The sequence below is a fragment of the Chenopodium album genome, chromosome 18 (assembly GCF_948465745.1).
Source record: "Chenopodium album chromosome 18, dcCheAlbu1.1, whole genome shotgun sequence".
NCBI lineage: Eukaryota > Viridiplantae > Streptophyta > Magnoliopsida > Caryophyllales > Amaranthaceae > Chenopodium > Chenopodium album.
Window position 1 is genome coordinate 36515573 of NC_137851.1, and position 72089 is coordinate 36587661.

General features: G+C 37.3%; 1 protein-coding gene and 1 non-coding gene across 6 annotated transcripts; one reads left to right on the plus strand and one right to left on the minus strand.

The window, feature by feature from the left end:
• The first annotated feature begins 16300 nt into the window (after positions 1-16300).
• On the plus strand, positions 16301-16406 carry LOC145593393 (small nucleolar RNA R71). The gene has a single exon (XR_014102725.1). It is a non-coding gene; the product is annotated as a small nucleolar RNA R71 (small nucleolar RNA).
• Positions 16407-34758: 18352 nt separating this feature from the next.
• On the minus strand, positions 34759-52288 carry LOC145592391 (uncharacterized). 5 transcript variants are annotated; one of them, XR_014102395.1, is made up of 7 exons: positions 52267-52281; positions 51508-51579; positions 49386-51364; positions 45262-45365; positions 37575-38075; positions 36593-36668; positions 34759-35074 (listed from the first exon to the last, which is right to left on the minus strand). XR_014102395.1 is itself a non-coding variant. In XM_081648839.1 (2 exons), exon 2 carries the CDS (start codon positions 51292-51294, stop codon positions 49387-49389), a length of 1908 nt encoding a protein of 635 aa, XP_081504965.1. In that variant the 5' UTR covers positions 51295-51579; positions 52267-52288; the 3' UTR covers positions 49201-49386. The 5 variants fall into 5 exon arrangements, 1 of the variants encoding a protein (XP_081504965.1); XR_014102394.1 differs by having other exon boundaries at positions 52068-52275; XR_014102392.1 differs by having other exon boundaries at positions 49386-51579; positions 52267-52288.
• Between the last annotated feature and the right edge of the window lie 19801 nt (positions 52289-72089).

Sequence of the window (72089 nt, forward strand, 5' to 3'; positions counted from 1 at the left end):
TCGGATGATGGAGGAATGCACCTTGATCACCACCTTTATGGACAACCGACCATCACAACGAACACCACCACTGTGCACGCACACCGCCGCAAGGGGAGAGAGAGGTTAGGGTTTGTGTTTACTAATTAGGGTAAGAGGTAGTGTAGCTTATCTAAATGTCAAGCTACTTCGAAGTGTAAGAGGTAGTGTAGCTTATCTAAATTCAACTAAACAAACAAAGTAAATCAATATATCACAACACTAGGGATTTAGGATCCGCACGTACTTGCAATGAACACACACTAATCGGGTTAGAGATTGATTAATTCAAGTATTGCGAGGGAAGATAGACAATGCAATCAAAAGAGCTCGACAAGCTATCTCCTAGAGGTCTAACTAGCGCCAACTACGAACTCTAACTAGGAACGTCACAAACCAAGCTCAATCGACAAATGCGAGCTAGAAATCAATGGTCCATATCAATGTAGACACACAATGCAATCTAGCATGAAGAAAAAGGTTGATCCACTAGTAGAAAATACTAAATGGCAAGCGGTTCAAACCCCCTAATGGCAAGCGGTTTTGAACCGCATGCTCTTAGGGGGCTTTCCATTTGGGCTTTTAAATGGCAAGCGGTTCAGAACCGCTTGCCATTTGAAGAGAAAGGGCAGCGGTTTTGGCGCCAAACCGCTGCCCATTAGGACTATAAAAAACAAAATTTTTTTTTTTTTTTTGGGTTTTTTTCACTTAAATTGATACACAATCAAAATATATGTAAAAAAGTTAATATTTTCATTAATTAATTGTTATAATATTACATTTTCATCCAAAAAAATTAATACGGAGTACTATTGTACAAGTAATTGCCCATTCCCTATCCTACACCCCACTTTCTTAACCTCCACCACACCAAAGCAAACCAAACTCCCCTGCTCCCTCACTTAATCTGCAGCCACGCCCAACCACCACCGCTAATCTGAAGCAACGCCCAAATCTGAAGCCACGCCCAAGTCCAAACCACCACCGCAACTGAAACATAAAAAAAAATTAATAAAATTAAAAAAAAAAAAGCTCAAAATAATTACTAAATTGAAGCAGAATTGAAATTTGAAATAAATAAATAAATTTTACTCAAAAAATAAGCTAACCGTTCACAAAATGCATATAGAAGTTGAAATTTGAAATAAATAAAACTAGATCTAAATTCTTACCTAGATATATATTAGATCTGAAAATGGTGGTGTTGTTGTTGGTGGTTGTCGCGTCGGTAGTGTGGTTGTTGGTGGTTGTCGCGTCGGTGGGTTACGTCGGTAGTGTTGTTGGTGGTTGTCGCGTCGGTGGGTTGCGATGGTAGTGTTTTTGGTGGTGGTTGTCGCGTCGGTGGGTTGCTCGGTTGTTGTTGCTCGGTGGTCGGTGTATTGCTCGGTGGTCGAGGTCATGAAGGAGATGAGAGATGAAAGAGAAGGAGATGAGAGATGAAAGAGAAGGAGATGAGAGAAGAAAAGATGACGGGAAGTGAGGGGAGAAGAGAGAGAATTGAGGGGTAAGGGGAGGAGAGAGAGCGTGAGAATTGAGGGGAGGAGAGAGAGCGCTGAGGGGTAATGGGAGGAGAGAGAGCGTGAGAATTGAGGGAAATAGATGGGCTTTTCATGTTTTAGGGTTTTTCTAACAAATGGCAAGCGGTTTAAGGTTCAAACCGCTTGCCATTTACATTTTTGCAAGCGGTTCACCTAAAACTGCTTGCCATTTGCTTATTTCAGTTTTTTTTTTTTGGTGTTTTTGGAAGCGGAATTCAATAACCGCTTGCCATTTGGGGCTTCCCATTTACTTTATTCTACTAGTGATCACTCCTTACAATCCATACACATGCACAAAATCAATCAACCAATTTAATCACAATGCTAAATCAATCAAAACCCACCCCAATTAGCTATGATCCATCATTAATACATGCTTCACCACATCCCTAGCAAGCAAACTACTTACAATCCATTAAAGAAATCAAGAACAAAGCTATACAATTCATCAAATTCATCATCATCATTCCAATCAAACCAATTCAATCAAACAATCAATAAACTTGAACAATCAACAAAGTCATTGAAATCAAAAGCTAAAGTTTGAATTAAAGTAAAGAAGATTCTTATAAACTTGATAAATCAAAGGAAATGAGCTTGAAATCAAACCAATTGTACCATCATCAATCATCAATCACCAATCTTCAAGTTTCTCTCTCTACAAACCTAAAAACCTAGAGTTTCTCTTTCTACAAACCTAATTCTAATTCTAAGCTCTCCCTCTCCAAAATTGAAGATAAAACTATAAATAGTAAAACTAACAAAGGAGAAAGTAGTTAGTCGTCCCAAAAGAACCCGTACAGGCGCGACCTTCACTTTTAGAGGTGTGCGGCCGCGAAGAAGAGGGTACGGAACAGGGGGAGCAACAGGCGTGGCCGCGCCAGAGCACCGCGTGCCCGCGCCACCACACTGCGCGGCCGAGCCTCGGAGCAGGGCAGCTCTCTTCCATTTCAACTTGACGCTCCTCGTGCGCTCCACTTGGTGTGCTTGATGAACACGAAACATGGCATATTCTAAAAACCTTGACGGTGGGTTCAACACCAAAATTGGTGCCCCCACGGCTTGAATGCACGCCCTAAGGAAACTTGAAACTTGCACATCTGCATACTTGGGCTTCAAATGGAAGACACTAAGCATCCCAATCAATGCAAAACCCGGGAAGAAACCTCGGGAATGATCTTCTCCTGAAAATAAAAGAAAACAAACAAATAAAAGGGAAAAAGTCGAAATAAACTAAGAAATGCAAGAAAAAGGAAAATCAACTAAGGAAAATGCAAACTAAAGAAATAAAGAGCAAAATTAAGGAAAAGGGAATAAAAAGAGCTACAAAAGAGAATGAAATTCACCCTAAAAGGAATTAAATGAGTGCCATAAATGACACTCATCAAATTCCCCCAAGCTAAACTTTTGCTCGTCCTCGAGCAAAACCAAGCAAGCAAGAGTGAGGATGAAAGACTTATTCAAATAAGAAAAAGAAAGACAAGAGATGAGAATATACACTAAGACTCACTATCGTAGGAATCACGGTCAATTTTAGCAACAATTGACAAGCCATTTAAACCCCTAGATCACTCTAGAGGACGAGTGATGCTCTCGTAAGGGTTTCCTAAGAGATTTACCCATAACTCTTATAAGTAAAAAGAGGCAAAATCAATAAGAGAAAGGAAAGTAAAATTAAAAAGAAGAAAGGTGTTCTTACAATGGACTTTTGCAAATGGACAAAACACAAGTAGATACCAAGCTTCCTAAACGAACAATGGTAAGCACGTTCCGAGATATCTAGGGTTGATTGAAACATAGGACATGCTAAGTATAGAGAACTATCAAGACTCTATTCACTTTCATCTCAAAACGTGTTTAGCACATTCTCCCAATTGGCTTCAAATCTACTTTTAGCAAGCATCTCTATAGTTCCTCAAAGGAATCGGAAAAGGAAATAGATTTGAGGTTTCTTGACGTCTCAACTATTGAATGCCGCTCTATAAGCTTGACCTACATCTCCCTCCACCGACTAGTGACTCAACCACAAAGGTCAAAAGGTCTTGGAAAGGGTTGTAATGCAAGGGCGAGAAGGGTGAGGGTAGGCTAAAATTTGAAATTTGATGGTATACCTAAATTGTGAAGCAAAGATTAGCCAAATCTCAACACCAAAACCATGTAAACACCAAAAACAAAAACACAACACCCCCAAGCTTATTGTAGACACCCAAATGTGTCTCCCCAAAACCAAACGCAGTGATGAATATATTTCATGTCATTTGATTATCGAACGAAGTGAAAGTGTGAAAAGTCTAGTGATGAGGATGTTTTTATTAAAATATCTCTTCTTTCTGTTTTTGAAAATATTTCTTTTCTCACCCTGTTTTATGAAAACGTCTAGTCCAGTTTAGTTTAGTCCATGATAAGGGTCCAATAATAGTGTAGTTGGATGAGGCTTGAAAATACCTTTCCAACGATATATTATAAGCCCAATTTCGATGAATAATGAGGAAGTTATGGCCAAAATACTAAATTGGGCTCAAACCGGATTTTACCTACGACCCAATGATCATGTGGAGGGTCCAAAGGTTTAATCCTATTCCTAAACTAATTAGGATTAATTAGAAGCTTTTATGAGTTTCTAAAATATCTTAATTATCTTTTTTGAAAAGATAAGACCATAGAGTTTGAAATTGAATAAAAACTTTCTTTTTTTAAAACTTTCCTTTTTTAAGTCCTAATTCTATTCGAATTTAAAGATGTTCAAAGACAGTCAGATTTGTTTTCGTGCCTCATAATATTTATCCAAATATTATATGTTTGGATAGATCTTGAAATTATCTTTCCAATGATAAATTATAATATTAATTCCGAGCTATAACGAAAAAGATATGAATGGAATACGAAACTCTATCAAAAACTGACACCCTTCCACTATTTTGGCCATATCTTTTAATCTACAAAATATTTTAATCTGATTCTAATTTGGTTGGAAATTAGACTTCAAGATCTTTCTAACGACATATTATCTGACTTATTTGGACTTTTGGATCAAAAGTTATGATAAAAACAAAATCCACAAAAACTGTCTTGCAGCGCCGGACGACAGGCTTGTCGCGCGGCGCTATACTCTGTCGCGAGGCGCTGCACTTTGTTGCGAGGCGTTGCACTTTGTCGCGAGGCACCGCACTCTGTCGCCGTGCGACAGAGGCTATTGCGGCGACAGCGTCGTGTTTTATTCCTTTTCGAACTCCGATTCCTTTTTTATCATATTCCGGATTGTTTTCATTATAAATAGGGTCCTTGGACCTCCGTTTTCAATAATCTACAATCTACAATCAACAATCATCTCTTTCTTTCTCTCTCTATTCTTTTTCTAAACCTTCCCTCAAACACAATTCCTCATACATTAGCACTAGACACACCTAGCCAAGTTCGAAGTTGCCTTCGCTCTAGACGTGAAAGGTTTGATATTTCTGAGGGTTTGGTCCCAAATCTCTATTTCAATTATTTAATTTAATTGTTTGATTTATTATTTTCCTTGAAGTTACTAACGTGTGTATTTTGTTATTAGAAAGAGATACGAGGCATCGAAGTAAGTGCTTTAATTGCTTTATTGATCTTTTGATATAGAAATCATGCTTAAATTATTTTGTTGATTCCTAGTATTATGTTAGGATGTTTTATTGCTTCCTAGTATCATGTTTAGGGATAACTAAATTTCTAATATCATGTATATTATTATTATGCTTCTTATTCTTTCTAATATCATGTTAGTATCATGTTAGGGTTAAAGCTTTGATTTTAATTGCTTAGTGACATGCTAGGGTTTGTTATTAATCTTGTTAATATCATGCCTAGGATCTTGCTATTAATATTATGCTTTAACATGATTATTTTAATTATGATTATTATTTTTATTATTATTATGTTGCTTGATATTTATTATTATTGTTGTTGCTTGATCACGCCTTTTATGCATGTTTAAAGGGAATTTGTACTTGTAATCACGCTTAATAAGATAATTAATAATCTTGTTTAGGGATAATATGATTATAATTCAAGTGATCACCAATAATAGTTTTATTTGTGTATTAATATTCAACCAACATAGATAAACAGGTTTAGGGTAATCCTATTGATTGTATGTTAGTCAGAAAGCGCATATGAATACGAGCAGAATAAAGTAGAGGTCTATTATTAGGGCAGGTTCTTTCTCTTTTAGATTGGATTTGTACCTTCATCCCCAAACACCAGTCTTGGTTCCAGACCTATTAGAGTTGACAATCTCATGGATTGTTAAGGGGTGTAACCTTCACCTCGTGAACGGTTTACAAGTTCCTAAAACTTGTTGGCAACTCTTTTGCTCTAGCTTCCTTCCCTTTGGACGCCACCATGCTTAAATGTATGATCACAGTGGGGTTCAAGTTTGGGGTAATGCTTGAAATATTCCCTACACTTATTCAAAGCTAAGAATCACAAATTTATGTACGAAAAGCGTAAGAACGCTTCCCCCCAAGCTTTAACAAAGCATTGTCCTCAATACTTACAATAGGGAGAAAGACACTTACATCAAAAGAATTTTTGAACTTTTTCATTTTTCTTATTTTTATCATTTTTGCCAAAGCATTTGAATTTCCTTGCTTTTTCTCATTTTTTCAATTTTTTCACTTTATTCATTGTCCTTGCCTCTTTTAACTATAGACGGCTTTTTCAACTTTTGTATTTGCTTTTTATTCACAAAATATTTACAACACAAACTTGCTTTCATCATAAGTACCAAACAATCATTCTCATCCACCAAAACTCCAATAATAGAGACCAAATGCTTCACAAAAACCAATGATGGGAATAAAAATGAAACAAAAGGCTCAAGATCTAAAGATGTGGCTTGAAAAAAAGAGTATATGGCTCAAATGGTTAGCAAGTAGGAAAATGAAAACCCAAAATAAAGATATAGAAAACTATTCTAGAAAAAGAAAAATTACCACACCGTAAAGATGCCTTCGTCCTTCCAAAATGGTTCGGTCGCGATCCCGGGAGATGAAAGTGAAATCCTAGATAAAACATACAATAGTCAAGGATCCAAACGCCGCACATGCAAAATATGGAGAAGGCTAGAAAAGCATGAAACCTCACAAGGTTATGGCAAAAACTCACTATAAGCTTCAAATTCACCAAAGGGGAGCAATTGCGAATTTTCAAAAACAATAGAATCCGGCTTCAATGTCTCAAGAGTTCTAAACGACTACCTTAGCATGCTCTATCCTAGAGTCAACCAAAGATACTCTCAAACCGTGCAAACCATTGCCCTTAGGAAGGGTGATAGCCAAAAGTGCAAGTCCAAGTGGTACTAAGTCCAAAGTAAAAGCAAAACAATTAAGAAAGAAGAGCAGTGCCTTAAAAAAGTTTTTTTTTTTTGTTTTTTTTTTTTGTTTTTTTTTTGTTTTTTTTTTGAATTTTATTGAATTCAAATTTGAACATATGATTGCAAAATGCAAAAAAGAAATGTAAAGGAAAAGAGATAAAGATAACAAAAAGAAAAAGTAAAAACAAAAAGAAAATATAAAAAGAGGAAAAAGAAAGATAGAAAAACAAAGGAGAAATAGAAAGTCATAAGGAAGCAAGCTAACACATATGTCCCAATCGACAAACAAGTGAACATTCGGCTACTACGCCAATGTTCCCAAACACGCTAAGGTGTTAAATTGCAAACAACCTCGAACCGTTCAACTTCTCCTAATATAAACGTAAACTAAGCATCCAAGAAAAGTAAAGAAATAAAAGAAAGAAAATTAGAAGGATCTCACCGGGCATCCAAGATATGCTATGACAAATAAGGTGAAAGAATAACCACCTTCATGGAGCACCAATAACCATAGCACAAACTACGAGGCAAGGTGAGAAAGAGAATAGACTATATACAAAGAAAAATGTTAGTAACTTCAAGATAAAAGAAAAGAAAGAAATAAAAGAGATATAGGTACTCAATAGGGGTACAGTAATGCAGGATAGAAGTAGAAACATCAAGAACAGAATCATGAAGCGATATCAGGAAGCATAATCAGCAGGAAGTAGAGAAACACATCATACAACAATAAGTGAAATAAGCAACAAAATCAGAAACTGAAGCAGAGAACCCATTAGCAAGAAAAACATCATCATTCATACTAAATATTAGAGAAGCAAGAGATAAATAGTGATCAATACCAACAAGCATAAGAGACCCAGAGTGAACTATAAAAGCGAAGGGGGAAACGGTGAAGCACATAAACGACATAAATCACCCCCAAGCATGAAAGCAAACTCTAATCCTAATAACACATAGGCAAAAAGAGAACAACATATAAAGCACATAAAAAGGGGGGTAAACACGATAGTTTCACTCCGCACTATGGTAAGGGGTAGAGTGGGAACTCCCCTCACTGGTCTCTAAAACATGACTCGAGCTAGCCATTTCACTTACCTCCACAGGGGCCTTTCCCCTAAACCTCCCCTCCCTCCTAGCACGATCTATCGCAAAGAAATGAGACCAATCATCTAAGACTGGCTCGCCCGACAATCCCCACCTACCAAATGTCTCGGGGTTCGCGAAAGGCATAGGGTTCGCGGGATCATAAGTATAGTCGCATCCATCAGGCCGCCTATAGTCGTAAGTGGTCGGGGTAGTACCAACAATAGCACTAGGATGGATATGAGGACCCTCCTAATAGGGGTGACAAGGTCTAGGTCCAATGGATGGGTCAAAGGGTTTCCACTGAGGGATAGGTCCATGTTGGACCGGGAGGTATGGATAGTTCAATTAAGGTTCAATATCCCCCCTCCTCACAAAGAAATCATACACTTGATTAGCATGGAAATCATACCCAAGAGATAAATTCCGCCCCAAAGGCATGGAATACAAGACATTAGCAATGGAATCTATCTTGGCATGCAAGGTGGATAATTCAAGTGTAATAGAAGAAGTAGAAGGAGGAATAGGAGTACCTCCCCATTCAACCGGGGGCAAGCCTTGGAAATCTTCCGAGATAGCATCATTGGAAGTGGTTCTTGTATGGTTAGTCTTCCGTCGAAGAGAAGGGTCAATGTTGCACTTTGGAGGCTTCCAAGTAAATGAATTCTTCTTCGCCTTGCAGTCGGTAGCTTCCTTGCTAGGGATCAAGAACCAATCCTTCACACGAGAGACCTTCCAAATGAAAATATCTTGTCTCTTAGTTCGATCGATGAACTTTTGGTTGACAAGAGCATAGATGTTAAGGAAGTGGGAAGGCGTCTTCTCCTGAGGATCAACTATCGGAGGAAGTTCACAAAGCAAATCCTTGTATGAATCATCAAGGCATAGGGCAAGAATGGAGATCATGCCCCCAATTTGAATGCTTCCCGAAAGTGAAATACCATCTTTAATGTCTAGAAATCGGTTGATCAAATGTTGAGTGAAATCAACAAGCTCAAGCTCTTGCGGTTCTTGATCGGCTACCCAAAGCCAACATAATTCCTCACGGGAAATTGCTCCCAATGAGTCCTTAGAGCATAGGGCATAGGTGAGAATACGATTGAAGTATCTCATAGCCGGATGAATGATTGATGCGGATTTTGAAGTTTGAGGTTCATATTTCCCTTCATCAGAGATTCGCCGCCACCACTTGAGTTCATCATACCCGTGATCACTAGTCATCTTAACATTGGCCGGATAGACAATATGATCTTCATCGATGGCCCAAGGAAATCGGAAGTATGAACAAAGTTGAGACTCCGATAACCGATGATTATTGTTAAACAATTGAAAAGTCAACGTCCTTGAAGAATCACCATTAGTCTCACAGACCACCTCAAGGGACGAGAGAAACTCATATGTCACCCTAACATAAGTAGGTGTACTCAAGTACAAGAACTCTAAAAGATCGAGATTCCTGGCAAGGAGACGGACATCATCATCAATTCCAAGCAATTTGGTAGTTGCTTGATCATAGAACCTTGTGGATTTAAGCTTCCTCTTTGTTAGTTGAATGAACCTATCCCAATGCATTTCTTTAGAAAATTCAATGCCATACGTCTCCACCACCTCGGGAGGAGGTGGAACAACGTGTCGGGATTTACTTGCGGTTGTTCTAGCTCGCTTCTTTCGACGTATAGGGGCCATCTACAAGAAGTAAGGCAATTCATGAGCAATTCATCAACTATTATCCTTGTTTAAGAAATATGCACAAGAATCAAGCATAAATATAATCCAATAAAAAATGAAACAAGAAATGGTCACAATGAACTGGGCCATGAATATAGAAGCGAAATTTAGAGGCAACTAGTCATGAGTCAAAGGCAAAACGCGACACAAAAGACTAAATCATGAATCATTTTATGCAAATTAATCCAAAAACATTGAATTATCAAAGAAATTAAGCTATCACATAATATACCCATGAGAGAGAAAATATCCAACAATGGTAGTTCAAGGATTCAAGCAAGGAAAACAAATTCAACAAGAAAAAGCTTCAAATTATCATCAAATAACATCATTCAACACACAATACAAGCAAAAAGAACCAATAATGGAGTTCCACCATTAAAGCACAAACAAGGTTTTCAAGCTTCAAAAATGAGGAAGAAGATGACTAGAAAGTGAGAAATTATACCTCAATGAAGCCTTAAAACTCTTGAAAATTACACAAATGAAGATTATAGATTAATCAGAACACCAAGAAGAAAGTTCCAAACAAAAAATCAAGTACCCAAAATTTCGAAATTTTGACCCAAATTTTGGAAATTAAATTCGAAATTTCAGAATTTTTTTTTATTTTTTTTTTTTGTTTTTGAATGAAATTGATGATGTGTTGTAATTTGTGAGGGATGAGATAAGATGATTAATTTGATGAAGTTTGGAGTTGATTTGGAAGGAGGAAGATGAGAAAGGATAAAGGAGGCTGATGGGGGAAGAAGGTCGGGGAGAGAGAAAGTGAGAATAGGGGGTTTGGTTGGGGTTTGAGGCACGAAAAAATGGGGGTGGGCTGGTCAAGTTGGTGCGCATGCGCACCAGCTCGGGGCTAGAGGGGTCTATTTGCTTGGGTGTGGGACGCAAAGAGGGGAAAATTTCTGACCCTGCTGGTGCGCGTGCGCAACTCCATGGTGCTTGCGCACCAGCTTAGGCCTATGCGACCGCGCCCGTGCCTTGCGCGGCCGCGCCTTTGCCTGGCGTGCCCGCGCCACTGCGTGGCTTCCCTTCTTGAAATTATTGCTTGGTTTTTTCTCGAAAAGAAGAGGGCAACTCTGCCCCTGCTGGTGCGTGCGCACTAGCCAAGGCCAAGGGGGGCTTGCTCCCTCTTGTGCTTACTCTCGTGCTTACGTCGTCATCGACGCCCACGAGCGTCATGATCAAGTGATACCCACGAGGGGGGGCAGACCAAAAATCACACAAAAATTTTCAAAAATCACTTTTCATGATTAAAATTTACGAGAACACAAGCACAAGAGCGCACTTGCACATCAATTTCTCCTTCATCTTAATTCAACTCAAACCTCTTAAAACCTTCAATATTCACCAAAATCGTTGAAAATCTTAATCAACTCAATCTCGAGGTACCTAAAGTCAAGAAAACAAAGAAAGATAAGAAAATTTCTCAAAAATAAAAGAAATAGAAAGATTTGAAAAATCAAAAGAAAGGGTTAGAAAATCGGGTTGCCTCCCGGGAAGCGCTTGTTTAATGTCATAGCTCGACGTTCTCCACCCTTCAAGGTGGGTTATAGAGGGTCATATCATGAATTACTCCGATAAAAACTCCATCATAGTAACGCTTGAGTCTATGGCCATTGACTTTGAAAGACCTTGAGAAATCCAAAGGAGGGATTTTAATAACACCATTGGGGAAAACCTCTTGAACCACAAAAGGACCACTCCAACGAGACAATAACTTTCCGGGAAATAATCTCATCCTTGAATTGTAAAGGAGCACCTTATCATCAACATTGAACTCCTTCTTCTCAATAAGCTTATCATGCACCTCTTTGGTACGAGATTTGTACATGCTAGCACAATCATATGCATCCAAACGAAGTTCTTCCAACATGGAGATCAAGCCAACGTTGCTCACCCGCACTTGCCAAATCGAAATTGATTTTCTTAATAGCCCAATGAGTACGATGCTCAAGCTCAACCGGAAGATGACAAGACTTCCCATAAACCAAGCGGTAAGGAGTGGTGCCAATAGGAGTCTTAAAGGCTGTTCTATATGCCCATAAAGCATCATCAAGCTTGTCCGACCAATCTTTCCTATTTCTTGCAACCGTCTTCTCAAGAATCAACTTGATTTGACGATTAGACACCTCAACTTTTCCACTAGTTTCAGGATGATAGGGGAGTCCAAAACGTTGATTAACTCCATGCTTCTTCAACATCTTGCGGAAAGCACTATGTACAAAATGAGATCCATTATCACTTATGACCGCCTTGGGAATGCCAAATCTCGGGAAAATTATCTTCTTGAACATCTTCATTGCTACCTTATGATCGTTTGTTGGTGAAGCAATGACTTCAACCTATTTCGACACATAATCAACGGCAACAAGAATATATTGATTCCCATATGAGGAAGGGAAAGGACCCATGAAATCAATTCCCCATACATCAAAAACTTCCAACTCTAGGATAGGTTGTTGGGGCATCTCATCTTTGAAATGTTTCCGGTTCTTTGGCACCGGTCACAACTCTTGACAAATTCCCATGTATTCTTGAAGAGATTTGGCCACCACAATCCACATTGAATCACCTTGGAAGCCGTCCTAGGAACACCTATGTGACCACCACTAGGATCCGAGTGGCACTTCTTCAACACACTAGGTATCTCCTCATTTGGCACACATCGACGCAACAAACCATCAACACCTCTCTTATACAAGATTGGTTCATCCCACACATAATGCCTAGCCTCCCTTTTAAGCTTCATTCTTCGATTCTTGGTAAATGAAGGAGGAAACTCCCCACAAGCAAGATAGTTAACCAATCGACAAACCATGGGAGTTCCTTCACATTTATAGCATACAAAGAATCATCCAACATTCTATCTTCAATAGGAGACCCATCATCTTGAACTTGGAAATCCTCAAGTCTAGATAAATGATCCGCAACCACATTTTTTCACTCCTTTCTTATCTCTAATTTCAAGGTCAAAAGTTTAAAACTCAAGCACCCAACGAATTAGCCTTGGCTTTGATTCCTTCATCCCAAAGAGATATTTTAGGGCCGCAAGATCAGAGAAAACAATTGTCTTAGACCCTAGCAAATAGCAACGAAATTTTTCAAAAGAATGAACAATTGCCAAGAACTCCTTCTCCATTGTTGTGTAGTTCCTTTGAGCACCATTAAGAGTCTTCGACATGTAATAGATGACATGAAGCTTCTTATCAACTCTTTAACCCAATACACCCCCAATGGCCATATCACTAGCATCACACATCAATTCAAAAGACAAATCCCACCTAGGGGCTTGGACAATGGGAGTGGAGATCAACGCTTTCTTCAATTTATTGAATGCTTCCAAACATTTGTCATCAAACATAAACTCAAACATCCTTTTGGAGAAGATCGTTGAGAGGCTTTGCTATGAGGGAAAAATATTTGATAAACCTTCTATAGAACCCGGCATGTCCCAAGAATGATCTCACACCTTTTACATTAACCGGAGGTGGCAACTTCTCAATAACCTCAATCTTTGCCTTATCCACCTTTATGCCTTTGTGAGAAATCTTATGCCCAAGGACTATGCCTTCCTTAACCATAATCTGACACTTCTCCCAATTCAATACTAAATTCACCTTCTCACACCTAGCCAAACATTCTCAAGATTTTCAAGGCATGCCTTAAAGGAAACTCCGCCTACGGAGAAGTCATCCATAAACACTTCCATATCCTCCTCCAACATAACCCCAAAGATACTCATCATACATCTTTGGAATGTTGGGGGAGCATTATAAAGTCCGAATGACATTCTCCTATAAGAAAATATACCATATAGGCAAGTAAAAGTAGTCTTCTCTTGGTCATCGGGGTGGATAGGAATTTGGAAAAACCCCGAGTAACCATCAAGAAAACAATAATACTTGTGCCTTGTTAGTCTTTTTAGCATTTGATCAATGAAAGGGAGGGAAAAGTGATCTTTCTTGGTGGATGTGTTTAGACGTCTATAGTCTATACACATTCGCCAACCCGTGACCGTCCTTATCGGAATAAGCTCACCTTTTTCATTCTTGACGACGGTTATGCCCCCCTTCTTTGGAACAACATGAACGGGAGAGACCCAACTAGAGCTTGAGATGGGGAATATAATTCCCGCATCTAGAAGCTTAGTAATCTCTTTTTTCACTACCTCCCCCATTTGGGGATGTAGCTTCCGTTGTCGCTCAATAGAAGGAAGGGTGCCCTCCTCAAGGGTTATGTGGTATGTACATAAAACAGGGCTTATACCCTTGAGGTCATCAATGGTATATCCTAAAGCACCTTGTTGCTTTCTCAAAACACCACATAACTCTTGAGCTTGGTTCTTGCTCAAAGATGCACTAATAATCACGGGATAAGTAGAATTTGGGCCTAAGAACCCATACCTAAGGTGTGATGGTAGAGGTTTGACCTCTACCAGGGGAAAACCTTTACCTTCCTTGGTTGAGGCCGCTTGCAAAGCTTCTTAACTTAAGATTCCCATGCAAATGTGATCATCACTTTCTTCCAAGCTTTCATCAATGACTCTTTCAAGGAAAGCCATTTCCTTGCCATGCTCACCTATCTTCTCTTTGTTCAACAAAACACACTCAAGAGGATCATTAGAGGTGAGCAAGTTCTCATGCATGGAATTCACAATGTCATCTAAAATTTCAATTCTCATACATTTCTCTAATGAAGAAGAAGGGTATTGCATACTCTCATTCAAATCAAACTCAATCTCTTCTTCCCCCACCTTGAGAGAAATTTTAGCATTCTTGACATCAATCATAGCGCCCGATGTTACAAGGAAGGGTCTACCAAGAATGATGGAGATATTGGAATCTTCGTCCATCTGAAGCACAACAAAATCTACCAAGATCACGAACTTCCCTACCCTCAAGGGAACGTCCTCTACCTTACCTTTTGGGATTTTAAGGACCTATCGGCTAATTGTAAGGTAATGTTGGTAGGTGAGAGTTCTCCTAGCTCAAGTCTTTGATAGACCGAGTATGGCATAAGGCTAACACTAGCTCCTAGGTCACACAAGGCATACAATTTGTGTCTTTTTAATAGCACAAGGGATAGAAAAATTCTCGGGGTCCTTCAACTTAGGCGGCATCTTGTTCATTATGATATCACTACAATCTCGGTCAAACTAATCGTTTTCTTCATATCACAAGTTCTCCTCCCACTCAAAATGTCCTTAAGGAATTTTGCATAATTCGGCATTTGGTCAATGACATCGGTAAATGGGAGGGTAAGATGAAGTTGCCTAAGCATCTCTATGAATTTGCCAAATTGTTCATCTAATTTGTGCCTATTAAACTTTTGGGGGTATGGAAGCTTAGGCTTGATAACTTCTCTCACTTTCTCAACTTGTTCCTCATCAACTTTCTCAATCAAAGGACTCTAATCTCCCTCATTCTCAATCGGATCCTTACTAGGGCTCTCCTTAGCATCACTCTTCTTGGACATTCCACTCTCAAGAATCCTACCACTCCTAGTTACAATATCATTCATAGGACTCTTAGGATCTAAGCTTTGTGAAGTCAAAGAAGAAAGATTTGCAAACTCTTTCAACACACTAGCCAATTGAGAAATTGGTTCTCTAACCCCTTACTATTAGTCATCATGTCATTAAACTTCTCATTACTAAGGGATATATGAGTATTCAACACCTTGGTTTGGTTCTCAATGACATCCTCTAACCAACTCCTAGATGAAGATGGTTGAGCATAGAAACTATCAATTTGGCCTTGGGTCTTTGGAGTAAATCCGAATGGAGTACCTCTTTGAGCATTGTTTTGAAAATTTCCCCTACTTTGATTACTCCAACTACCCTACTTTGATTTTGTCCATGATTTTGATTATGGTTACCATAACCTTGGTTATGATCTCCATATCCTTGGCCATGACTTTGACCACTATAACCATGGTTGTTATAGTTACCACAAAACCCTTGGGTTCCTTGGTTCCTGTAACCACTATTTTGGTTATAATTATCATAGTTCCCGTGATTGTGATAATTCCTATTCCCAACATTCCTTTGAACATCAAATCTAGGTCCAAAATCATTATTGGCAACATAATTCACATGCTCACTCTCATTTCCATCATATTCATCATTTTTATCACAAGAAACATTGGGGCAAATAGAAGCATCATGATCATTCATTCCACATAAATCACAAAACCAACATTTACTAATCATAAAACAAGGAAAGGGAAGAATCGGAGGTGTACCTCTCCCCTTAATTTGGGAGGGAAGAATCGGTGCTTGTGAAGTTGCACTCTCAAGCTTAGCCTTGATAGATTTCACCTCTTTCCCTAAGTCCAAAATTTAGGTGGACAAATTGTTGATAGCATTGATTTGATCAATCGAGCACCCTGTGGTGCTACTCTTGTTTGTCGGCTCTTTCTCAACCTCTTGCAAATTCATGTAGTGTCTACATCCTCAATAATATCAACAACTTCTTCCTTCGTCTTGTTCATTATTGGGCCTCCGGCTCCAGCATCAAGACTTGACCTCCTTTGAGGACTCAAACTACCATAAAATATTTAAATGATTTGGTAAGTGGGGATTCCATGGTGAGGACACTCTCTTTGATATTCCTTGTACCTCTCCCATGCTTCATATAGGTTTTCACTAGTCCTTTGCTTGAAACTTTGAATCAAAGCTCTAGTCTCTGCCATTTTCTTTTGAGGGAAGAAACGGGAAAGAAATTCTTTAGTGACTTCATCCCAAGTTCTAAAGGAATTAGGCTTCACTTCCTTATCTAGCCACTCTTGAGCTCTTCCAATTAGAGAGAAAGGAAATAGCTTAAGCCTTATGAATTCTTGTGTGACCCCGCTCACCTTAATTGTGTTGCAATATTTCTCGAATTCCTTAAGATGATTGAGGGGACTTTCATTTATTGCACCACTATATTGTTGCCTTTCAATCAAGGTTATCATTGCCGGCTTGATTTCAAAGTCACTTTCCGGAATTGAAGATGGAGCTATCCCGCTCTCATACTTATATGCACCCGGAGTTCCCAACTCCTTCAATGTCACCCTTGGGACTTCTCCCATGTTCGCTTGCACACACAATCTCAAAGGAAAATATTAGTAGCACGGCTACAAATGTAGCCTAAAAGAGAAAAATCATTTTGTATTTTTGAGATAAAATGAAATAGACTCAACAACAATAGCAAACAACTACGCCAATCCCCGGCAACGGCGCCATTTTGATGGAAGGTGAATTCTAGGTCGTTGGAAACTAAAATTCCGCCAATCAAACTAAAAATATAACCAAACCTACACCTATTAATAGGGCAAGTTCGGGTCGAACCACTAGGAATGGGGGAAAATTTGCTACGGTCAATGTCAAGCTACTTCGAAGTGTAAGAGGTAGTGTAGCTTATCTAAATTCAACTAAACAAACAAAGTAAATCAATATACCAAAACACTAGGGATTTAGGATCCGCACGTACTTGCAATGAACACACACTAATCGGGTTGGAGATTGATTAATTCGAGTATTGCGAGGGAAGATAGACAATGCAATTAAAAGAGCTCGACAAGCTATCTCCTAGAGGTCTAACTAGCGCCAACTACGAAAGACTCTAACTAGAAACGTCACAAACCAAGCTCAATCGACAAATGCGAGCTAGAAATCAATGGTCCATATCAATGTAGACATACAATGCAATCTAGCATGAAGAACAAGGTTGATCACTCCTTACAATCCATACATATGCACAAAATCAATCAACCAATTTAATCACAATGCTAAACCAATCAAAACCCACCCCAATTAGCTATGATCCATCACTAATACATGCTTCACCACATCCCTAGCAAGCAAACTACTCACAATCCATTAAAGAAATCAAGAACAAAGCTATACAATTCATCAAATTCATCATCATCATTCTAATCAAACCAATTCAATCAAACAATCAATAAACTTGAACAATCAACAAAGTTATTGAAATCAAAAGCTAAAGATTGAATTAAAGTAAAGAAGATTCTTACAACTTGATCAAATCAAAGGAAATGAGCTAGAAATCAAACCAATTGTACCATCATCAATCATTAATCACCAATCTTCAAGTGTCTCTCTCTACAAACCTAAAAACCTAGAGTTTCTCTCTCTATAAACCTAATTCTAATTCTAAGCTCTCATTCTCCAAAATTGAAGAGAAAACTATTAATAGTAAAACTAACAAAGGAGAAAGTAGTTAGTCGTCCCAAAAGAACCCGTACAGGTGCGACCTTCACTTTTAGAGGTGTGCGGCCGTGGAGAAGAGGGTACAGAACAGGGGGAGCAATAGGCGCGGCCGCGCTTGAGCACCGCGTGCCCGCGCCACCACACTGCGCGGCCGTACCATTGTCGCGGGCGCCCGCGCCTAGGAGCAGGGCAGTTCTCTTCCATTTCAACTTGACGCTCCTCGTGCGCTCCACTTGGTGTGCTTGAAGAACACAGAACATGGCACATTCTAAACACCTTGACGGTGGGTTCAACACCAAAATTGGTGCCCCCACAGCTTGAATGCACGCCCTAAGGAAACTTGAAACTTGTACATCTCCATACTTGGGCTTCAAATGGAAGACAATAAGCATCCCAATCAATGCAAAACCCGGGAAGAATCCTCGGGAACGATCTTCTCCTGAAAATAAAAGAAAACAAACAAACAAAAGGGATAAAGGCGAAATAAACCAAGAAATGCAAGAAAAAGGAAAATCAACTAAGGAAAATGCAAACTAAAGAAATAAAGAGAAAAATTAAGGAAAAGGGAATAAAAAGAGCTACAAAAGAGAATGAAATTCACCTTAAAAGGGATCAAATGAGTGCCATAAATGACACTCATCAGTGGGTCTAAAAAGTGTAGACCCAGACCTAGACCCGACCCATTAAACTTAGACCCAGACCCATTGGGTCTAAAGTTTAAGGACCCAGACCCTTAAATATGGGTCGGGTCCAGCCGAGTCTTGGTCGGGTCTAGGATCCATTGCCATCCCTCACTTCTATGTTCAACCCTATACACCTAGTCTATTTATAATAATATTATAATTATACTAGGAATCAAAGCCCAAACCCTCTAACACTACTAAAATTCGGCTAAATTGCGATCAGTTTTCTAGACCGCCGTAAAACCAGTCGCAAAAGTTGCAATATGCAACCGTTTTTCAAACGGTCGCAATATTGCGACCGTTTTATAAGCGGTCGCAGAATTGTGATTGTTTTTGTCCTAGAAAACGGTCGCAACAGTATTTGAACAATTTTTTTTTTTAAAAACATGTCTAAAACAATTGTACAAAAAATTATTCTTTTACGACCGTTAAAAGCGGTCGCAAACGGTCGCAAAATTACAACCACTTTTAATTGTCATAATAACGTTTTTAAAATAAAATAAGGTATAAAAGGGGTGCCCAATTCACCCTAACCCTAATTTTCATTCTCACGCCGCTACATCTCCTCTTTCCTTTCTCTTTTCTCACGCACTTCTTCTCTTTCTCTCTCTTGTCTTTCCTCCACCCTCTGTTCTCTGAACGTTGCTCCAACCACCCTTTCTCTTTCTTCCTTCCTCTATTCTCTTAACACTGCTCCAGACACCTCTTCACTCTCCTTTCTCTCTCTTCTCTTTCCTCCTCCCTTTATTCTTTGAACGCCGTTCCAGCTACGCTCGCCTTCTTCATCGGCGCTTGGCTTATTCAATTCACCGGCACTCCTCCTCTCTCCTTTCTTACTCACTCTTTCTTTGTTCCTTTTCGGATTTTGGTCCAAGGGTTTGAGCAACGAGAACAAACAAATTTTGGTGTTCATGGTCGAATTCAATCATGAAAATTCCAGATCTAGAGTTTTCATGGTCGAATTTGACCATATAAACCCAATGAGGATGAAATATTTGTAAAGGTATGTTGATTTTTCTGGATTTTTTTTTTTATTAAATTTCTATGTTTGGTTTTTGTTTGTTTTTCGTTAATTTTAGTTAATATTTATTTTTGTGATTTTTATTTCGTTTTTGTTCTAATCGGGAGTTTAGCATGCTTTTAGTTTAATTTTCGTTAGTTTTTGTTTGATTTCTATTGTTTAAGTTTTTTTTTTTCATTTTGGGTTTGATGTTCATGATAAATTTGTTTGATTTTTGTGATTTTATTTTGTTTGTTTTTTGTTTAATTCGTTAATATTTTTTTTTTATTTTAGTTCGTTATTTTGTTTGATTTTTTTTTTGTTTATTTTGGGTTTGATATTCATATGAATTTTTGGTTTTATGTTTAATTTCATAATTTTGTTGGTTTAGTTTCGTGGGTTATTTTTTTTTATAAATTTATTTTTTTTGGGTTAAGGGTAAATTAGGGTGGCTGGTGGTGGTGGGTAGAGGTTGTTTAAGGTGTGCGGTGGTGATGGGCGGAGTTGGTTTGGCTGGGAATTTTCGATGGGGCCGGGGTTGGGTGACTGTAGACACCTGATTGTGTCTCCCCAAAAACCAAACCCAGCGATGAATATCTTTCACGTCATTGATTATCGAACGAAGTGAAAGTGTAAAAGTCTTGTGATGCGGTTGTTTTAATAAAAATACTTCCTTTTTGTTTTCGAAAATATACTCTATTTATGAAAATGTCCAAACCAATTTAGTTTGGTGGGGTAAGGGTTCAATAATAGTGTAGTTGGATTGGGCTCGAAAAGAGCTTTCCAATGACATATTATTAGCCCAATTCCGATGAATAATAGTGGAGGGCCCATTAATTAATATTCCTAAAATTATTAGGATTGATCTTAATCTTCTAGAATAATCTAGAAGGTTCTTTTGAGTTCTAGTGGGATTAGGATTAATAATTATATCTTTTAAAAAAATAAAGAATTTTATTTTGAATAAAACGAGTGTTTTTAAAAGAATTAAATCTGATTTTAAAAGATAAGTACGGATGTTAATTAGTTTAATTTAATTAGATTAAGGACTCTATACGGATTTTAGAAAATGCGTAAACTATCGCGAAACGACGAATCTGTCGTGTCGTGCTGGACTCTATCGCGCCGCGACACAACTGTCGCGCCGCGACAGAAGTAGTTTTATTCCAGATCAAATTCGGTCTTTTTCTGGTCGTTTCCTGACTATTTTACTTATAAATAAGGTCATATTTCCTCGTTTTCAATCATCAACAATCATCTAATTCTTCTCTTCTCTCTCTTAAGCTAGAAGCTTATTCTTTCTTTCTCCCTCTTTCTAAGCCTAGTCTTTTTCAAATACACAATACCACATTCACAAGTTCTAGACACACCTAGCCAAGCTCGAAGTTGCCTTCACCCTAGACGTGAAATGTTGATAATTTCTGAGGGTTTGGTCCCAAATCTCTATTTCAATTATTTAAATTAATTTTTTGGTTTAGTATTTTCCTTGAAGTTATTAACGTGTGTGTTGTTTTGATAGAAAGAGATACGAGGCATCAAAGTAAGTAATTAGATTGCTTCTTAATTATTCTTTTGATATAGAAATCATGTTCCTTTAATTATATTAATTCCTAGTATCATGTTAGGATGTCTTTATGATTCCTATTATCATGTTTAGGGTAATAATTAATATTTCTAATATCATGTATGCTTCTAGTATCATGCTTAGGTTGCTTCCTATTTCTTCTATCATGCTAGTATCATGTTAGGGCTAAAACTTTTATCTTTATTTTTTTAGTGACATGCTAGGATTTGTTATTAATCTTATTAGTATCATGACTAGGATCTTGCTAATATTATTGCTTTGAGATTGAGATTATTATGATGATTTGTTGTATCAATTATGTTGCTTGATATTATTATTGTTATTGCTTGATCACGCCCTCTCTTGCAGGATTAAAGGGAATTTGTACTTGTAATCACGCTTAATAAGATAATTAATAATCTTGTTTAGACTAATGTGATTATAATTCAAGTGATCGCCAATAATAGATTTGTTTGTGCATTAATATTCAACCAACATAGATTAAATAGGTTTAGGATTAATATATTGATTGTATGTTAGTCAGAAAGCGCACATGAATATGAGAAGAATGAAGTAGAGGCCTTTTTAGGGCAGGTTCAATCTCTTTTAGGTTAGATTTGTACCTTCATCCCCGAATATCCAGTCATGGTTCCAGACCATTATGGAGTTAGTGATCTCATGGATCGTGAAGGGGGGTAACCTTCACCCTGTGAACGGTTTACAAGTTCCTAAAATTTGTTGGCGACTCTTTTACTCTAGCTTCCTTCCCTTTGGACGCCACCATACTTAAGTGTATGATCACAGTGGGGTTCAAGTGTGGGATGCTTGAAATATTCCCTACAGTTTTTGGCAACTCCATTGGGGAGGATTTCTATTTTTATTCATACAATTTATTTTGGTAATAATTTAGAATGAGTGGATGAGACTCGAAAAGTTCTAAGTATTCATGTGCGTAATTTTGATTGACATTATTGGCATAAGCATAAAAAAGGTCCGCATTGGATAGACCATCCGTAATGCGTCAAAAACATAGGATTTTTTACACGTAGGAAATTTGGGAAATATCTTTTACAACTAGGATCGAAATAACGCTACGAAAAACTGGAAAATTCTAAGAGCAGAAAGTTGCTGAGGCTTGTAGGAACTGGTGCTGAGAAAACAGTGCCCGTCGTAGTGCGATGCCACTGTCGTTGTGCGACAGAAATGTCGCGTGGCGACATGGTCATCGCCTCGCGACAGGCCATGTTGTCTCTCGCAAAGTTCTTCCAATACCGAGCCAGAAATCTACCTTCTTACTTTGACTAGTTCTAGTACTGTTTGCTCGATTCTACTTCCTGATTGAGTTTTTCTCACTTTTCTAAACCCATATGTTTACTACATATGGCCATAACCCTCTGGGAATTCACGCTCCATCTACCCAATCGAACGCTCATTACAACGAAGGGTACATCCGAGTTTGTGAATTCACCAAACCGTGGAAGCAAGTTTAACTTGCAGGGTCCCATCCATACGCACCAACCCTTCCAAAGGTTAGGCTTTCGTGCGATGCATCTGGACTCATAACCATGGACCCTCTTTGACTAACCCTTATCCTTGAACTGTAGAGAACTAGAGCCATAGTTAGGTTGCAAACTCATTGCATCATATCGTGCTTACCTGACTACTTGTGCATCTTTTTCTTGTGCATATTTACACTAACCTTTTGTTTAGCTTGTGATTAAGTCTAAATAAACTAATTAATAAGGACTTTGCTTAATTAATTAACCAATTAATATAAGTAATTAAAGTCTAAATAAATTGATAAAACCTGACTTAGTACGACTATAGGTTTTTTCCTCTAAATTAGAACACTGGAAACAGGCCCAGACCAATGTTTCAGCAATGACGCAGAGGTTTGGCCTGTGGCGCGACACACTAGTGTCCGTCGCGACGCAACAACAATGTCGCGCCGCAATGGTGCTGGCGCATTGCGACAGTTCTATTGTTTGAACGATGATCCAATTTCCCACTTGAGTCTTCACACTGAGTCTAATTAATCAGTTTATTAATGGCAGAAAACCATATTTAGTCCCTAATTGAGTCTAAGCACGTAGTCCCATTATCTTACACAAGTGTCAAATCATGTCTAAAAGCACACACCTTGTATATATGTTTCACCTTGACCATGTCTAGAGGGACTTTTGTGCGCGTGTTTTTTCCGTCATTTTTTTAGGGGGGTAAGTCGGATATTAATCCTCCAAACATAACCATGTTGTTGAACCCTAGCTTGATCCCCAAAAATATGCACCCTATTTTTGCCTTTTTTTGCCTTTAAAACCAATAAAGTTAAAGTCAATTTGAGTTAAGTCATTAAGTCAAATATGGTTTAATTTACAGCTCTTGGTCTAGAAAAGAAGGACGATTAATCAAGGACAAAGCTTTCATTCAAGTCTCACTCTTTGATAAACTGATTTGACAAAAGAGAAAAGCTAAGAAAATGGCAACTCAGGAAGAAGTCAATGAACTTAGGCAAAACCTTGCTAGTCTAACCGAGATGATGAAGACCATTGCTCTTCAAGTCAATGACCCTGCGAAACAACAACAGATGGAGCGAATGGAGGAAAGCTTGAGCAAGCTCTCCAATGACTATAAGTTCCAGGGGATTAGCTCACAAGGGGTCTCAGTGGACAAGGAACTTCTGCCGCAGAAATTCAATGCCAATGACATCCCTAAGTTCAAGCCAACTGACAACCCCTACTTTCACTTAAGAGCCTTTGAAACTATAATGAACATTAAGGGGATTGATAGGAAGGTTTTCCACACTTTGTTCTCACTACCTCTAGAAACCGTTTGTTAACAATGGTTCTTTTCCCTCGAAAAAGAGAAGACCTCTTCTTAGGATGGCATAATAGACGCTTTCATAGATAGATACAAATGCAACGTCCAAGTTGAAAATGACAATAGAGAACTTGATTTGTTGAAGCAAAAAGAGAATGAAGGTTTTACTTCTTTCTTTAATAAGTAGAGGGAAACTTTTGATAAAATGGTTGAGGTGCCCACTGAGAAAGAATCTGTAAGGATGTTCATCAAGAATCTCCAGGAAAAATACTCTAAGCATCTCAAATATCAAAGCAATTTGAACACTTTCAAGGCTGTCTATGACGTAGGAATTAACATTGAAGACGACCTTGCAAAACAAAAAGCCGCTAACAACTCCAACAGTGGCTGGAAAGGAAAGAAGAACGACAATCCTTCTTCTTCCAAAACTACCTACTCAAACAATGTTAACACCTTTAATCTGAATGAGGTTTTAGCTATGAACAATCAAGGACAAAAGAAGCCATTTAGGAGAAACTTCACGCCTATTGGCATGAGTTATGACACCGCATTTGATCGCTTTCATGGAAAGGGTCTTATAACTCCTATTGGACCATTTGGGGATCCATCAGTCGAAAAGAGGACAGCTAGCTGGAACCCCAATGCACATTGCAAATACCATCAAGGTAATGGCCATCTCACTGAAAATTGCTGGAAGCTAAAGGAAGCTATTCAAGATCTCATCGACAATAACAAACTTCCATTGCCTCCTGCAAGCAAGAAGCCAAGCATTAATAGTGCTTCACTTTTAGATTCCTTCGCTATTTCTGATGAGGAAAATCATGCTGATCTAACAACCCTCATTAAACCAGTTGAAGGAATTCATGCCATCGAAGAAGAGGAGGAAACTTTTTTCAATGCCAAGAAACATACTATAGGTGAGTTACCTGCAAGTAATGAAGAGGTATGACACCTCATAAACACGCTGAATGAGGCAATTGATATATGTCGCGAGACCCTCGACCATATAAAAATGGTTCAAAATAAACGCGATATAGAAAAGATGACAACTACTAAGAGAAAACCCTTTTCTCTTCAAGTAGTCGAAAAAGCCAAAAGGAGCAATAAACCTTATACTTCAATCGGGACCTCTTATGCAAATATGTTTCAAAAGCTATTTGAGAGTAGGAAGATTAAACCTCTCGGAGCCAGGACCTTTTTAATCACTAAAAAGGACAGACAGATTCTATTGTCCATACCATTAATCAGGAGGACATACCATTGAATGTTGCTTCAAGTTCAAGGATCTAATTGATAGCAAGAAGTTAGTTAAAATAAGTCCAGAAAAAGATTCTAGTAGCAATGGAGTTTGGGAAAGTGATGATGAGGATGTCTACCTCAAAGATTTGGAAGAAACACAACTTTCCACAATCTATCTAGTAGATGACATTTGGGATGAAGAAGACTCACCCATAGACGTCCTCACAAGATCAGGGAGAATGTAACCTCCTATTACAATACAACCTATTCCTACTACCCAACAAGTTCCCATACCAATCATAGAAGAGAATGATGTTGTTAAACAACTCAAGAAAACTACGGTCGAGATGAACGTATGGAAACTACTTGCCACATCCCGTGAGCATAGAGTTGCAGTAATGGATGCCTTGGCTGAAGTAGGATTAGATTCTGAAACCACTCCTGAGGGGTTGGCTAATTTTCTCACGAGTGATCTTCCAAGTCCCGTCAACCTAATCACTTTTTCTGACAAGGATCTACCTCTAGAGGGTGGTAAACATAATAAGGCCTTAAACCTCACATTAATGTGCAAGAGAATGAATGTCCCAATGACTCTTGTAGATAATAGGTCAGCAATCAATGTTTGCCCATTTCAAACTGCGAGGATGTTAGGAATAAGAGATGAAGATTTGTCTCCATCTACTCAAGGAATAAGGGCTTATGAAAAAACTCGTAGCCAAGCTCTTGGGGCTATCACTATGAATGTCACGGCAAGAGTCATTGAACATGCTACTACTTTCCAAGTGGTAGATATCAAAGCTTCTTTCAATTTGTTGTTGAGATGCCCTTGGCTTCATGACCTTAAGGCCGTCCCTTCATCCCTTCATCAACAAGTGAAGGGCATAGTTGGAGGAATTCTTGTCACAATCGTATGAGAATTAAGGCAATTGATAAGCCTATTATAAATGTGGAGCACGATGAAAACGATGAAGATTTATGGGGCTTTAACGCAGAAGAGGTCTCCTTTATCAACGAAGATGAAAAGACCCCTCTTCAAACGACCTCCATTCAAACATGATAGTCAATAGTATACTCCGAAAGTAAGGACACTTTCCTGGAATGACTCTAGGAAAGAAAAAAGGAGTAGCAACGCAAATTGGATAGCCTGGGTTCCTAAATTAGATACTTTTGGACTTGGTTTTGAACCAACTTCGAAAGATTATAAGCAAGCCTGGGAAAAGATTAATTCACGAAGGAATGCTCGTACTCAAAAGAAAGCAATCCCAATGGACCAATATCCTCTCACTCTAAATGGTCAATTCATAAGAGAAGTTGAGGACTACCCATGTTACGAATTTCCTGAGCCCTTTGTCAAAAATAGGATAAGACAATCTGGGTTCGAAATCTTCTTAGATTGCAATTTCTTAGTGATATCCCAACTCCTATCCATAAGGATAAATCACCTCCATGCTTTGAATTTAATGTCATGGATTACTCTTTGGCTACGAGAAAAATGAGCCTAAGCGTATCGACAACAATTCTACGCTTATCCAAATAGCCTTACAAAGCGAGGACTTTGATCCCACGAAGCTCATTACTCCGGCAGAGGGATTAGGTCAAGGATGGTGAAAGATCTCCATAACAACAGGAAAAGGACCAAGTGGAAGAAAGATCTCCATAACAACAGGACAAGGACCAATTTTCGACGATTCTGAGTCATCTGAGTTTGAGTCTGAGTCTGAATTCAAGTCTTCTATAGTCGAGTCCTCTAAACCTTATGTACTAGCATCTCCTTCTTTCCTTTCTACTTCAAAATCTACTCCTAGGATAGTTAGTAGCCAAGTCCCAACGGATATTTCCTTATTTGATGTAATGATTTCCGAATTTAATAACATGTCTTCTTCTGCTTACTCCTCGTGTCATTCCCTTACTCAAGATGATGAGCATTGCTTAACTAACAATGAAAGTGAAAAAGAAATAATTAAAGCAATGGAAACACTTGAGAATAAAACACCAGTAATTGAAGATACCGAAACGATTGATATCTCAAAAGATCCAACCATTAAAAGAGAAGTTAAAATTGGTCTAACTCTTAGTGAAGAAGAAAGAACCAATTTAATAAATCTACAAAAATAATTCATAGATATGTTCGCTTGGTCATACGAAGATATGCCAGGAATAAATAGAAAAATAGCGCAACACACAATACCACTAATTCCAGGAATGAAACCTGTAAAACAAAAGTTACGTCAAATGAAACCTGACATAGCTCTTAAAATAAAAAAAGAAGTTCAAAAACAAATAACAGCAGGTGTTATAAGGGTATCCAAATACCCCGAATGGGTCACAAATGTGGTACTAGTCCCTAAGAAAGATGGAAGGGTGAGAATGTGTGTCGACTACAGAGATCTAAATAAGGCAAGTCCAAAGGACGACTTCCCTTTACCAAACATCGATATTTTGGTAGATAATACAGCGAATCACGCACTTCTCTCGATATGGATGGGTACGCAGGGTACAACCAGATTCTTACGGCAGAAGAAGACATGGAAAAGACTACATTCATAACACTATGGGGCACAAACTGTTACACGGTAATGCCATTCGGGTTGAAAAACGCGGGTGCCACTTATCAAAGAGCAGCGACTGCCTTACTCCATGACATGATGCACAAAGAGGTAGAAGTCTATGTGGATGATATGATTGTAAAGTCAAAAGATCGTCCAGGACACCCAGTAGCCTTAAGGAAATTCTTCGAAAGGCTAAGGAAATACAACATGAGGCTAAACCCATCTATGTGTGCTTTTGGAGTCACCTAAGGAAAACTCTTGGGCTATGTCATTAGCTCTAGAGGAATAGAGATAGACCCAACTAAGATTAAAACAATCATGTCAATGCTACCGCCCAAGACCGAGAAACAAATTTGAGGATTCATTGGCCGGTTTCAATACATAAGTAGGTTCATATCCAAGCTAACCATGATATGTGAACCAATATTCAAGAAACTTAAAAAGAATGTACTAGTAATATGGGATGATGAATGCCAAAAACCTTTGAAAAGATCAAAGCCTATCTCGCTAATCCTCATGTACTAGCACCAGCGCTTCCAGGAATTCCTCTTCAATTATACCAAACAGTCACTAAAGAGACAATAGGAGCTATGCTTGCGCAAGAAGTAGAAGGTAAAGAGAATGCCATCTACTACTTAAGTAAAAAGATGCTTGAGTATGAAGTACGCTACACACCACTAGAGAAATTGTGCCTCACATTAGTGTGGGCCACAACCAAGTTAAGACACTACATGCTCATTCATACAGTCTATGTGGTATCTCGAATGGACCCACTAAAGTATCTCTTTGATAAATCTACACTTAACGGGCGAATATCGAGATGGATAGTCAACTTAGCCTAGTTTGATGTTAAGGTTTATGCCTCAAAAGGCTATCAAAGGATCAATAGTGTCGGACTTCTTAGCAGATTTCCCAATAGAAGATTCGACACCAATGCATGAAAACGATTTTCCAGACGAAGATTTGATGCTTACGGAAGATGATACTTGGATATTATACTTCGATGGAGCTTCAAACCAAAAAGGTTGTGGCGTAGGGGTATTTCTGGTATCACCTAAGGAAGAACATGTCCCAATCTCCATAAAGTTAGACTTTGACGTTACCAACAATGCTGCGGAATATGAAGCATGTGTGGTAGGCCTTGAAACTACTTTGGCATTAGGAGTAAAGAAACTTCGAATATTCGGAGACTCTTCTTTAATCATCAATCAGATTTCCAAAAGATGGAAAGTAAGGAGTGAAAGCTTAGCTCCTTATCAATGATACCTGGAAACTCTTACTAATCAACTCGAAAAGGTGGAATACACATATTTTTACCAAGAGAGGAAAATCAATTTGCTGATGCCTTGGCAAGACTAGCCTTAATGGTTAGAATTCCTAAGGAAATTGAGCAAATGCCTCTAACAATAGAGAAAAGGCATAAACCAGCTTACATCCAAGCTATAGAAGATGATGAGGAAGTTTAAGAACAAGAAGAAGAGGAAGAATCTTGGTATACTGACATCCTCAACTATGTCACCAAAGGAGAATATCCACTTCACGCTGACAAGAGAGCGAAACGAGTACTAAGACTTTTGGCTTCCTAATATTTGCTCATAAATGACGAGCTGCACAAAAGGGTATCTAAAGGTAGAGCTCTCCTATGCGTAGACAAAAAGGAAGCCCAAAGGCCAATGAGAATAATCCACGAAGGAGCATGTGGAACTCATATGAATGGCAAAATGCTAGTCCAAAAAATAATGCGTCAAGGATACTATTGGACTACCATGAATAGGGATTGCCATCAATATGTAAAAAGATTCCCTAAATGCCAAATATACGCAAACTTGTAACATGTCCCTCCATCACTCCGTTACACCTATAAATCACCAAGGCCATTCTCAACATAGGGTATAGACATTATTGGAAAAATCACTCCTCCCGGGACAGGAGGCCATGAATACATCCTAGTAGCTATTGACTACTTCACAAAATGGGTTGAAGCAGCATCATATGCAAAACTCACTGCAAAACATGTAGCACTCTTTATCGAAAGAAACATAATATGTCGGTATGGAGTCCCACATGAAACGATAAGTGACAATGGAACTCACTTTCAAGCGGAATGTGAAGAATTGCTTATAAAGTATGGTATTAAACATCATCATTCTTCCCCATATAGGCCTCAAGAAAATGGTGTAGTAGAGGCAGCCAATAAGAATTTAAGGACTATCATCGAAAAAATGACTGAAAATTACAAGGATTGGCCTGACAAACTCCATTTTGCTCTTTAGGCTTATTGCACGTCAATTCCCTCATCCATAGGAAATATGCCATTCTCCTTAGTCTATGGGATGGACGTTGTATAGCCTGTAGAGTTAGAAATACCTTCCCTATGCATCGCGTTAGATAGTAAGTTCGATGAAGTTAAATGGACTAGAGCAAGATATGAAGAGCTAATTCTACTCGATGAAAAACGACTAGAAGCTCTACATCATACTCAATGCTATCAAACTCGCATGGCTAGACACTTTAACAAAAAGTTCAAGGCAAGAAACATCAAAGTCGGAGACTTAGTGTTAAAAGCATTAAGGAAAAATGATCTAGACCCAAGAGGCAAATTTTAGCCTTATTGGTCCAGACCATACATTGTCAAAACTATACTATCAAGAGGTGCCGTAAAACTAACTGATATGGATGGTAATGAATTCTCAAATATGACAAATCTTGACCAGCTTAAAAATTTCTACCCATGATAACCTGAGTAACATACTCAAGAGAGCTACATTTGGCCTGATTCCTTAGGAAAGGATACGTAGGCAACCCTTTACAGGGTGCAACCACTTTAATTTTTACAAATCTCGCATCCCCGCATCAGTTCGACAACACAGAAAAAACAGCACGCAGAATTCAAGTCCAGCGCAGCACGACAACAGCTGTCGCCAAACGACAGGATTCAGCGCACCGCGACAAGTTCAAAATTCCAGTGCCAATACTTCTTCATTCATTTGGGCGAATTTCGGTGTATTTCGAGAATTTTTGACTTCCGTACTCGAATAATTTTTGAAATTTAATTCAAGTCGTTTTCATTGCTTTAATAAATAATTCAATGTAAAAAAGTCAATTTAAATAAAAAAGCTGAAAATTGCATTAATAAAAATTACATTATTGATGGAATTAAATAAAGGCTTAAAAATAAAATTGAATTGAAAATAAAATTGGCTAATAAATTAATAGTAAAAGCAATGCTCTAATCTATCTTCTTTTTTTCTGGCCCTTTTCCAATTCTTCTTCGCCTCTTCTTCATCGTCCATCTTTTTTATCAATAAGGATCCCTTAGAGGATCTGCACACAATTTTAGTACAATAGTTTCTCCAATAGCCATTACACCATGTGTCTTTTCAACCCATATTTTCTTTCTTGTAGAATCAATTTTTCCCTTCCCCTTGCCCTTGGTAGTACTTTTCTTCTTAGGCATAACAGGGGTCTTGAGTTCAACTCTTTCACCTAAGTGTTCCTTAGGAGGAATTCTCTTATCTCCTAGGCGATCTTTCACATTAGTCATGCTCATCTTTCGGACTTTGTTCTTGTCCTTTTGAGATCTACCAATTAACCACTCTTCACATCCCTGGGTAAAGAAGAAGGAACCTTTTGGGTAACAACTTCCCACAAAGGTCTAGCACACCAATAATCATCGAACCTCTCTATGTCTTGTGAAAATGGAAATTCATAAGGGCGATGAAGATCTCCGGAGGGAATGGTTTGAGCAAGTCCATATTGTCTTTTCACTCTAAAAGGGTAATAAAAGGTCAACTTGGACAAACTAGGGAGACGACAAAAAGGTTGGCTATTGACACCAACCATCTTCTCAATCTTCCACCAAGGAACAACCCATTTGATGGCAAAGTCGCGAGTTTCAAAGATTCTACTCCACTCCCGGCGGCCCATCTTTATGGAGAAACGCTTCTTCCTCCTTACAAAGCAATTTGGTGCATATTTTTCAAAATTGTCAGGAGGGCTGATTAATTCAAGCCTCTCCATTAGCCATACCTGCAAAAATTCAATGCGAATAATTAGTATTACTATACAAAATTAAATATTTTTGATTTATGTAATTAAAAGTATTAATTTTCTACCTGTAATAATATGGGAGAACCTCGAAAAGGTGCTTTTGGATTTCTTTTTAGCTCATCAAATTTAAGCATAGTTTTTTCAACAATTAATGGCATTGGATTTCTTCCTGATTCAATTTGCTCCATGACAGACACTAATATTGCTTGGCCCTCACGAATATTACCACTAGTAAGGAGCAGCCCCGTTCTTGGAAATTTATGGGCCCTAAGCATAATGTAAGAAATGGGCCCCTTACGTAACAAATTTTTTTACACGTAATAGCTTTAAATATAAGACAATGAAAATAGCTTATATTATTTGAATAGTAAGTCTCCATACACAATACTGGAGTAATAAATTTGCATAATATTTCGGTAATTGAATAAAAATGAAACGGTGTAATTGAAAAGATTAATATTTTAGAGCAAATACTCATAGAAATCGGAAGATTAGAAGAAGAAGTGAAGAGGTTATATTGCATTGTTATCTCCACCTAATTGACATCTAAGTAATTTAATGTTAATTGCTAACTAAATGTAGTAATTATCTTTTTAAAAATTAGCTTTTTTTTTTAACGAGTAAAAACTACAAAGTAAAATTCTACCGCTATACAAACTGATTTTTTTTTAAAAAAAAAATTTTAGGCCCCTTTCTGACGTGGGCCCTAGGCAGTTGCACTCGAGGCCTACCCCTCCGGGCCGGCCCTGGTAAGGAGATATTGGCTAAATATGCAAAAGAGGAAAGCCCTTCTTTTATAAACATGAAAAGACTTCGAGCGTGGTCTATCAAAATAAAAACGTGCAAATTCTTTCAAATTAACCACGTTCCCATGCACTATATCTTTTAATTCCCTATCCCTAAGGTTTAGGAAATGCTCAAAATCTTTATAATAATAAAAAAAAAAAAAAAACAAAAACATATAATAAAAAAAATAAAAAAATAAACCAACGCAGCGCGCACCTAAGAGACACCCATTCCCCCGCTACCGCTGCTGCCCTTGTCTGAACGACTAGTATATCTTCCCCTTCCATTTTCCCCAACTCCCAAATCAACCTCTTTCCTGCTTACCCCTTCCCTGCAAGAGTCGCCTCACCATACTCCACTGGACCGAAAGCACCCCCACCCCTTCCTCGCCATTTAACATCCACCCCTCAAGCAATCTTTTTTTATTTTTCTAGAATTTGGCCATGGCGAAGCGATCCAATCATACATCTATGGTCTATACCAAATACATAGTGTATGAGGAAGATTTCGGTCAGCCAATTGGAAGAGCTAGCACGGGTCTTTTATACCACCTCTTGGGGGGGCTAGTTGTATGGGGAATCTCTGGCAGAGCTCTTCCCATGCTCCGAATCTTAGATCAGAAGAACGTCTCCAGTCAGCCTCTTGAGGGGCTAGTTGTCTAGGGTAGCTCCCGTTATGCTGACCCACGCTCCCAGCACCACTTAAGAGGTGCGCACTCTCGCCAGTCTAGTCCAAGGGCTCAACTTCACAGCTCACCCCAACAGGCTCCCCCGGAGTCAGATCAATCTCCTAGAGGCTCAGCCTCATGGCTGACCTCAGCAAGCCCCGAGCCTGCAACACCAAGAATAATACAATTATAAATAGCAAGTCAAGTACAACGGAAAAGAGATTAGACAATCACATTTCATCACTTACCCATTATTATTCACCCAAATACCATACTAACTTAAGCTTCGGAGGGGAGTTCCTTGAAGCCACCCCCGATGGCATAACCACTTTTCATTGTGTAGGTAATCCCAACCAGCATCAAGTTGTGACCACCACCTAGGCTTTAGAACTACACCTGAAACACATATTGTATCTCCTTTTTTTTTTTTTTTTTTTTTTCTCTTTTTGATTACTTTGGAGTTCTCAGTTAAGGGGGTTGTGGGGTGTAGGGGTGGTGGTCAATGGTTGTGGTTGTGGTTGTGGTTGTGGTTGTGGAGTTAGCTTGGTTCAGAGGTGGCAATGGGGTTAGGTTGTGATGTGGTGGTTATGGTGAATGGTGCTGGTGATTGAAGTGGGAGGAGATGATTAAAGAATTTTTTTTAAAAAATAAAAGAAGTTTACATTTTCATCTAATAGCCTGTAAAAAGGACCATTTAAGAAAAATAAGGGGTAAAGGTGAGTATATTCCCAGATTATGCAAAGGTCGCCTCATTTAGAGCAGGTCGAGCAAAGGTGGGATTATTCTTTTTAATTTTTCCTATAAAAAGTTGATATACACTTTCTCTCTCCTACTTCTCCTAATCACATACCTTTAACTATAATAATCACCCCTTAAAAAAATTTGCCTAAAAAAAATGAGTTAAGTCGGTTATTGTAAATAATATATAACGGAGATAGTATAGATATATGCATATGTATGTATGAAAGAGAGATGTTAATTTTGCTCCACACGCATCATTTTTCTGCATGGAAACTTGAGCAACAAATCCTGATTACTCCATTCAGGCCATTGTCTTATTTAATCTCCTGCATAAAATTCCATGTAAAAACATACTTCGTATAAGAGATGACCCACTTAGAATGGTATTTTGTAGAAATTGTAGAATTGTAGTAATATTATCCTATTTTCGAGCAACTCACATGACAGAAGTTTTAGCCTTTTTGGACAACAAAAAAAGAAAGTCGGTTGTTTGATACCGGAAAAACCACCAAACCGTGGGTCACAAATGATATTGACACGAGCAAAGCAAAAAAATTCACATCATCTTCCAAAAAAACAGCACAAAATTAAATAGAAAATTTTCAATATTCCAGAATTTATAAAGATCGAATTCGTCAATTCATAAAGTATATATGAACAAAAGGTGTTCACACATTTCACGAGAATTATATCTTACCTATTGGCTTTTCATGATATATTCTTATTTCAATATAATTTATTTTTTCAGGTCTAATCTAGAGACATATGTACAATTCTCACGCACCTATTTTTGAATGTTTGATAATGTTATTACGACGTCTTCCTACTGGGACCTAGACACACCAAACAGTACCCTGTCTACTGAATCTTACCTTTGATCATATATACCACACCCAAGTATCATATCCAAGTAACCTCTTTAAGCTATACACTAGCTAAGTGCAAACAATACAAGAATGTCCAAAGTGGTCAGCTTTTGTATCACCTTCATCCTCCTCTTCATGCTAAGCTTTACTGCTGCTCGACTCGTGCATACTGATCAAGTACTGCAAAAACAACACAGAGTAAACCTGGTATATATCAATTTCTATCTTTCTCCAACCAATAACCTCTAAATTAAATTGAAGTTAATTGTGCTTATGAGCTAAAATTGTCTGAAGTCATGATATACTTAAATAGTTTTTGATTGCATGACAGGACACAAGCAAAGTTGAAATCAGAGACGAAATCAATTGTAAGATGCTGGAGAAAGATGAATGCTTGTTCAGGTCTCTGGCGGCGCACCTTGATTATATCTACACACAGGAGCAGCCACCAGAAACTCCATGATGACACATAAAGTACCATTCCTTAAAACCATAAGAAGCTAATCTGTGATAATCTGAAGAAACTTTTGTAAAGTAACTATCCCTTCCTCACTGTTCCTTTAGGTTATAATATAGTTATATGAGATGGTTGCATACTTGCATATAAATTCCATTAATCTGAACCTCATATGTTGAGGGTTAACACCAATAGGAGTTGAGAAAGGTATGAAAGAGTGAGCTAGCAACTCAAATACAACTATGATTATGTTCAGTTTGGAAGACTCCCATGGAATTATATTATATTTTTCATGGAACTTAATACATATTACTATTGAAGCTAGAAACTTAAATACACCCCCCCCCCCCCCCCCACCCTCTCTCAATCCCTATTTTTATGCCCCATTGTATACCATACTCTATAAGAAATAATATAATTAAGTGGGATCTTATTGGATTCATTACAAATATGAAATTTTTATAATTTTTGCATGTATAGAATTAGAGGTTTATATTTTAAAATAGATATTAAAGACCGTAAAAAGTCAAATGGGAGAAACAAGTAGGAACTCGGGGAGTAAAACCTATGTTATGTTTGGATCAATAAAATCATTTAGAATTAAATTTTGATTTTCATGGAACATACTCCCTCTATTCATATTTATTTTTATCACTTTGTTTTATTTCATTTTAAGCATACCTCTACTGTCTACCACATTTACACCCTCTATTACTTTATTTGTCCTTTTCTTACATCTTTTATACTCTCTTACTACATTCTTCTTAATTTTACAGCTACTTACATTTTTCAATATTTTCTTAAATAACATCTACAATAATCAGATAGAATTTAAAAGAATGGAGGGAGTATATGTTTAATAGAAAGGGACACCAATTTTATACAGAGAAAAGAGAAAAAGGAGGGAGGGGAAGGGGATGGGCGGGGATGTGGCATACTTTCTTTGATACCGGAAAACATTTATCATATTTACATTCAACCAAACAAACAATATTCACACATTTACAACATTAGTTCATTTTATGCATTTTCCATTAGTTCATTTCAATGAGAGGCAGCACTAGTATTTTTCCAACGCTTATTTCCTTTTATGCTATGCTTCTTATTACAACAATTTGCACAAGTGGCACAATGATGTAAGGGAAATGTACAAGCATTTCATGAGTTCATGCTATGTGTAATAACTACGAAAGTAAGAATACTAAATGATGCATCACTGGAAGAGAAATAAGTACAATTACCGAATTAAGCACACAACAGCAACAGACAAGATACCTCTTCATCCCACATTTAGCTTCCCACGTATTATTTTCAAATCTGGAAAAAAATTAACCATTAGTAATTCTAATTATGCATTGACTAAAATTACTGGAAGGTAAAAAATTACAAATAAAAAAAACCTAACAAGACCTCACTTGATAATATATACAAGTAATTCATGGTCATAATATATGAACTTTGACAAGTGATAAAGTTAGATATGGTGAGGAGGGAATAGCTTACAAGCTCACCTCCCATACTTAAGGCTTTTAGAGAGGAGCTTATCAGCAATTTTTTTTAATTTTTTCCATACAATCCCTCATGAGAAGACACAAAGTGACAAAGTGGCAATGGGACATAAGCCTCTATGTCAAATTTTTAAGTCAAAAACAAATGTTCATGGACTGTTTTGGATCAACAGGTACTTGTGGAATATAGGACACCAAATTCTTCCAGTTGGTACTGTCTTAGCTCAAAAAATATAAAATCAAGTATAATGTGTCTACAATGCTATGGTACACAAAGCAAGAATGTAAACGAGTTCATAATTTTGGTAACCACTTATAAATTCGTAGTTCTCAGTTACTTGTCAACAGAAGAATATATATTCCACCCAATAAAACAAAGAGACAGGTCTTTTTTTTAACCCTACAATATAGCACAAACCCTTCAAAAATATTATATTCAACTTTCAAACACTCGATGCACCCTGCACCAAGAAGTAAAAAGGTAGCTTTTTTTACATGACAAATACAAGCCAAGTTAAGAGTATCAGAGATGACTATAAGCACCATATGAGCAACAAACTAAAGATCATTGAACATTCATCACAATATTAACCTTTTCATAAGCTCTAGATGCTAGGTCTAAGATTTCATTCTATAGTATCATTCAAAATAAAGTATACTTGCAAAGGCAGCAGTGTAATGTTAAAAGCATACAGTTTAAGAAAGTTTGTAATACCTAGATTTGTTTACTCACACACATCTCTGGATGCACCTTGCAAGTGCAGTTTCTTAGCTTGACAGCCCTCTTCCACAATGATGTCAACTAGTCAATTGAGTGAGATGAATGCATCCATCAGCTTCTGATCAAAGACATCTTCACAGGAACACATCATATTATCTATGCAAGAAACACCATCTTACCACAAACACCATCATAGATGGGCCTTACGAGTTCTAAAAAATAAAAGATCAAGGATACAGCAAATCAATTATAAACCTAATCTACAAACAAGATTGTGACCACATCGCTAACAGCCAATCAATGTCCTCAAATAATAATTGCATTCATCCTTGAACCATTCAACTTCGTTCTAAACTAATCTTATTCTATGCAACCAAATCAAGTATAAAAGAGTCAAGTTAGAACAATCTCACCAAACGTGCACCAAATTGCAATTCCATCATAGATTACCATTCTTTACAATATCGGCTCCGATGGAATTATCTTGCTTTGCACCTTGCACAAAAAGCTAAAGGGTCTCAAAGAGTCCAAAAATAACAAAAATAATCTAACGCTACAAAGCTAACCAAAAATACAAACTAAGGAAAGCGATTTGGATTCATGGATTTGGATTTTCATAAGATGAACATCAACAAATATTTTGATCAAAAGAGAGAGAAGAGCAATCAAATAGCATCAAGTTTGCAACGGGCCCCAATTGGCAAAGGACACCCCAAAAGCAAATGCTCTCAAAGAGTCCAAAAATAACAAAAATAATCTAACGCTACAAAGCTAACCAAAAATACAAACTAAGGAAAGCGATTTGGATTCATGGATTTGGATTTTCATAAGATGAACATCAACAAATATTTTGATCAAAAGAGAGAGAAGAGCAATCAAATAGCATCAAGTTTGCAACGGGCCCCAATTGGCAAAGGACACCCCAAAAGCAAATGCTCCCCCCCCCCCCCCCCCCCCCCCCTCTCCGGCATTCTTACCCTCTAACAATTAGAGTCATGGATTACTCTAATAGCACACGTTGGTATTTCACACGATGCCAACAACAAATTATATCGAAATCAACAAAATATTTTTGCACTCGTTGGTATCACTAAATAAGGTTGTTGGTATGATGATGATACCATTTAAAGTATAATGAAATACCAACGCATGTTATGACATTTTTTTTCCAAGTGCGATAAAAGTGAATGGACGGATATACCCTTATTAGAGTCATTTATGACTCTAACTAATAGAGTCTTAGAATTCCCCCCCGGAAAGGGGAAACCGTCCTCAGTGAACAAAGGACTATTATAGGGAGGAATAGGACTTTTTTTCGGTGACTAATTTATTTTCAAGGTTTAGATTTTCCTTTCTTATGTTCCTTTGCATTTTTCTTGAATTTTCCCCTTTTGTCAGTCATTTGACTCTATCTCTTTTTGTTTATGAGCTCATTGCAAATCTTGCGTCCCTTTTGCTTTATTTTAAACCTTAATTATAGTGAAGTTGTGTGGTCACAAAAGTTTGTGTTGGTACTTTGGTTAGGATAATTGAAAAGGTTTTGGTTTGAAATGGGAAGTAGAGTTATGTCTGTTAAAAGACGATTAATAAAAGCAAGTGCAATATCCGAAAAAAGGAAGGACAAACAAGGCCATATTCAATTTACCTTATTTTGCTAAGCTGAAATTATTTTTATTGAGGTGAAATTATTTTTGCTAAATTTAAATTATTTTTACTGATTGAAATTAATTTTACTAAATTGAAATTATTTTTGCTAAACATAAATTATTTTTACAGATTTTCTATTAAAGTTTTTATTTTAAGTTACTGATTTTTACTAAATTGAAATTATTTAACTGAATTAAACCTTTTTTTTTACAGAATAAAATATATTTTACTCAATTGAACTCAACTTCTTTTTTTTTTTCATATATATATATAAGGTGAAGTGAACAAGGAGCCAGAAATTAAAAAAGAAAATTAATGAGAAAAAGTGAAAATCAATTATTTTTAAGGATTGGCATAGAGTTTGTAGTTGAGTTTAACGCTTGATCACCCTTGTGCTTTAAAATTAGTCTTAACACGAATTTCCCAAATTTTTCCACACCTTTACCCCCTAGCATACAGTATATGATTGGTTGAGAAAGCATATGGAGAGAGCATGTCTTGATGATATATCGAGTTCCCCTGTTTTTGTTATTTTAACTTTGAGAGAAATGGTGGGTTGGGATCTAGTTCAGAGAATGCGGTATGAATGGTTGGGATGTAGGCAGAGTGGAGCTTGATAGAGTTCTCTATGCTTACCATAGTTTATTCTTCAATCAACCTTTGGCATCCATTTGCATGCTCACTCTTTTTTGCTTCGAAAGTTTGTTATCCATCTTGTCTTCCTAAAAAAGTGCCTCTTAGTTATGATTTGTGTTATTTTTGTTTACTTTCTTCATCTTCTGTTCTCCTTGTTTTTGGTTTATGTTGAACATGCTCCGTAAGAGTTGTGGGTAAAACTCTTTGGAAACCTTTACGATAGCATACTTGTCCTCTAGAGCATTCTATGGTATTTAAGTCGCTTGTTGTTTATGCTAAAAACAATTATGATTCCAACGAAAGTGAGTTAGTATACATTTGTGTCTCCTACCTTTGTTTGATTTTTTTTTTTCTTTTTTTGTTTCGTTTGCTCAAGAGCAAGGGAGTAAGTTAAGGGTGTATAATAAGTGGTTTTTTAAGCCACTTTTATAACTCATTAACCCCGTAATTTAGTCCTTTCTCTCGCATTATTATCCCCTTTTTTTGTAGTTCGGCCTAATCTCTTCACTCTCTTCACTTCGTAGTACTTTGATTATAATCACGTGATTTAAAATGATTTATGCTCGCTTTCCCTCCTATCCTGATCCCTTCTCTATTGCTCACAAGTTTGTATGATTCCTCAAAATGAATGCTCGGGAACATCATTATTAAGATCCAGGAACATCACTTAGAGCCTAAAGCTTTGGAAATGAAAAAAAAATACAAGGAGCAACAGAGGAGAGGAGCAAGCGCTATAATCTATGTGTATTTGGGTCTCCAAGTGCTCGAATAGAAGGCCTAAAGCGGCCGCTTTAAATTAAGAGCGGTCACTCCTAATGATTTCAAAGGAACGACCTAGTGATTTATTTGGTGTTGGTGTATTCCTTCAAAATAATTAGTAATTATTGTTTCCTATTCCTTAGGTACTTAGTGGCTTAATTTTAGAGTCAATTGATTTTGTATTAAGTTGATAAGAATTGTTAGTGGTAGTACGTGGAGTATGCTTCTCCAATTTTGAGCAGCAGTTTGTTATTAGTGGGCCTTAATATTAGGAAGTAATTGTGCTTAGTGTTAGCCTATTTAAATGATATAATTTCTTTTGTACTTAAGCTTATATCACGTAGAATTATGAAGAAGCAATATCATATTATTATTTATTAAGCTTTATCATTTGCCTTTATTTATCTCTTTTTACATAACATTTGGATCTGCGGGAGCAACCACTCCATTTAAAGGAGCGATCGCCCTGCTATTTGGAGTGATCGCACCTATGGGTATGAATCACCTGATTTTAAGCACTTTTGAGCTGATTTTTCGGGGATTATAGGCAATATATATCATGCAATTATGGATTTAGAGCAAATTTCCGTTGTTGAACCTTCAAAATCTCAAGCGCCAAGTTCTTCATTTGTTTGGCAATTTCTTCTTTCGGCCATACCTTTTGCAATAGTAGCATTGAATGCTTTGAATCAACCACGACCATCTCCATCACGACCATCTCCATCTCCATCACGACCACAACCACAACTACTCATACAGCAACCACGACCACAACCACGACCTTCATCATAATGCCAATCATCCGACATTTGCCCCATAACTTGAAAGACATTCTCCTCAACGTTTACATTCGTAGACTTATTCATTCTTTCTTCATGAGCCCTCAAAGATCTATCAACTCATCAAATGTTTAAGTTGATAAGTCCTTAAACTCTAAAATTGTGGTAATAACATGCTTATAGTCTTTTATTTTGTAAAGACTTCTTAACACTTTACTCACAATAAGATCATTAGTGATGGTTTTTGAGCTAATCCAGTTTCGATCCTAAGCTAAAACTAAGTTCCTATGTATAGGAACGTGTGATAGCTATTGAGTGGTTAGTGGAGGTGTGCATGGCTTAGTAATAGTAGTGGACAGTTTTACTTAGTGGACTATTCTAGTGGTGGATCAGTTAGTGGGTTAGTTAAAGAGTCCTACTTTCTAGATTTAGTTTGTTAATGTTAAGCTTATATATAGCCTCTCTATTGTACTCATAAAGCATGGAAATTAATTAATGAAGTCTTAGTTGTGTTTTACAATGTCCTGTATCTACAAATTCCATCTTTGAAATCTTTCTAACACATTCACGCCTGGCCTCCATTGTAGTTTCAAACCTTTGTTTTCTATCTTTATATACTCCCTCCGTCCCATAATGTAGTTCCTATTTGTATTTTTTCACGATATTTAAAAAATAGGAGGAGAAAGTGAATAAAGTACATTAATAAAAGTGAAAAGTATTATCATAAACAAAAGTTAGAGAGAGAAAGTGGAAAAAAGTAGAAGACATGACCAAAATTCAAGGGTAAATTAAGAAGTATAACGAATAAAGTTAAAAAAGTGGGGGATATAATAGTCTTTACATACTATCCAAAAATAGAAACAGGAACAACATTTTGGTTTTCCAAAATAGAAAAACAAGAACTATATTATGGGACGGAGGGAGTAGTAATTAATTTCTAGGTTAGCATACATAGCAGCGAGATCGCCAATGAGGAGAGATGTTTAGGTTTTAAGCACATATTTCTAGGTCTAGCCGCTTTAGTCTTTTTTCTTCCTTAGTTCATGTAATCTTGGATTAGAAACATTGAAGTTAAACAATTTGAAGTGAAATTTTAGAATTTAAAGCTCATAGTAATCTTTTTCTCTACTCTATTCTCTTTGTTGTCGACTTTTAATTGACTTAACTTGCTTTCCTGTCACATTAATGACTGTTTACGGTTGAATTAATCTTAATCAGGGTTGGTTATCTTACTATTTGCAATCTTGATTGTTTTTAATTCATCTATAGGATATCCATGGAAACCAATTATGTTAGAAAGTTGTATGAGTTGATTAGTATGATTAGTTAGTAGTTTACTAGTTATGGGTTGGGTGAAAGGTCAACCATTCTACGAACCAAGATCATTTGAATATCAAGGAATATTGTATGATTGGTTGTAGTTTGTTAAATTGAAAGTTTATTGTTAGTGTTTATTATGGCCATATGAATGCTTACTTGCTACTTCCTAGCGTAGTCATTTAGAGATGATGCTAGATTGTAGGCTCTTGATTTAGCGATTGAGTTTGGTTGTTGATTGTTGTGTTCATTAGTCTATTCATTGTTGTGGTTTCTTTAGAGTAATAATTTGGCGATGTTTGTGCTTAAACTTGCTTGAAATAGATTCAAGAGATTTAATCGACAAAAAATCCCCTTCCTATATTTGAATGCTACTCCATCTTGTTTTTATATGCTTGGTTTAGTTCTTGTTTGTGCATCCTCGAGAGAAGAGAGAGGACATGAACTGTGCATGTATGACTATATTTTGTTCTCCTTTTCGTATAATCAGTAGTTTAGCTATGTTGGTCTATAGATGAAGTCTTAAGTGTAAAATTTTGCACCCATGAATTTTCTGACAAGTGGAAGATAGGCATACAAGAGGACATGCAAAATATTATGCCTAAGGATTAACTCTGAAATTTAAATCCAACCCAGCCAAAACTCATCCAGTATTAAAAACCTCACAGACGTTACAGTCATTACACATAAGAAGGGCAAGGAAGAGCTATCTAAAGTAATCATACGGAGTACTTGTTAAGCAACCACTATTTTTGTTGGTGTACACATTTCAAACCAAAATCTTAATGACATCAAACCACTCCAATACAACAATTTCTAAAAATAAGCTAATGGTGCAACTGGATAAAGGATTTCAGGTATATAAATAAATTAGGGCCTGTTCACATTTACTTAATTTCAGTTCAGTTCAGTTCAGTTCAGCTCCAATCAGTTCAGTTCCAATCAGTTCAGTTCAGTTCAGTTCAGTTCAGCTCTTAATTTCCCTCTCACATAAAATATTCATTTCAGCTCAATTCAGTTCAGTTCAGTTCAGTTCAGTTCCAATCAGTTCAGTTCAGTTCAGCTCCAATCAGTTCAGTTCAGTTCAGTTCAGCTCAGTTTAGTAAATATGAACAGACCCTTATTTGACTTACACAATACATGCACCATCAGAAATTCTGGAATTGACTAAACTTAGTGTTGGGATGCCCATTGAATTGCATATCCAGAATAATTCCTTGTCCTAATAATCATCTACAAAGGCCCATAAGTAGAGAATTTCAACTGAAAACTCATACAGCCAGACCTACCTAGCTGCTTTTCTAATTTCTCCTTTCTATCATCTCTCCTCTTGTGATTTAATCGGTCACCACCAGGTGAACAGACAAATAACAGCCAATACAGCAGCAAGCTTGTTCTCCTCCTTTACCTGTGACTCTTTTATCTCCTTATTTCATCTCACTAAATACTTTGCCTTCACCTCTATCTTTCTAGGCCTAGCTGATACCAACAATTAATGGTAATTACCTATAATGTCTACTCACCCACCAAATCGCTTGTCGAAGAAAAGTATGGTAATTACCTCTTATATCTACTCACTGTCACCAAATGCAAACCGCTTGTCGAAGAAAAATTTCTCTTCTCCACCCTCAAGACACGAGAAAGTATATGGATGAGTGCTTTATGGAAGTAATATTATTTTAACTGCAATTTATATTCTGTCTAGTGCAATAATTAATTATTTCAATCAATTCTTCCAGGAAATAGATTATTCACCTACTTTATTGAGACATTAGTTTTTTGAATTTGTAAATTTTGGAGGGAATTAATGCTGAACCATCAGAAAAAATTTAAGTTGTAATTAATTTCTTTCAATTGTGAGTTAAACTCATTTGTATAAATGACATGCTCTGTAATTTGCAAATTGTTATGGTTCACTTTTGTATATCATTTGGAATTTTAGTATCAACAACCATTTTAACATCCCAAACGTATATAATATAAATTCCATCTATTTCTAACAAAGAAATAGTATTATGAATGAAATGAGTAGAAGAAATGGAAATGAGCAGGCAGCCAGCAACAACTCAATTAAATTTGGACGATTTTGGCAATGTATAGACTTTGAGTACAGCGATATTTAATAAAAAAATTATACAGGATAAACAATGAAAATCAAATGACATTCGAAAAGGCAAACTATATCTTTTTTAACAGGTCCCCCCCCCCCCCCCCCCTCTCCTCTCTCTCTCTCTCCTCCCAGGAAGCTATAGCTGCATGCATCAAACATCTCCAAACAAACCAGTAAGATAACAATGCTTGAAATTAGAGCCGTTTGAATGGCTAGTGAATAAAAGCACAAGTGGTAGACTGTAATCAATGTAGCCTAGGTGCATTTGAAATGAGCTATGGAAGAAAATATCAATTTAAATTTAATAAAAATATCGTAATCTAGCCAGACAGCCAAGTTAGCACATAGGCATGTCAATGAGAAAATTACTGCAGAAAATGCAGAAGATTAACCCTTAACAAATATCCTAATGGCAAAAACACAAATAAATTACCTTTGTTTGTCTTTTCTTGGCAGCTACTGCCATTGGGAAAATGCATAGACCTTGTAGTCCCTCTGGTTTCAGGTAAATGACCTTTCAATTGATAGTAAAACAGCCTGTCATGAAAGTCAAATAGTAAAGCATCAATAAACGAGACAAAATAGAAGAGCCTTTAATCATACGAATACCAAAGTAATAAATCAGAAATGCTCAATTTATGGAGCCGAAAATAGAAGAGACATGCATAGTTATCGGTTACAACCTCAGAAAAACATCAAATGACAAAAAATACCTTTCAATCACCCAGCAAAAGACATTAAGCATCAACATTTCAGCCAAAGGAAAAATACAAAGACTGCAGCAAAGTTCAACTGGTTCATCTCTAAAGTAGTAGTAATAAGGCAGATATTTTGGTTGTACAGTTTCCTGTACAGCAGATTGATGTTTTATTCTTTAATTTTCCTCTTCTCATTGGATTTCTTGAGACCTTGCTTTTTCTGCCCCTACTCCATTACCGCAGGCTCCGCCCTATTACTCCAGCCCTACAAGCTAGAGCGTTAACTAACATTATGTAGCAGTCGTTAACTATGGAAGGCGTTAGTAGAAGGCATTGGGAAATACAAGAAAATTTACAATTTCTAGAAGCTCTGGACCTTATTCTAGAATTACTAAGAGCATTGTAAACATAACAAATTCAGGGGGAAAAACACCAAAACTGCAAATATTCATTTCAGAATTCAAAGACACATAAACTTGCCATTCCACTCACGATGAAATCATCAAATTCATCAGCTTCATAACACTAGAATCAAGGTTTATCATCCAAACTCCAAATAACCATTGCAACTTCACGATTAAATGACGATTTATCCGCAGAACAGACCAATATTGTTAAAATTCTACAATGGAAAGCTTATAATGACTTGATGTTGAAAATAAAATTAGAAGGGGTTTCTCAACCACGTCAAACAGCTGAACATAATTCTTTAATGCATTGTTCAAGAGGATCACACCATCACTTCAAGTGTTCTTCCAACTTAGTTGTTTAATTTGTCTGACTGAAAATATCATACTATTTACAACATGGTAAGAGCTTGAAATATGGAAGAAGCGTAATGAGATAATTTGGAAAAGAGAGCTGTCATTTCCACAATCAAATGGTCATTATTAAATGAAAATACAAATTGACTGATCATCCCCAAACAAGCCCAGGCAATATATGATGAGCAATAGAACACAGAAGATACTTGTCACAATCATCTTTAAGAACAAGAGCACGGCAAAGTACTGTTTTATTTATTTATTTATTTTTTTTTTTTTGTCTGTAAGGCACTTGCAGAAAGATTGTTCAGTATAGAGCAAGTAGATATTTGCCTTATTGTACTTTTTTATTGAACATAAAAACTCTTTTTCCTGGTTTACAGCTCAAGATCCAGAAGAGGAAAGAGAAGCAATTCTTAGATAATGAAAGTAGTTTGAACTGGGGAATTGGGAATTGAAGCCCATGTACTCATTGTACGAGGAGGAGACGATTGAATCACCATAACCCACTTCGCCTTTCAGGGTAAAAATAAAGCAGCACAAACAACATGGTCTGTTGCCTTGCCACAATTCCCAAACAATAATCTGATAGTGGTAAAAAAAAGAATTAATCAATTCAAATAAAGAATTGTACTGGAGTTGAGAAAAAATAAAAATAAACATCCGCCAATACTAATTTCGAGAGAGCAAAAAAAAAAAAAAAAAAATTACGGCGCACTGAGGTGATAGGGATCCTTACACACCTTAGTTGTGCCTCATTGAAGTGGGATGTACAACTTAAAATTAAATTTTTTGAATAAACAGTTGTTCACATTAATGCACTTTAGTAAGCCACTTTATTTGAAATTGTGCTGCCTCAGCCAAAGGCGCTTGAGTGATTGACCCTATTGGAGCTGTAGCACACCTTTTATACACAAGGTGAGAGCATGGAAGGATGGCCATTAACATCTTGGCGACACCTCCACTCCTCCCAACCTAAGAGGGGGGCAGCAAAGAGGGAGGGATCATCAAATAAAAGAGTAGATCAATGCCTACTTACTAAAGACAAGATGCTGCAATTTAGCCAATATATGTCTTCCATCCCTATTGAAAGCTTCTAGGTTATATGCTATACATGCATGTAAAACTCAAAGAAACATACCAATACTATTACTCCGAAAATTCATACTGTGCTACTGTGTACAAACTAATTGTATACTAAAAAATGAATTATGTCAGTGAAGCGTGAAAAGATCGTAAGAAACAAAGGAGGCATTTAGCGGGTTAACAATAAATGAGAGATAGCTAAATTGAGCAAGAAATTCAGTCCAAAGACGTGATAATAGAATATATCAGAATCAAATTGCAGCTAAAATGCACATATGACAGAAAGCACATCTCCCCAAATTATTAAAAAAAAAAAAGACAATTCATAGCATCACAAGTTTTAGCCTGAACATAGGGGGAGATACCAGATGGACCATAGAACTGTGGCTCTGGGGTTCCGCCGTTCACATCATTAGTGCCAGCCCTGCCAGGTACAAATGCTACATCACCATAAACTAATTGAGCAAATCAAGCAAACCAAAACATTCGTTTATGATCTCATTTCAAAAATGGGTCTAGAGCACAAAACAGACACTACATATTATTCCGCTTTTAAAAGGTCAAAAGAGGGTGATAATATCAGTCTGCTACACAATTTTGCAATTGAAACTTCAGAATACCTTTCTATGGGAGTAGTCTTTCAAATTATTACTCAAAAGTTAAACCCTATTCAAATTTATTAATTATTCAAGTCAAATCAATTATTTATTCTTCATATCATACTGAAAAACTAAGCAGAAGAAAGAAACCAGAGGTCCCAACAAACACGCAAGAAATGCTACCATAAGGAAAAACAGGCTTACAGAGAAGTCCGTGTTATATCCAATCTTTTACCCTCGGATCATAAAATAATTTGATTTCAACCATTGTTGTGCTTCTTTAAGATAACTAAATTGCTAAACAAAAAAAATTCACTTGCAACCACCACACCAAGCTTATGTGAGTTACTCATCTACAGAACCCTTTAATGCTAACTAGCTTGGTTAAAGTTTTGGCGGGTGGTACCCAAAACCTAGGATCAAATCTTGTCTACACCATTGCCCTTGTGGCTCTCTCTACAATTCTACATAGATACTTCCTTTATTTTTTAATACTTGCAACACACGCTTTTTCATGGTACTTGAGAAAAGTGAGTCTCACATGATTCAACACACTTGTAATGGGGTTGAAAGATTGTTAGGTATATAATTAAGTGGGCTATGAGATTAATAGTATTATAACGTTTCCATTTTAGGAAAGTGTTGTAAGTTTTTTTTTTTTAAAAAAAAAAAAACAGAGGAAGTAAATGAATAAATATACAACCCAAGAAATGAAAGTAAAGAGAGAGTTACACAGGGAAGGGCCCTCAGCTTTATAAGAGGTAGAAGTGGAAGGCCACTTACTCAAGAAAAAGCAAGCACATAAGTGATAAGTCTATTACCATAAACAACAAAATGTTATGCCTAATGCAATAATGCACAACCATTTGATTGGGTCCTGACTCCTGAAAACTGCTTGTCAAATTGTCCTACCCATCAAAAATGAAGAAAATGACATGGTTTTACGAAAGATAACTCTTAGATAGTTGGGCCATTGGTATCCTATTTGTATCACTACGTTAAACTATGTAAGTCGTGACACATTGAGAAATTTTATCACAAGTCACTACTATCAGATAATAACTTATTTCTACATACCAGTTCAGGACAGAGGAATTATGCCTTTTTTTCTATTGTTTCGCCTTTGCCTTTATAAGAATAGTTTGACAAGCCGGATATGCATATTATAAAAAGCAAACATTATATTTGTAGACTCAACAAAAAATAAGTAGATAAAAGAGGCACGTTATCAATTATTGAGAAATTTTGGCAGAAAGAAACTGGAAAATACCAGTCATCAATACAAACCCCCACCCTTCGTTGGATTATGTATGTACTCCTAATTCTCCTAACAATGGGATGACGTATCATCAATGTATTCAACACCACTAACAGCTAGGATAATATAAAAAGGAAGTCATAGATTCTCACTCTACTGGATCTTCACATTTTTAAACCTGTACATCAGCGACTCTATAGCTTTCTGAATCTTATTTCCACACGAGTTTCCAATGGATTGTGACACTTGCTGCAAATTTTGGATACCACGGCCCAAGCTGGCAATGGAAGGGGCTGCAGGGAAAGATTCAGCAGCACATTCAATTCCATCACCATAAACAAGCAAACCCGCACAGCTAACCACACTAAAGCCAAAGGTACCCCATGGCCTGCTACCAATCGGTTGAACCCGTCGTTTCCTCATTATCTCATAGAACGTAGTTCTCATAGCTGAGAAGCTAGTCTTTTCAGCAGAAGCTATAACACTATGAGTAATGACTCGAATTTTCTCCGCAGAAGCAGCTGCCTTAAGTGCAGTAGATGCTTTAGCCCCAGAAGTTGCAAAGCCAGGAGCCACAATATTTGATGGACCAAGAATCTTGGTTAGTGCAAATAAAGTTGCTTTATGTGTTTGTGTAAGGAAAAGTTTTAAAGATGCTGGAACATTAACCATAACAACTTTTACAATGGATGACACAGGGACAACTTTAGAAAGGGAAGATGCCCCCAGAACTGCAGTAGCACCAGAAGCAACTGCCACTACAGGCTTACCAGACAACAGACGCTTCCTTTTATCATTGATGCTTTCTGCATCAATGTCTTGGCATACAATAAGTTCTTCAACCATATCCTTAACTTCTTCGGGAATTGGAGTGTTCCAAAATTTCCGAAGACCAGTTAAGCTACTAGCATCTACTACTGCTACTACAGTCTTAGACTTTTTTGCCTGACTTCGTAGGGTTTGTGCAAGAAGACAATGGGATTTTTCCTCAATTGATAACTCGTTAAAATCAATCTTGCTTGGCATACATTTACCTAATTTATGGAGTGGGAGTCTACCAGCGTTATTCAGAGCAATCCTCAGCCCCTCAACTGCAATTCTGAAGGTATAAACTTCAGACAATAGATCAGCATCAATGCCCTCTCCTTTACCCACATCAAGAAACATTTTCTGTGCATATGCCAGAGCACAATCCATAGATGGAATGTCAGCAAAAATGTTATGAAGATCCATGAGTAAGGGATAAACCGTTTGGGCAAATGGTGGGGGACAATAATTGCACCTGGACCCCATTATACATGTCTCTCCATTCTCAGGAGAGCCAGAAATACTCAAGTTCGTTAATGATTGGGATAAAAATGGACAAACCAATGTGATCATCTGCGAGTGGATATCACTGTTATACATAAGTCTTCGGGAACTACCAACTAAGGAGGAGCCCCAATCTTGAGGAACCAAGCTAGCTGGCTGCAAGGCCAAAGTTTGAAGCATGTTACTGGATTTACTAGTCTCAGTAGAAGGATCAATGTCAGCTCTAGCTGTCTTTATCAAAGGAGATTCAATGACCGTGAATGAAGAACCAAATTCCTCTGCCAACCTTTTTGCAACAAAGAAGTGCCCATAGAAGCCAACACCGAATATCTCTTTCAGAACCAAGTTTCCAGCAAGATTTTCATAATTGTCTTTGTTTGTTTTGTCCATAAAACACCTCATCAAAACTCTAAAAACTGAAGTTGGAACAAGATCATCCATACCGTCAACCATTTCATGATCATGAATTTCAGACAATGTATTATGACCAACTAAGGCAACAACTGCATCAGGTTGTACTTCCCTTATTAAATACTCAGCATCCCAAGTTGATCTTTCAGACAAATTTTGTGCAGCAAGAATATATACAATGGCCTCATTTTCTGGCTCACTAATAGCAAAAACAAATTGCTGGGTGTGTTCAGGAAGTGAAAGTCTCCTAACCAAACGATCAGACAATTTCACGTCATCAAGTCTGAGGCCCGAAAAAGGCCACAGATTTAGTACATAATTTAGCACTGCTGAATCCATATAATTACTATCATCAAATTAATGAATTCCCCTCAATTCACAAAAATTCACCAAATTTCGGAGCCGCCACCTTAGTAATCAACATTGAAAGAAATTACTATTATAGTTGACAAACACCGAATAAAACTCCAGGTTTAAACTTTTAAGATTTAACTATCCCCGATAAGTAGTGAACAAATGCCAACACAGGATTGCAATGTGATAAGATGATACCTTTAATTCAGTACTGCCTCTCTTGATACCTCCCACCTCGCTAGTTAAGCACGGACGCGATACTGATCTAGCCTGCAGCATTTCCAAATAAAACATACTAAATAAATACATCATCTGTGTAAAGCTACAAATCATCAATTAATACTGTCCAGCCAACTGCAATCCGAAACATACGAATGGGACGATGGGTACATGTGAATGATACGCTTTTAGACTAATTTATTTAGGTAGCAAATTCCATTCCTGCGCCCTTGTTCATACCATATTAGGCAATTCATTGAAATTCAGTCTTTAAGTTCAATTTGGCAAATTATTGAAATTACAGTAATCATAATTATAACCAAACATCTTTTGGTAAGCAATCAAACAATTTTATTTTCCAAAAAAAAAATTATTATATCACACAAGAATTGATACCAAGTGTTGCACCAAATTAAGCCCAATTTATACATACAATCAAAATTATCAGCATATAGACATCAAAATTCAAAGCTTACAAAATTGGGATGAAATCAGCACTAGGAATATAGCAGTCGATTAAAGAAATATGAAAAGGTTACCAAGAAAAAGCTGCTCAATTAGTAGATAACAATAATCGCAAATTCTACACTGATTCTTTTTGAAGAAATTAAACTGTCAATTTGGCAGTGAAGTTTTCGAATTTGTTGCCTAGGGTTTATGCAAATCCAGAAATACAAGAATTCTCGAAAAGAAAATCCAGAAGGGAAGAGGGGAGAAAAGGGTGGAGGCGTAGAGCACCTGGACAGAGACAGCGTTTGATTTCGCAGTAATCTGTTTCCTCTAAGGGCATGTTCGCCAAAATATAGTTGTGAAAGTAACTGTAGCTGTGGTGATAGTTGTGAGCTGTATGTAGCTGTTAGCTGTCAACAAACTGTTAGGTGTGAGGATAGATAATTTAGATATGTGTGTTCGGTAAAGTAGCGATTGACTAGCTGTTACATATAAAAATCAACATTTTTTTTTTTAAAACTCTAGATTAAATTTTCAACGGCTACCTTAAAAGCTACCTCCAATTTCAAAAGTTAATCTTTCTAACTTTTCATAAAAGCTACCTCCACCACTAAAAGCTACCCTAACCACTACTTTGTCAAACACTCATATTTTTTGTCAAGTAGTGATTTGACTTGGTCAAACCACTAAAAGCTACCTAAAAGCTACTCAAAAGCTAGCGCCGAACACGCCCTAAGTTCACTCAACAAAATTAAAATTATGGCATAAAACATAGGCAGCTCTCGTTTTTTTTACTGAAGTGAATTGTTGAATCTATCTATAATCTACGAGTATACTAAAATGTGTTCATAAATTGTATATATCACATATATCCCTTCTTGCACCGGTATCCTCAAACCTCATTGAATGGAAATCATATGTATTACTATTTTGACTCATGCTCTATCAATCCAAATTTATAAATAAATACATACATGTACTAGAATGTAGAATAAATTATTGTTGTCATTGTATACTAATTTACACACGTTTAAAAAAGGAAAAAGATATATGCAGCCCTTTAGGAGCTAAAAATGGAATAAATAAACATACAATTAACATTTATTACACCGATTTACTCGTGAATTATCGATAAATTCCCAACTTAATACTAAAAAATGAAGTATATTAAATGTTTATATGCAGCCCTTAAAAATATTAATAAGTCTTTTAAAGCGTCTAATAATATAAAAATTAAATTATTCAAAGTATCACTCGGGGCAAAGCCCGGGTCATACACTAGTTGATATATTAAGGGGTGTTTGATTAGAAATTTTTAGTAGTTTAAATACAAGAAAATGGTCTTTAAATTGTTAAGCAACTTTTGTGTGTGGCTGGCCACACCGTGTGGCCAGCTAACACGAGTAATCCCTGATCAAGTAGTCCCTGATCGACCGAGTAACCCCTGATCGAGTAACCCCTTAACCAAGTAATCCCTAACCAACCGAGTAACCCCTGACCAAGTAGCCCTTGACTAATCGAGTAACCCCTAACCAAGTAACCCTTGACTGACTAACCCCTGACCGAGTGAGTAACCCCAGACTAAACGAGTAGCCGTTGACTATGTAACCCGACTATTAGTTCAAAAAAAATATGTGGCTAGTCACACAATGGGGGCAGCCACATATAAAAGTTTCTGTAAATTGTCTGGTTATGGGTATAAAAAACATGATGAGCTTTTTAAAAAAGATCTTTTTTTTTTTTGGTTTTACACATTAAAACAACTAATAATTAACAGTTATTTATCAAACACTTTTACAGAAACAACTAATTACTATCAACTAGTCAAACACAATTATTAAAAAAAAAATCTAGTCAAAGTGAGCTGCTAAATGTCGCTCCCATTTTACAAGGGAACGCTCCCTTTTTTACATGAATGGACAATTTTGCCCTTTTGCAAACTATAAAATGGTCCTTTGTGGGTCATGACCATTATTACATCATACCGTCCCCTCTAATTTGTACCACGTGAATCTCGAGCCCACCATATCGGTCCCCACGACATCTAACCCCACTTTTTTCGATCCACCACCAAAAAAATCGTTTTTATCAAGTTTTTGCGACGGATTTAGGACGATGGACGACGGCAACATTCGTACTCTGGAGATGTCGTCTGATGATTCTGTAAGTGATTGTGTTTTTTTTTTTTTTTTCTGAAAAGTGACATCCGCCCAAAATAATCGGATCCACTTAGGTGGATCCGCCTGAAATTCCAAATCCACCTAGGTAGATCCGAAAATTTTAGGCGAATCTCCACATCCGCCTAGAATTTCCGGATCTGCCTAGGTGGATCCGAAAATTTTAGGCGGATCAACCTAGGTAAATCCGATTTTTTTGGGGCGGATGTATGTTTTTCCGGATTTTTTTAAATTAATTAAATTTATTAACGTGGTTATTACTTTTTTTTTTTAACTGTGGTTGTTATTATGTTTTTGATAATTTGAGTAATTAGTAATAATGTTCTTACTGTTCTTGTAATTAGTATTAATGTTTTTATTATAGTTATTATTAGTATTAATGTTATTATTGTTAATATTATTAATATTTATTTTTGAATTAATTAAATTTATTAACTTAATCTTCTTATTAGTATTATAATTTTTAATGTGGTCATTATTAATATTTTGATAATTTGAATTATTAGTATTAATGTTATTATTGTTGTTGTAATTAGTATTAATGTTATTATTGTTATTATTAGTATTAATGTTAGTATTATTATTATTATTATTATTTTGTGAATAGTGATATTATTAGTTCTAATATTGTTTTATAATTATTATTATAAATATTATAAAAAAGAACATAATGTCTAAGACCTTTGTTTTGTTTATTTTATTTTTATAGGATTTGGAATCTGAAGACGGCAGTGATGGTGTGAATTATTGTGTGAATTTCGTCACGGACACGTTATTTCCAACGTTTGATGATGTAGTTAAATGGGCGGATGTTGTTTCCATAAATTTGTTCCATAAATCTAGGATTTATTTTGGTGAAATCGTCTTATAAAAAAACCAGAGATGGTCGGCCATATTGATATTTGAAATGTGATCGGGGACGGAGGAGCAAGCCGAGAGATTCGGAGAACGCGATACGGAAGGACACATAAACCAAAGCTAATGCTTGTCCTTTCTACATCAAGATATATTATGAATTCACCACTGACAGTTGGAAAATCCGTGCAAAAAATGATGAAACCGGGACCCATAACCATCCAATGATTGTGTATCAGGAGGGTTATCGTAAAGTTAGTGGATTGAGCCCGGGTGCAAAAAAGGTTGTGCGTGACATGACAAAGTCCAAGGTTGCGCCGTGTAACATCATGGCAACTATTGCAGAGCAATTTCCTGATGATCATTCAAACATTAGGCACATTTACAATTGCCGAAATGACTTGAGGACGGAGATGACCGAAGGAAGAGCAGTTGTTCAGCAATTTCTTCATTTGGCGAGAGAGAGTAAGTATACTTACTAGGTCATGGCCGATGACCTCGGCATCCTGCAACATGCATTTATGGTGCACCCAATCACGGTCAACATACTCTGCACATACCCACATGTAATAGGTATGGATTCGACTTACAAGACCAACCGATATAGGATGCCGTTCTTTGAGATAGTAGGTGTGACACCGACAAACCAGAATTTCCTAGTTGGTTATGTGTTCATGCGCAATGAGTGCACAGCAAGCTATCAGTGGGTGTTGCATAAGATTAAGGGAGTTGATTGGGTTTGATAAAGAGCCAGCGGTATTTTTGTCAGACCGTGAACTTGGCCTCTGTGCGGCTTTGAAAGAAGTGTTTCCAAGGACGTCGCATTTACTCTGTCGATGGCACATTAACAAAGATGTGGAGGCTAGGGTGACTGATATATTTAAAAATAAGAAGATTGGTGCGAGTTTTAAAAATGGAAAATGGAAATGTATCATGGATGCTACAACCGAGGCGGAGTATGATTATGCTCTAGCTACAATAAAAGCTAGGTGGGCAAGTTTTTCGGTAGTGATTCTTTATGTTAAGAGAACATGGCTTTGTCATAAAACCAAATTTGTGACATATTGGACGAGCCAAGTTCTTCACTTTGGTAACACGAGCAACTGTAGAGTTGAGAGCCAGCATTCAGCAGTGAAGACGTGGTTTGAATCATCGACAGATTCATTGTTTTACTATATTAGTTGTTTCTTTACTTCGTTATTATAATTTTAATAAAAAATTATAATGTTTTTAATAATCTGAATCAATGGTAGTTTCTTTGGATATCATATGGGCCCGAGTCCATTGTCATATTGGTAATCAAATCATTTCAATTCGTAATGGTTTGAAGGCATCAAGATCTAAAATTGGTGAGAAGTACAGACAATTGCCACTATCACGTATAAATGGCAAAGTGTCTCAACATTGTTTGAAAGTACTCGATGATGCATGAGACGACAAGGATGCGGGAGTTGAGTTACCAGGTGTATGAGCGTTGTGGATGTGCAATGCGTGTGACCCATGGTGTACCATGTGCTTTGCCAGATACATGATTCGCTAGTTGCACAGACAGGCTTGTATACTACACAAATTCATCCCTTCTGGAAGACCTTGGTTATTGGTGATGGTGTTAATATTCCTGATTTGGTTCACGATTCGACCGAGGAAGCTGCACATTTTCGTTCCCTGGTTGATGAGGTCATGGATAGTGATCCTGATGTACTTCGAAATGTATCTCGTATCTTGAACTTGCACCTGATTCACCTCTGCCGCCAATCGCAGGTTGGTGGACTGAGAACCACGAGCAAAGCTTTGATGGATGGGGGAGCCAGTTAACCTCAACGTCAGTCAGCGCATCCAGTCTAGCACGAAAAGATAAAAGGCGCTCCATGTTTTTGCTAGGGCATCCCGCTCCAACATCCCAAGCAAACTCATGGGGGATATTAAGGTCCCTCGTCAAGGTACCTTACTGAGGCCGAAAGCACAGAAAGTACTCGTAAATCCACGCTTGCAGGAACGTGAGACAACCAGCGATCAAATCAGCATCTCTTTGTGATGCCGTGCCCAGTTGCCAATACAAGTAAGCTAGAGTAGCTACACCCCAAGAGTACTCATTAATAGGATTTCCTTCAACAACAAGCTCGTGGAGGAAGGAAGGATAAGTCTAATTACCACTCTTCTCTAAAACAGTGAACCTCCAAGCACTAACCACATGCATGCAGTGTAATGGACACTAAAGGGCCTCTGAGCCTCCAACGTCGTACCATAAATCCTCTCAGTCAGCACCCCACTACCCTGCCAAATAGTCTTAGTACCGCACTTCTCATTCAACTCATTCGCAGTCATATCCATGGTAACCGAGCACGCGTCCCGTAGGGCATCCGTGCTAGGGGTAGTGGTAACCATGGAACCATCGACACGAAGCCCAAGAATATAGTACACATCGTGCAGCATGATCGTGATCCCCCCAAATGCCATATGAAATGTGTTCGTATCTGGCTACCATCTCTCAACAAAAGCAGAAATCAACGGCCAATCAAGATGCTTAAACATAATCCCGGGTAAGTGAGACAACTAAATCCCATCAATCAATTCGAGGTTCTCCTGTGAAAGACGACCTCGCCATTTAACCAATTCAAAACACAATTGTGTCCTACTCAAACACCGCAAAACATTATTATTATTATTATTATTATTATTATTATTATTATTATTATTATAATACTAATAATAATAATAACAAAACGGCGTTCATCATGGGTGATTAAGGCTGCTTCCACGTCCACGTTCCGGCGCCTTCCACGTCCATATCCGGCGGCTACCACGATCAAGCGACTACCACGGCGGCGGGTGAGGATTCCGGCAGACTCAACGGTTGCCAGCGGCGTTTTCGTGGTGATTTTTAGGCGGTTTGCGTCTTTTTCAAGTGTCTTTTAAGCGGCTTTTCAAGTGTCTTCAAGTCAGGTGTATTCCTCGGTGAATTACATGCGGTTTTGGGGGTTTTAGTTTGGTGCGTTTTGCTCCGTAGTTTGGTGCAATTTCAGGCGACTGTCAGGCGTGTTTTTGGGTCAGGGAAGCAGTTTTACGATAAGCGGTGTTCTGCTGTATTTTCAGGCGTGATCTGCCCTGTTTTCTAGCGTGGTTTTGGTAGGTTTCCTGTCGTTTTTACTTGCTATTTTACGGGTTATTTGGGTGCTTTTTCTTTTGCGGATTCTAGGTAGTCTCTAGGTGTTAAGTTGCTACTGTTTCTAGGGGATATTCGGCTGTATTTTCTGGTCATTTTTAGTGCTTAATTCAGGCTACTTTTGGGTCAGTTTTGTGGGTTGTTTTACGGTGTTATTGGTGCAGTTTTGGAGTCCAATTTGTGCAGTTTTGGTGCAGTTTTGGTGTGCATTTGGTGCTGTTTTGGGTGCAGTTTTCGTGTAGTTTTGGTGTGCATTTGGTGCTGTTTTTTGTGCAGTTTTTGGTGCTGTTTTGGTTCAGTTTCGGTGTGCATTTGGTGCTATTTTTGGTGCAGTTTTGGGTGCTGTTTTTGGTGCTGTTTTGGTGTGCAATTAGTGCTGTTTTGGGACATTTTTGGTGCAATTTGCTGTGTTTTGTATTGCGGTCCTCTTGTGCCAAGTTGCGGTGGATGTTATGCCTCCTACTGTTCTCTTTCATTACCCGTTCTTGGGTCTTAATGGGTGTCAAAATGGGTGGGGTAACGGGCTCACTAAAACCTCTTTGATCACTCATCTTCGTGACCGTCATTGTTGTGTAGATGCACGGGATGTGACCCGACACTCTCTTACTTCGGATTTGGCTATTTTCTTGGAGGCTGAGACGACCTTCTGTCGTATGGGAATTTGGCTTTGGGGGGAGTGTTTCAAGACACATATTCTTTGTACAAAGTGTCGACATGGTTCCGATTCAGATGATTTTGTGACCCCTCTTAACTTGGGAGATGGTGTTGTTCGGTTTATTCTTTACGGTTTTCCTAAACCGCAGGTTCCTTCGGTGGCATCTCCTAGTGTGCCTCTTGAGCCTCATTTTGCTTTTGATTTTGCTCTTCTTGATAGTTTGCTATCTTAGCGGTTTCGTTCGGTGAAATCTATCCCTCCTAAGTGTCGCTTGGGTTTTTCTTGGGTACTCAAAGGGGCCCTTGATAAGGCGATTGACAAGCCTGATGACATTTCTGGTTGGGTTCAGTTGCTTGTATTGCCTCTCTGTGTCCTTAAAACCTTTTCTCCGAGGAGTAGTCGAGAGTGTTCTTCGGGTGTCAAGTGTCAGTGGCAGGAAGAGAGTATTACCTCTGCTATTCGTTCTTGGTGTGAGCCTGGTGGTTATGTGCAGCTTGTGCGAGACACGTTGGCTGATGTATCTCCACCTTTGTTGGATGTTGATGAGGACCATGATTTGTCCGAGCGTAATATTAAGCAGTGTAAGAGAAAGATTTCTGACGAACATTACACTGCTGCGGTTAGGGTTCTTTCGTCTTCTGGTCTTGCCCCTTACAATGATGCTACTATTGCAGATTTGCAAGCTAAGCACCCTTCCTTTCCGACTCCTATCTTACCGGATATTCCCGTTGATCAGCACCTTATTGCTACTCTTGCTGTTGTTTTAGATCAGATTAGGGGTTTTCCGCGAGGCACGTCATGCGGTAGAGACGGCTTGTGTGCTCAACACCTTATGGATTGTTTGAGTGGTACTGCAGTTGCTATTTCGGATGAGTTGGTGGACTCTATTACGCAGGTGGTTAATCTTTTTCTCGTAAGGAAATGTCCTGCTGAGTTGGGAGAATACATTGCTAGTGCTCCTCTTACGCCACTTGTTAAGCCTGGTGGTGGTATTCAGCCTATTGTTGTGGGTACCTATAGACACCCAAATGTGTCTCCCCAAAACCAAACCTAGTGATGAATACCTTTCACGTCATTTGATTATTGAACAAGGTGAAAGTGTGAAAAGTCTAGTGATGTGGATGTTTTTATTAAAAATATCTCTCTTTCTATTTTTGAAAACATTTCTTTTCATACTCTATTTATGAAAATAGCCAGTCCAATTTAGTTCGGTCCATGATGTAGGGTCCAATAATAGTGTAGTTGGATCGAGTTTGGAAAGAGCTTTCCAGCGATATATTATAAGCCCAATTCCGATGAATAATGAGGAAGTTATGGCTTAAACTAAATTTGGCCCGAAATGAATTTTATATGCTGCCCAGTGATCTAGAGGAGGGCCTATTAATTATTATTCCTAAAGTTATTAGGATTGATTTTAATCTTCTAGAATATTTGGAAGATTCTTTTAAATTCTAATAAGATTAGGATTAATAATTATATTTTAAAGAGTTTTACTTGCAACAAAATAAGTGTTTTATGAAAAACCTGATTTTAACATGGTAAACACGAAATTTGCTGCTTAATCAGATTAAGAAGAGGATTCCGCGTACAAACGCGTTTTATCTTTTAATTAGCGCCAAACGACAAAGTCTGTCGCCGGGGGCCAACATCTATCGCCTGGCGCTAATCCCGTCGCTGGCGCTAATGTCTGTCGCCTGGCGACAGATGCCAGTTTTATTCCGAATAGGACTTGATTTGTTTCCGGATTATTTTTCTACAAATAGGGGTCGTATCTCCCCGTTTTCGATCATCAACAATCAACAATTCACAACAGTCATCTCTTCTTTCTCTCTCTAAAAGCTAGAAGCTTATTCTCTCTCTATTCTTTTTCTAAACCTTCCCTTTTACAAAATTCCACATACATTAGTTCTAGACACACCTAGCCAAGTTCGAAGTTGCCTTCGCCCTAGATATGAAAGATTGATAATTTCTGAGGGTTTGGTCCCAAATCCCTATTTCAATTATTTGATTTAATTGTTATATTTAATATTTTTCTTGAAGTTACTAACGTGTGTATTTTGTTATTAGAAAGAGATACGAGGCATTGAAGTAAGTAATTTAATTACTTTATTGATCTTTTGATATAGAAATTATGCTTAGATTATTTTGTTAATTCCTAGTATCATGTTAGGATGTTTTATTGCTTCCTAGTATCATGTTTAGGGTTAACTAATATTTCTGATATTATGTATGTTTATGATGCTTCCTAATTCTTTCCTAATATCATGTTAGTATCATGTCAGGGATGAAGCTTTGATCTTTAATGCTTAGTGACATGCTAGGATTCGTTACTAATCATGTTAGTATCATGCGTAGGATCTTACTATTATTATTATGCTTTGATGAGATTATGATGATTATGATTGTTATTATTATGTTTCTTGATATATATTATATTATTATTATTGCTTGATCACGCCCTCTCTTGCAGGTTTAAAGGGAATTTGTACTTGTAATCACGCTTAATAAGATAATTAATTATCTTGTTTAGGTTAATATGATTATAATTCAAGTGATCGCCAATAATAGTTTTGCTTGTGCATTAAATTCAACCAACATAGATTAAACAGGTTTAGGGTTAATCTATTGAGTGTATGTTAGTCAGAAAGCGCACATGAATATGAGAAGAATAAAGTAGAGGCCTATTAGGGCAAGTTCAATCTCTTTTAGGTTAGATTTGTACCTTCATCCCCGAACTTCCAGTCATGGTTCCAGACCTATTGGAGTTAACGATCTCCTGGATCGTTAAGCGGTGTAACCTTCACCCTGTGAACGGTTTACAAGTTCCTAAAACTTGTTGGCGACTCTTTTACTCTAGCTTCCTTCCCTTTGGATGCCACCATGCTTAAGTGTATGATCACAGTGGGGTTCAAGCTTGGGGTTAATGCTTGAAATCCACTTAAGCACTTAAGCATGGTGGTGACGTGGGGAAAACTATGTCGTTGAACTAATCCTCCCTACGGTCAAAAAAATTTATAATCACTCAACTACCTAAATACAAGTATAGAGGTAAGTCAAGGGTCGAACCACTAGGAACGGTTATGTTCAAGTATTTCTAATTTACGCCTAAGCTAGGTCGAAGTCTAAGGTGAAAGGTAGTGCTATTCTACTTCCTAAACCAAGCAAACAAATGAAACACTAGGGAGTGGGGATCAACATGCATTCATGATAATCAAGCTAATTAGGGAGTCAAGCAATCCAAGCAATGCAAAGACAAATAGTAGGAGCAATTAGGAGCATTCAACTAATCATCTTCATACTTTCTAACATAGATTTCTCTAGTGTTAAAAAAATAGGAAGAAACATAATCAAATACTCAACCAATTATGATCAAATCAATATCAAGTGGCCATGTCAATCAATTCAATCATGCAATCAATGCTAGCAATCATGGTTAGCTATTCCAATCAACTAAGCAACATGCAAACCTCTATGAATCAATTTAATCACAACACAAGAACTACTCAAATTCCCAAATCAACCTAAATTCATCAATCACACATGTTTACCCAAACCCTAGCAAGTAAACTACTCAAGAAACATCATCATCAAATCTACTATCAACTATAGTGAACAAGAATCAACAAAATATCAAGAACAATTACTCTAATCAAACATCAAATATCAAAATCAAACCAAACAAACATCAAATTAAACAAAGCAATTGAATGAGATAGAGTTTAGAAATGCTCATTGATAATTAGGAAGATCTCAAACACAATTGTCACACTTGCATCTTCAATCTCTCAATCACCATTGAAATTCTTCACTTTCTCTCTCTAAAACTACTCCTAAACTAGCCTAATCTAGAGAGAGAAGCTCTCAACCTAAGAGAGAGAAAACTAAGCTAAAACTAAAGAATTACATCAATGAAGAATAATGGAAACCAAAAACTATATAAACAAAAGGAGAAAAGAAGCTTTAAAATCGTAAAAGACCCGGAAACCCGCGCCCGCGGAGAGACGAAAACCCCGATAGCCGCGCCCGCGGCTCAAGCCCGCGCCCGCGGGGCCAAGGCCCGCGCCCTCGGGGAACCCTCGGGACAACCGCGGGTGCTTACTTCCCAAAAACGGCAGTTTTGGAGCTGCAGCAACCCCGCGCCCGCGGCAGAATTTCAGGGCCAACTTCGGAAGGCTGTAACTCTCAATCTATGAATCGTATGAGGGTGTGCGACCTATCATTAGAAAGCTCTTTAAGTCTAGTTTCCAACCCAACTTGAACCACATCAATCCGATCTGCAGAACTTGAGATATGGATGAAACAATGCACAAAGGTCCTATTTGATACTTTGCAATCACTAGGCGAAAATATGAATTGGCCACCGGTTCAAAACCCCCCAATGCCACCGGTTTTGAACCGGTGGTCAGTTGGGGGGTGGCAATAGCTCCTTTAAAAGCCACCGGTTCAAAACCGGTGGCAAAATTAATTATTGCCACCGGTTAACCGGTGGCAATATTCACTTCCCACTTTTTTTTTTTTTTTTTGATATTAAATTTAATGCCACCGGTTAACCGGTGGCAATTCTCCCATTTAATTTTTTTTTTATTCACTTGAAATTAAACCAATTAAACCAACAAAATAAATTCCCAGTATCAAAATATAAATATAATCGCAATCTTTAACAATTAAACCAACAAAAAAAATCCCAATATCAAACAATTAAACCAACAAAAAAATTCCCAATATCATATTATCAATTTATCATTCAATACAATCGCAAACTTACAACATATAATCAAAAAAAAAAATTACAATATCTACCCATTACAACATATAAATCAAAAAAAAAATTACAACATCAAAATTAAAAAAAAAAAACCCATGAAACATCTAAATCAATAATCCTAAATCTTGATTCTTCGATTTAAGATCTAAATCAATATACCTGCATAAATTAAAACAAAAAACAAAACAAATCGATTAAAATAAAAAAAAAAACTCAGAACACTATGCATAATCGATTACAATCATTAAAAAAACCCAGAAAAAAAAACCCAGAAAAAAAACCCATAATTAAAATCGAATTAAACCTAGAAGCTCGAATTAAAATCAAATAAAATCGATTTTAAAACTCAGAAAATTCGATTTAAAAAACCTAGAAAAATTCGATTTCATACCCAGAAAAAATCGATTTAAAACCCAGAAAAAATCAATTTCAAAACCCAAAAAAACCCAGAAGAAATCGATTAAAATCAAATAAAAATCGAATTAAAGTCGATTTTAAAACTCAGAAAATTCGAATTAAAAAGCCCAGAAAAATTCGATTTAAAAACCCAGATATATTGGATTTAAAAACCCAGAAAAACCAAGAAGAAATCGAATAAAATAGATTAAAATCAAATAAAGTTCGAATTAAAATCGAGTAAAACCAAATTAAAATTGAATTAAAATTAAAAAAAATCGATTAAAATCAAACCCTAACCTCGATTAAAGTAGGTGTTACTCATGCATGTGTTCGTGGTGGTATTGTAGCGGCGGTGGTGTTATTGTTGCGGGAGTGGTGGAAAAATTGGTGGTGGTGGTGGAGATCGAAGGAGAAGGGTATGGTGGTGGAGATCGAGGGAGAAGATATGGTGGTGGAGATCGAAGGAGAAGGGTATGGTGGTGGAGATTGAAGGAGAAGAGGTGGTGCCGTGGTGGTGGAGATTGAAGGAGAAGAGGTGGTACGGTGGTGATTGAAGGAGAAGAGGTGGTACGGTGCAGATTGAAGGAGAAGGGTATGGTGGATCGATTGAAGGAGAAGGGTATATTGGGGCAGATCGATTGAAGGAGAAGAGAAAGAGAGGAGAGAGAAAGAGGAGGAGAGGGGAGAGAGAAACGGCTGAGAGGGGAGAGGGGAGAGAGTAGGGTTTGGGTTTTATAAAGGGGCGATTTTTTTTTTAATATTACAATGCCACCGGTTTTGAACCGGTGGCAATAATATTTTCCTCACCAGTTCGAACCGAACCGGTGGCATTACTATCCCCGCCCATTTTTCTCCTTTTTATTGCCACCGGTTCTTAAAAACCGGTGGCCATTGAGCGTTGTCTTTTTCATTTTTTCTACTAGTGAATACTTCGTTTTCCTTTGTTTCAAACTCAAATTCAATTCCGAAAAGTGCATATTGATGCTAGTGGGTGCTATTTTCAATTTCCATGCATATAGCCCGCGACGCACCTACAAAACAACACAAAGAAACATAGAAGCAAGAGAAATAGCCGAGAAATGAATAAAATGATAAGAAAACTATTAAAAGCATGCATTTCTCTAAACTAACACAAAATAACACAAATCGAGCATTATTCTCTATAAACACGACACAAACGACTAAAAACGAGCATAGAAAATATAAAGAAAACATAGCCTAAATGTGCCATAAATGGCACGGATCAAATTCCCCCAAGCTAAACTTTTGCTCGTCCTCGAGCAAAACAAAATCCAACCCAAGGGAAAAATGATGACATTATTCAAGCAAAGAGAGAAACAAGAAAACTAGAGAAGATGGGAATATACACTAACTCACTTTCGTAGGAATCACGGTCAATTTTAGCAACTAAAGACAAGCCATTTAAACCCCTAGATCGCCCTAGAGGACGAGTGATGCTCTCGTAAGGGTATCCTAAGAGTTTAACCCATAACTCTCATAATAAAACAAACAAGGCAAAGCATGAAAAAGAAAACAAAATACAAGAAAAGCAAACAAATGTTCATGAGAGGACTTTTGCAAATGTACAAGCACAAGTGAATGCAAATCTTTCTAAACAAGTAAGGGAGTGCACGCTATAAGATACCTAAGGTTGATTGAAACATAAATATGCTAAGCATAAGAACTAGTTATCACACTCCACTTTCTTCCCAAACGATCTTACCGCGTTCCCCCTACTAATCTCATATCTCCCCTTAGTGAGCATCTCATAGATTCCGCGAAGGAACCGGAAAAAGATCAAAATTTTAGGCTACTCGACATCTTGACTTCGCATCCCCTTTCCTTAGGCAATGACCCATGATTCCCTCCCCCGAATAGTGACTCAACTTTCTAGGTCGAAAGGTCTTTCCCCAAGGTTGTAACGTAAGGCATAAAGGGTGAAGGTAGGCTAAAATTTAAAATTTGGCGGTTTTCCTAAAAAGTGAAGCAAAAGGGTGATCAATCCTTAACAACACGATCAAGAGATCACCAAACAAATTAAAAGCAACACCCCAAAGCTTATTTGAAGCTATACTCACAAGAAATATATACAAAAAGCGTAAACGCTTCTCCCCCAAGCTTAAATGAAGCATTGTCCTCAATGCTTAGAAGGAGAAAAGAATACATCAAAATATTTTTGAATTTTCACTTTTTCAATCAATTTTTTTTTCTTTTTTTTTTTACTTCAACTTGCAATGTCCTCGCCTTTTGCTAAATTCGGACGGCTTTTTTTATAATGCAATTTATTAGTCCATGCCTTTTATGATTAAGGACGGCTTTTACTCAAACACTTGCCATTATTCACAAAGAAGATTTAATCACAAACTAGCACTCATAAAAACCAAATTTCCAACTTATCCACCACAAACTCCATCATACATGATCAATTTGCTTCACAAAAAACCAAGAATAGAAAGAAAATGAAACAAAAGGCCAAAGAACTAAAGATGTGGCTTGAAAAGAAGGAAATAGGCTCAAATGGTTGCAAGAAGGCAAATGGAAACCCAAAAACAAAAATGAATCAAACTAACCTAAAAATAAAAAATACCACCCCGAAAAAGGTGCCTTTGTCCTCCCTAGATAGCTCGGTCTCGGGTTTAAGAATCATACATCAAGCTTTATAGATTAGGCTTGCAAAGTCAAGGATCCATGCCGCTCATGCAAGAATATGATGAAAGCTTGAACAAATATTAATCTCACATGGTTGTAGCAAAAACTCACTAAGATTGTCAAATCGAATAAAGGGAGCAACTACCAAACATGCCACAAACAAGTAGAATCCGGCTTCATGATCCCCCTAGTTCTAGACAACTACCTTAGCATGCTTTATCCTAGAATCAACCAAACGTAATCTCAAACCGTGCACACCACTACCATTTAGGAAGAAAAGCATTCAATTATACAAGTCCAAATGTTATTATGTCCAAAGCAAGAATAAAACAAAACACATTGCAAAATTGCCTTGATAGAAACAAAAATATTTTTGGAGTTTTTCAAAATATAAGAACATGGAAAAGCATATACAAAGGTGCATAGCATATATGAATCAACATCCCATCAAACATGATAGAATACCCTCCCCCAAGCTTGAATGAGACATTACACTCAAACATAAATCAAACAATTCAAGGGAGGGGAAAACAAGGAGATCAATCCAAACAAACCAACATATGTCGAACAAGTCATCATCCACTAGAGAAAGAGCAAGGAAGGATATTACCGGATATAAGGTGGGTGTAAATACCCGCAAATGACCCAATTTAACCTTTCAAAGCTAATAACCTCTAGTATCGAATTTGCCTTCCTTATGCTAGCAAAAATAGGAGTCAACCTTCCTTGATTTTTGATCCATATTGAAGCACCAAAGTATATCAAGTCATGTACCTAACAAAAGGCATACAAACATTTCCATGAGATATAATCTAGTCTAAAAAGAAAATAAAATGAAAGCAATAAAACACGGGTTACTTCCCGAGAAAGGCTTGCTTAAGGTCCAAGCTTGACCGCTCTAGAAAATAATAATTCAATGCACGCAAGAGCTTGTCAAATGCACTACTACACATTTCATATGATAGAAGGTAGGCAAATGACGGGATAAGGACGTGCAACAAGATCGTTGCACGCAAGTGAGAAGGGAGATGCCAAAAGAAAGAAGAAGAGGGATCAAAAGGAAAAACAAGAAAATAAGAAGAAGAAGGGGGAATAAAAGAATGGAAAGAAAAAGAAAAAGGCAAATCCTCCTCACTAGAATATTTTTGGGTGACAATATCACCCATTTCCTCAATCGGGGACAAATGAGCCACATAAAAACCATCATAGACAAGAGGGTCCCCAATAGGCTCATTAACAAAGGAAGGGAGGGACATAGGAGTGTAGGGGATATGGTTGAAATTCCTTGAAAAAGGGACATGTGAGGAGGGAATAGGAGCTATGGTCTCGCAAATGAACTCTTCCTCACCACCATGCCTCAAATCACCAATTAGAGCATGAAAATCAATCATAGAATCCTCAAAAGAAGAACACTCATGATCAACATCTCCCTCAAACATCCAACTTCCAAGAGGAACTATATAATCCCCTCCATCACAACCATGAACAACAACTCCCTCAATTTCCTTAAAGCCTAAAGTCTCAAAGCCATGCATGAATGGATGTAAATTCATTTCAAACTCATCTCTCTCACATGAAGCATTCTTAATAAACTCACTCAAAAGGCTATGGGTTTTCATTTGACACTCAAAAAACATATTAGACATAACCTCAAGTGAATCCAAATACTCATGGATAGAAGAATCACAATCATGCACTAGAGACTCGTCAAGATGGGAAAGAGGGATAGGATTTTCAAAATCAACACTCTCTTCATTCTCAACTCCTTCACCATCACTCAAATGCTCACAAATGGGATCCTCACACTCTCTTGGTTGCTCAAATCATCATCATCATCCTCAACACACACATTAAATTGGGATTTTTCACAAATAAGCATCAAGGATGACAATTGGCCTTCTAACTCTTCTTTTCTTCTCTTTCCCTCCTCAAGACGCTCCTTACTCTTTTTCATTATCTCTAATTGACCTCTCATAGAATTAAGAATCATCTCCTTACTAGGCCCAAACTCATTATCAAGCTCAATGTGCCTAATTTGAGATTCAAATACATCAACAAGAGATTTAAAAGATGTAGAAGGTTGAGGTTCAACAAGAGGAGAAGAAATACAACCAAGATTGGAAGAATCAACATTAAGATCATGAGCATATACATCACATTGGGGAGTGGGGGTACAATCAAGAACATGAGATTCATCATCAAGGGAACGAAGCACATCACAAGAAGGCATGGTAAATAATGAAGAATATTGAAACACAGCATTAGCATCAACTTGAGCATGTACTTCATCATTATGAACAAAAGGGGAAATAGAGTTGAAATCATGTGTTCTAGGTTCACTAATGGGATCACGTGACAAATCATGGGAAATCATGCTAATATTAGAAGAATCAACACATTGCATATCAATATTAGGATCATGATTACCCCTATTATAAACATCCCTAGCAAACCAAACATAGAAATCCCAAGCATCATCAATTGACAATGCTCTAAATTCACCATTATACATGCATTCAACTTCTTCCCTAGTTTGCTCATTCAAACCAAAATAACAAGTCTCACAAGCCTCCCAAATATTACAACAATTACAATCAAGAAATCCCTCTAGTCTATTAAAATATTCACAAAAAGGCTCATTGTCAAATTGAGGAAATGAGAGACATGCCATTTTTTTCCAATGCAAACAAAAAGAAATAAAAGAAAAGTATACACAAAGACCTAGACTCAAGCAATCAAAAACACTCAAACATAGACACCGTTCCCCGGCAACGGCGCCATTTTGACGTGGGGAAAACTATGTCGTTGAACTAATCCTCCCTACGGTCAAACAAATTTATAATCACTCAACTACCTAAATACAAGTATAGAGGTAAGTCAAGGGTCGAACCACTAGGAATGGTTATGTTCAAGTATTTCTAATTTACGCCTAAGCTAGGTCGAAGTCTAAGGTGAAAGGTAGTGCTATTCTACTTCCTAAACCAAGCAAACAAATGAAACACTAGGGAGTGGGGATCAACATGCATTCATGATAATCAAGCTAATTAGGGAGTCAAGCAATCCAAGCAATGCAAAGACAAATAGTAGGAGCAATTAGGAGCATTCAACTAATCATCTTCATACTTTCTAACATAGATTTCTCTAGTGTTAAAAAAATAGGAAGAAACATAATCAAATACTCAACCAATTATGATCAAATCAATATCAAGTGGCCATGTCAATCAATTCAATCATGCAATCAATGCTAGCAATCATGGTTAGCTATTCCAATCAACTAAGCAACATGCAAACCTCTATGAATCAATTTAATCACAACACAAGAACTACTCAAATTCCCAAATCAACCTAAATTCATCAATCACACATGTTTACCCAAACCCTAGCAAGTAAACTACTCAAGAAACATCATCATCAAATCTACTATCAACTATAGTGAACAAGAATCAACAAAATATCAAGAACAATTACTCTAATCAAACATCAAATATCAAAATCAAACCAAACAAACATCAAATTAAACAAAGCAATTGAATGAGATAGAGTTTAGAAATTCTCATTGATAATTAGGAAGATCTCAAACACAATTGTCACACTTGCATCTTCAATCTCTCAATCACCATTGAAATTCTTCACTTTCTCTCTCTAAAACTACTCCTAAACTAGCCTAATCTAGAGAGAGAAGCTCTCAACCTAAGAGAGAGAAAACTAAGCTAAAACTAAAGAATTACATCAATAAAGAATAATGGAAACCAAAAACTATATAAACAAAAGGAAAAAAGAAGCTTTAAAATCGTAAAAGACCCGGAAACCCGTGCCCGCGTATGAAGACGGAAACCCCGATAGCCGCGCCCGCGGCTCAAGCCCGCGCCCGCGGGGCCAAGGCCCGCGCCCTCGGGACAACCGCGGGTGCTTACTGCCCAAAAACGGCAGTTTTGGAGCTGCAGCAACCCCGCGCGCGCGGGTACTGTAGCCCGCGCCCGCGGCAGAATTTCAGGGCCAACTTCGGAAGGCTGTAACTCTCAATCTATGAATCGTATGAGGTCATGCGACCTATCATTGGAAAGCTCTTTAAGTCTAGTTTCCAACCCAACTTGAATCACATCAATCCGAACTGCAGAACTTGAGATATGGATGAAACAATGCACAAAGGTCCTATTTGATACTTTGCAATACTTCGTTTTCCTTTGTTTCAAACTCAAATTCAATTCCGAAAAGTGCATATTGATGCTAGTGGGTGCTATTTTCAATTTCCATGCATATAGCCCGCGACGCACCTACAAAACAACACAAAGAAACATAGAAGCAAGAGAAATAGCCGAGAAATGAATAAAATGATAAGAAAACTATTAAAAGCATGCATTTCTCTAAACTAACACAAAATAACACAAATCGAGCATTATTCTCTATAAACACGACACAAACGACTAAAAACGAGCATAGAAAATATAAAGAAAACATAGCCTAAATGTGCCATAAATGGCACGGATCAGGTGGCATCCAAAGGGAAGGAAGCTAGAGCAAAAGAGTCGCCAACAAGTTTTAGGAACTTGTAAACCGTTCACAAGGTGAAGATTACACCCCTTAACGATCCATGAGATCGTCAACTCCAAAAGGTCTTGAACTAAATAGGGTTCGGGGATGAAGGTACAAATCCAACCTAAAAGAGATTGAACCTGCCCTAATAATAGGCCTCTATTTATTCTTCTCGTATTCATGTGCGCTTTCTGACTAACATGCAATCAATAGGTTAACCCTAAACCTGTTTATCTATGTTCGTTGGTTGAATTTAATGCACAAGAAAAACTATTATTAGCGATCACTTGAATTATAATCAAATTAACCCTAAACAAGATTATTAATTATCTTATTAAGCGTGATTACAAGTACAAATTCCCTTTAAACATGCATAAAAGGCGTGATCAAGCAATAACAATAAATAAACATCAAGCAACATAATGACAATCATAATAATAATCATGATAACAATTATAATCATGTTAATCATAAAGCTTAAATATAATAGCAAGATCCTAGGCATGATACTAACAAGATTAATAACAAACCCTAGCATGTCACTAAGCAATAAAAATCAAAGCTTTAGCCCTAGCATGATACTAACATGATATTGATATGATATTAGAAAGCAAAGGAAGCACCCTAAACATGATACTAGAAAGCAATAAAGACATCCTAACATGATACTAGGAATTAAACAAATTTAAACATGCTTTCTACAAGAATAGAGCAATAAGATTACATACTTTGATGCCTCGTGCCTCTTTCTAATAACAAAATACACGCGTTAGTAACTTCAAGGAAAATAATAAAATCAAACAATTAAATTAAATAATTGAAATAGAGATTAGGGACCAAACCCTCAGAAATTATAACCTTTCACGTCTAGGGCGAAGGCAACTTCGAACTTGGCTAGGTGTTTCTAGATCTTGT

Excerpts from the sequence above, each read along its gene's own strand:
- LOC145592391 (XM_081648839.1), bottom strand. The coding sequence starts at position 51,294 with ATGGATTCAGCAGTGCTAAATTATGTACTAAATCTGTGGCCTTTTTCG.